Below are 71,046 nucleotides of genomic sequence, written 5' to 3' on the forward strand. Positions count from 1 at the left end.
TGTTTGTCTTCTGTTAGTTCTGGAATGACATGTTTGTATTCTGTTAGTTCTGTAATGACATGTTTGTATTCTGTTAGTTCTGTAATGACATGTTTGTATTCTGTTAGTTCTGGAATGACATGTTTGTCTTCTGTTAGTTCTGGAATGACATGTTTGTCTTCTGTTAGTTCTGGAATGACATGTTTGTCTTCTGTTAGTTCTGGAATGACATGTTTGTCTTCTGTTAGTTCTGGAATGACATGTTTGTCTTCTGTTAGTTCTGGAATGACATGTTTGTATTCTGTTAGTTCTGGAATGACATGTTTGTCTTCTGTTAGTTCTGGAATGACATGTTTGTCTTCTGTTAGTTCTGGAATGACATGTTTGTATTCTGTTAGTTCTGGAATGACATGTTTGTGTTCTGTTAGTTCTGGAATGACATGTTTGTGTTCTGTTAGTTCTGGAATGACATGTTTGTATTCTGTTAGTTCTGGAATGACATGTTTGTGTTCTGTTAGTTCTGGAATGACATGTTTGTCTTCTGTTAGTTCTGGAATGACATGTTTGTCTTCTGTTAGTTCTGGAATGACATGTTTGTATTCTGTTAGTTCTGGAATGACATGTTTGTCTTCTGTTAGTTCTGGAATGACATGTTTGTATTCTGTTAGTTCTGTAATGACATGTTTGTCTTCTGTTAGTTCTGGAATGACATGTTTGTATTCTGTTAGTTCTGTAATGACATGTTTGTATTCTGTTAGTTCTGTAATGACATGTTTGTATTCTGTTAGTTCTGGAATGACATGTTTGTCTTCTGTTAGTTCTGGAATGACATGTTTGTCTTCTGTTAGTTCTGGAATGACATGTTTGTCTTCTGTTAGTTCTGGAATGACATGTTTGTATTCTGTTAGTTCTGGAATGACATGTTTGTCTTCTGTTAGTTCTGTAATGACATGTTTGTCTTCTGTTAGTTCTGGAATGACATGTTTGTATTCTGTTAGTTCTGGAATGACATGTTTGTCTTCTGTTAGTTCTGGAATGACATGTTTGTCTTCTGTTAGTTCTGGAATGACATGTTTGTCTTCTGTTAGTTCTGGAATGACATGTTTGTATTCTGTTAGTTCTGGAATGACATGTTTGTATTCTGTTAGTTCTGTAATGACATGTTTGTCTTCTGTTAGTTCTGGAATGACATGTTTGTCTTCTGTTAGTTCTGGAATGACATGTTTGTCTTCTGTTAGTTCTGGAATGACATGTTTGTATTCTGTTAGTTCTGTAATGACATGTTTGTATTCTGTTAGTTCTGGAATGACATGTTTGTCTTCTGTTAGTTCTGGAATGACATGTTTGTCTTCTGTTAGTTCTGGAATGACATGTTTGTATTCTGTTAGTTCTGGAATGACATGTTTGTGTTCTGTTAGTTCTGGAATGACATGTTTGTGTTCTGTTAGTTCTGGAATGACATGTTTGTATTCTGTTAGTTCTGTAATGACATGTTTGTATTCTGTTAGTTCTGGAATGACATGTTTGTCTTCTGTTAGTTCTGGAATGACATGTTTGTCTTCTGTTAGTTCTGGAATGACATGTTTGTATTCTGTTAGTTCTGGAATGACATGTTTGTGTTCTGTTAGTTCTGGAATGACATGTTTGTATTCTGTTAGTTCTGTAATGACATGTTTGTATTCTGTTAGTTCTGGAATGACATGTTTGTCTTCTGTTAGTTCTGGAATGACATGTTTGTATTCTGTTAGTTCTGGAATGACATGTTTGTCTTCTGTTAGTTCTGGAATGACATGTTTGTATTCTGTTAGTTCTGGAATGACATGTTTGTATTCTGTTAGTTCTGGAATGACATGTTTGTGTTCTGTTAGTTCTGGAATGACATGTTTGTATTCTGTTAGTTCTGTAATGACATGTTTGTATTCTGTTAGTTCTGGAATGACATGTTTGTGTTCTGTTAGTTCTGGAATGACATGTTTGTATTCTGTTAGTTCTGGAATGACATGTTTGTATTCTGTTAGTTCTGTAATGACATGTTTGTATTCTGTTAGTTCTGGAATGACATGTTTGTCTTCTGTTAGTTCTGGAATGACATGTTTGTCTTCTGTTAGTTCTGGAATGACATGTTTGTATTCTGTTAGTTCTGGAATGACATGTTTGTGTTCTGTTAGTTCTGGAATGACATGTTTGTATTCTGTTAGTTCTGTAATGACATGTTTGTATTCTGTTAGTTCTGTAATGACATGTTTGTATTCTGTTAGTTCTGGAATGACATGTTTGTATTCTGTTAGTTCTGGAATGACATGTTTGTCTTCTGTTAGTTCTGGAATGACATGTTTGTCTTCTGTTAGTTCTGGAATGACATGTTTGTATTCTGTTAGTTCTGGAATGACATGTTTGTCTTCTGTTAGTTCTGGAATGACATGTTTGTCTTCTGTTAGTTCTGGAATGACATGTTTGTATTCTGTTAGTTCTGGAATGACATGTTTGTATTCTGTTAGTTCTGGAATGACATGTTTGTCTTCTGTTAGTTCTGGAATGACATGTTTGTCTTCTGTTAGTTCTGGAATGACATGTTTGTCTTCTGTTAGTTCTGGAATGACATGTTTGTATTCTGTTAGTTCTGGAATGACATGTTTGTCTTCTGTTAGTTCTGTAATGACATGTTTGTCTTCTGTTAGTTCTGGAATGACATGTTTGTATTCTGTTAGTTCTGGAATGACATGTTTGTCTTCTGTTAGTTCTGGAATGACATGTTTGTCTTCTGTTAGTTCTGGAATGACATGTTTGTCTTCTGTTAGTTCTGGAATGACATGTTTGTATTCTGTTAGTTCTGGAATGACATGTTTGTATTCTGTTAGTTCTGTAATGACATGTTTGTCTTCTGTTAGTTCTGGAATGACATGTTTGTCTTCTGTTAGTTCTGGAATGACATGTTTGTCTTCTGTTAGTTCTGGAATGACATGTTTGTATTCTGTTAGTTCTGTAATGACATGTTTGTATTCTGTTAGTTCTGGAATGACATGTTTGTCTTCTGTTAGTTCTGGAATGACATGTTTGTCTTCTGTTAGTTCTGGAATGACATGTTTGTGTTCTGTTAGTTCTGGAATGACATGTTTGTATTCTGTTAGTTCTGGAATGACATGTTTGTATTCTGTTAGTTCTGTAATGACATGTTTGTATTCTGTTAGTTCTGGAATGACATGTTTGTCTTCTGTTAGTTCTGGAATGACATGTTTGTCTTCTGTTAGTTCTGGAATGACATGTTTGTATTCTGTTAGTTCTGGAATGACATGTTTGTGTTCTGTTAGTTCTGGAATGACATGTTTGTATTCTGTTAGTTCTGTAATGACATGTTTGTCTTCTGTTAGTTCTGTAATGACATGTTTGTATTCTGTTAGTTCTGTAATGACATGTTTGTATTCTGTTAGTTCTGGAATGACATGTTTGTATTCTGTTAGTTCTGGAATGACATGTTTGTCTTCTGTTAGTTCTGGAATGACATGTTTGTCTTCTGTTAGTTCTGGAATGACATGTTTGTATTCTGTTAGTTCTGGAATGACATGTTTGTGTTCTGTTAGTTCTGGAATGACATGTTTGTATTCTGTTAGTTCTGGAATGACATGTTTGTATTCTGTTAGTTCTGTAATGACATGTTTGTATTCTGTTAGTTCTGGAATGACATGTTTGTCTTCTGTTAGTTCTGGAATGACATGTTTGTCTTCTGTTAGTTCTGGAATGACATGTTTGTATTCTGTTAGTTCTGGAATGACATGTTTGTGTTCTGTTAGTTCTGGAATGACATGTTTGTATTCTGTTAGTTCTGTAATGACATGTTTGTCTTCTGTTAGTTCTGTAATGACATGTTTGTATTCTGTTAGTTCTGTAATGACATGTTTGTATTCTGTTAGTTCTGGAATGACATGTTTGTATTCTGTTAGTTCTGTAATGACATGTTTGTATTCTGTTAGTTCTGTAATGACATGTTTGTCTTCTGTTAGTTCTGTAATGACATGTTTGTATTCTGTTAGTTCTGGAATGACATGTTTGTATTCTGTTAGTTCTGTAATGACATGTTTGTCTTCTGTTAGTTCTGTAATGACATGTTTGTATTCTGTTAGTTCTGTAATGACATGTTTGTCTTCTGTTAGTTCTGTAATGACATGTTTGTATTCTGTTAGTTCTGGAATGACATGTTTGTATTCTGTTAGTTCTGGAATGACATGTTTGTATTCTGTTAGTTCTGTAATGACATGTTTGTATTCTGTTAGTTCTGTAATGACATGTTTGTCTTCTGTTAGTTCTGGAATGACATGTTTGTCTTCTGTTAGTTCTGGAATGACATGTTTGTATTCTGTTAGTTCTGGAATGACATGTTTGTATTCTGTTAGTTCTGGAATGACATGTTTGTGTTCTGTTAGTTCTGGAATGACATGTTTGTCTTCTGTTAGTTCTGTAATGACATGTTTGTATTCTGTTAGTTCTGGAATGACATGTTTGTATTCTGTTAGTTCTGGAATGACATGTTTGTCTTCTGTTAGTTCTGTAATGACATGTTTGTATTCTGTTAGTTCTGGAATGACATGTTTGTGTTCTGTTAGTTCTGGAATGACATGTTTGTCTTCTGTTAGTTCTGTAATGACATGTTTGTATTCTGTTAGTTCTGGAATGACATGTTTGTATTCTGTTAGTTCTGGAATGACATGTTTGTCTTCTGTTAGTTCTGTAATGACATGTTTGTATTCTGTTAGTTCTGGAATGACATGTTTGTATTCTGTTAGTTCTGGAATGACATGTTTGTCTTCTGTTAGTTCTGTAATGACATGTTTGTATTCTGTTAGTTCTGGAATGACATGTTTGTCTTCTGTTAGTTCTGGAATGACATGTTTGTATTCTGTTAGTTCTGGAATGACATGTTTGTATTCTGTTAGTTCTGGAATGACATGTTTGTCTTCTGTTAGTTCTGGAATGACATGTTTGTATTCTGTTAGTTCTGGAATGACATGTTTGTATTCTGTTAGTTCTGGAATGACATGTTTGTCTTCTGTTAGTTCTGGAATGACATGTTTGTATTCTGTTAGTTCTGGAATGACATGTTTGTCTTCTGTTAGTTCTGGGGCCTGTTGCACAAAAGTAGAATTAAGACATCCGGGATAAATGACTCAGCTGAGCTCAATGAAGCCAAAACATGTGCGTCCAGGCTTAATTGGTTGCACAAAGACCAAGCCAGGATGAGCAGACACGGATTCATTAAGCCAGGTGAAACCAATCCTGGATAGGTGCGCGCTCACGGCTCACTCAAATAGACCCCGCCACAGATCACAGATTAACTGATTTACCATGGCAACTAGAGCCGCGTACTTTTCCCCGTCGGAAGCACAAATCCTCATGGAGGCATACGAGGAGGTAAAAGATATAATTAAGAAGAAAGGCAACGCCGCCACAGTGATAAAGCAAAGAGAAAAAGCGTGGCAAAGTATTGCAGACCGCCTGAATGCGTAAGTAGTGCACAATTACACACTCACCGCTCCGCTGAAACATCACAATTACAATTCAAATATTTAATTCACATCTCCAAAAATGCAGTTGTACTGTAATTATGAAACGGTTAAATTTTTAATTGAAATGCACTGCAGATATGAGTGAAATTGTGTAAAGTAACTCCATCACACTGTATAAAGCTATGATAAATTTTCTGATATTTTTACTGAAAACAAGACAAAAATACCAAGTAATTTTTTGCAGTGTGACTCCATTAAATGTGTGTGTGTGTGTGTGTGTGTGTGTGTGTAGATTAAACATGAACGGGCCAAAACGGACATGGCAGCAGGTCAAAATCAAATACAAGAACATTCTGCAGAATGGTATGGTCCCTGACTAATATTTAACAAAGCACAAGCATATATTGTACCCAGAAGGTGCCTGCTCACACATTGTCTGTACTGTTTTAGCAGTGAAAAAGAATACCCACAGACAAGGCACGGGTGGTGGGTCACCAAAGGCTGACCTTACCCCAGCAGAGGACATGGCCTTGGAGCTAAATAAAGGCAGGCCCGTCTTAGAGGGGATCCCTGGGGGGAAAGAGACGAGCATAGGTTCCTCCCAAGATGCCACCCGCTTCATTCAAGGTATGTCCTTCCATCTCTACATGGGATACAACCACATTCATATTGAATCAATTTGGACTGTCTGACTTTGGTTTACCTATTGCCTTGCAGTGTCTGGCAGCACTGTGTTCCTGTTAGAGCCACCAGCACAAGCACCAGACGATGCTGATCCAGTGAGTACTCCATCAAAGGCATACTGTAGGCCTGGCATGTCTTGTCTACTAGCTTCAATATGAATCCGATTAAATGTGATAGGGTGAAGGCCCCAGTGCAGCAGCAACAGCACATGATGGAGACGATGATGAGGAGGAGACCATCTCTCTGGATTCCAGAAGGCATGAGGTATCATGTTAAGACTGTGAAAGTACTATTTACTCTACAATGGTGAGGAGTCCTCATCAAAATCAAAAAATCTAATTTCTTTTACAGGACCCAGATGCTATACAGTGGGAAAACCAGCCTGGCAACATAGTGCGTATTAATAAAAGGACACCACATCCTGCCAAATTCCAGCTGCGCTAATTGTATTGTGTTCACAGAGCTCACAAGCTATCAGAAAGTTGTATGGCAACCACCTCCGGCGCCAAATAGAACTGGCAGACATAGACATTCAGTACAAGAAGAAAAAGATGGAAAATCTTGCACTGGAGTCCGAAATAAAAAAGAGGACAATTAGGAAACTGGACCTTGAAATAAAAAAACTTGAGAGGGAGGTGAGATATGCCTTCAATGTACACTGTATGCTAACTGTAACACAAATGTATTAATCATTATTTTTCTTTCCTCCCCCAGCTCCAAGAAGATGACACAGCTCAAAATAAAAATTAGGTATATTCTCGTAAAGTCAAGTGAGCCATGACATATGAGCTCTTATTGTGAGCACACAGGACGGTGGCATCTTTCTAAGGTTTTTTTTATTTTCCCAGCAATCAGTACAACCAAGTCATCGTTATAAGGCATCGCCCTCTTTTGCCCACCCCCCCAGCACCAGGTGTGGCCACTAGCCTATATGAAGGCCCAAAATTGTGTGTTCCTTTCTGCTCTGACAAAGGCATGCCCATTCGTGCGAGATGTGGTGGATGAAGAAGCACTTGTGCTGAGGAGAGCCTTCAGGCGAGAAAGGGTCTTCAGGGACCGGTTGGACCCACTGGCCTTCCCTGATGACCATCTATATGAAAGATACAGGTTTTCTGCAGATGGCATCAGGTATCTATGCAGACTACTGGGTCCCAGGATTAAGCACCGCACTGCACGGAGCCATGCACTGAGTGTGGAGCAAATGGTTTGTGTGGCCTTGCGCTTTTTTGCTAGTGGAGCCTTCCTGTACTCAGTGGGGGATGCAGAACAGCTGAACAAGGCCACAATTTGCCGCACAATAAGGAGTGTGTGTCTGGCTATCAAAGCATTAGCAGATGTCTTCATCTCCTTCCCTGGCCACAGAAGACTCTGTGACATCAAAGAGGAGTTCTATAGGATTGCAGGTAAGAGGATCTACAAATTACAGGACAACTGTTAACACATAGTAGGATACTCATTACTTTGTGTGACAGGTTTCCCCAATGTCATTGGTGCAGTGGACTGCACACACATAAGGATAAAAGCCCCCTCAGGTGCCCATGAGGCCGATTTTGTGAATAGGAAATCCTTTCACAGCATTAATGTTCAGGTGAACATAACTTTTTGATATTGTCCATTGACGAACACTCTGCATTGCCAGTGATGTGCATTGATTGGTGTAATATTCCTCATCTTATGATTTCAGATGGTCTGCAATGCTGACTGTGTGATCAGCAATGTTGTGGCAAAATGGCCTGGCTCAGTCCATGACTCCAGAATCTTTCGGGCCTCTGAAATCTATCAGTGCCTATCACAAGGTAAGCCACACAACCCCTATTTATAACCATCATGGCTGTGTCAAGAATATCACTGTGTTTATGAGGTAGTAATGATGAGATTTTGTGTTGACAGGTGAATTCTCTGGTGTGTTGCTGGGAGACAGGGGGTATGGCTGCCAGCCTTTTCTCCTGACACCTTTCACAGACCCCCAGGAAGCACAGCAGGCCTACAACCATGCCCATGCCAGGACCAGGGCCAGAGTTGAAATGACCTTTGGCCTCCTGAAGGCACGCTTTCACTGCCTTCACAAATTAAGGGTCAGCCCTGTTAGGGCATGTGATATTACTGTGGCTTGTGCTGTCCTCCACAATGTGGCCTGCCTGAGGAAGGAGAGGGCCCCCAGAGTGCCACCAGCCATGGACTGGGACAATCCGGCAATCTTCCCTGATGACGACAGTGGTCGGCTGCTGAGGGACCAATATGTGTTGAATTATTTTAGTTAGTATGTGTGCTTTCAATTTTGGTTAAATATGTCCTGCGGTGGCAGAGGAATTTGGTTTTTTTTGGGTTCGTTTTTTGACGAATTTGGCCTCTTATGATGTTTGTGCGGTATACTGTGTGTAATACAAGGCTGCAGGGAGGCTACTGCATCCATTCATTTGTCTGTTCAGTTGATGTGTATGGATTTGTCCTGCATTTATTTTAGTGTGCAGACATGCAGGGTGTGTTATATACAGACCTTTGAATGTGTATGTATCATTTTGTATAATATGCTTGGATTCTGTGCTTTCCATCTTGTAGAGTCACTGTGACTTCAGTTTCGAAAGGAGCTGATGGTTTACCTGCTTTGTTTTGTCCTTATTCAATAAAGGAACATAATGTTACACATTGTGTTTTTATATTCATATGGAATGTGTATTTGTTTATATGACAGAGTACTAGGGCCACACTGAAGAAAAAGGATAAAGTCATAAATTTATGAGGCTGGTTCTTTCTGCAGAAAAGCTACATATTGTTTTTACAGTTTTGATACTTATGACAATGTGATACTTAATATTCTGGCACATCAGCATGTCTTTGTTTATGAAACCATACTGAAGTACAATTTCACGAAATGCCCCACATCTGTCATTTTAACAACTGTCCTCCTTTAAAACAACTGGTTACAATATTATGACTTGTGTTTTTTTCCCCTCTGTGGCCCTAATATTCTATCATTTTATATATAGCCTTATAGTCTATGGGAAACTGTAAATTATCTAATGATAGCAACATCATCTAAAAATCTTTTTTTATCCAAAATCATTGAAATTAATGATCACAAACGTTTAAATAATAACAGTGGGTCTAGTTATATGTGATAACAATGTATAGTGAGCAGTGAAATAACTATTGGTTTCCATTTGTGGTGACTGCTGACTGACATTAGGGATGAGATTAAATAGATCCTGGAATTTAGCCTGGTCTGGAGCAGGCTAGCTCCACAGAATAAATCTCCATGGTAATTTATACCATAACATATCCTCCTGCCCCCTATCCATCTTTAGTGCAACCGGATTACGGATCAATTGAGCCAGGATCACCAAGATATCCTGGCTTAATCCCTTATCCTAGTTTTGTGCAACAGGCCCCTGGAATGACATGTTTGTATTCTGTTAGTTCTGGAATGACATGTTTGTCTTCTGTTAGTTCTGGAATGACATGTTTGTCTTCTGTTAGTTCTGTAATGACATGTTTGTATTCTGTTAGTTCTGTAATGACATGTTTGTATTCTGTTAGTTCTGGAATGACATGTTTGTATTCTGTTAGTTCTGGAATGACATGTTTGTATTCTGTTAGTTCTGGAATGACATGTTTGTATTCTGTTAGTTCTGTAATGACATGTTTGTCTTCTGTTAGTTCTGGAATGACATGTTTGTCTTCTGTTAGTTCTGGAATGACATGTTTGTCTTCTGTTAGTTCTGTAATGACATGTTTGTATTCTGTTAGTTCTGGAATGACATGTTTGTATTCTGTTAGTTCTGGAATGACATGTTTGTATTCTGTTAGTTCTGGAATGACATGTTTGTATTCTGTTAGTTCTGGAATGACATGTTTGTATTCTGTTAGTTCTGGAATGACATGTTTGTATTCTGTTAGTTCTGTAATGACATGTTTGTCTTCTGTTAGTTCTGGAATGACATGTTTGTCTTCTGTTAGTTCTGGAATGACATGTTTGTCTTCTGTTAGTTCTGTAATGACATGTTTGTATTCTGTTAGTTCTGGAATGACATGTTTGTATTCTGTTAGTTCTGGAATGACATGTTTGTATTCTGTTAGTTCTGTAATGACATGTTTGTCTTCTGTTAGTTCTGTAATGACATGTTTGTATTCTGTTAGTTCTGTAATGACATGTTTGTATTCTGTTAGTTCTGGAATGACATGTTTGTATTCTGTTAGTTCTGGAATGACATGTTTGTCTTCTGTTAGTTCTGGAATGACATGTTTGTATTCTGTTAGTTCTGGAATGACATGTTTGTATTCTGTTAGTTCTGTAATGACATGTTTGTCTTCTGTTAGTTCTGTAATGACATGTTTGTATTCTGTTAGTTCTGGAATGACATGTTTGTCTTCTGTTAGTTCTGTAATGACATGTTTGTATTCTGTTAGTTCTGTAATGACATGTTTGTATTCTGTTAGTTCTGTAATGACATGTTTGTATTCTGTTAGTTCTGGAATGACATGTTTGTATTCTGTTAGTTCTGGAATGACATGTTTGTCTTCTGTTAGTTCTGGAATGACATGTTTGTATTCTGTTAGTTCTGTAATGACATGTTTGTATTCTGTTAGTTCTGGAATGACATGTTTGTCTTCTGTTAGTTCTGGAATGACATGTTTGTATTCTGTTAGTTCTGTAATGACATGTTTGTCTTCTGTTAGTTCTGTAATGACATGTTTGTATTCTGTTAGTTCTGGAATGACATGTTTGTATTCTGTTAGTTCTGGAATGACATGTTTGTGTTCTGTTAGTTCTGGAATGACATGTTTGTATTCTGTTAGTTCTGGAATGACATGTTTGTATTCTGTTAGTTCTGTAATGACATGTTTGTATTCTGTTAGTTCTGGAATGACATGTTTGTCTTCTGTTAGTTCTGGAATGACATGTTTGTCTTCTGTTAGTTCTGGAATGACATGTTTGTATTCTGTTAGTTCTGGAATGACATGTTTGTCTTCTGTTAGTTCTGGAATGACATGTTTGTGTTCTGTTAGTTCTGGAATGACATGTTTGTCTTCTGTTAGTTCTGGAATGACATGTTTGTATTCTGTTAGTTCTGTAATGACATGTTTGTATTCTGTTAGTTCTGGAATGACATGTTTGTCTTCTGTTAGTTCTGGAATGACATGTTTGTATTCTGTTAGTTCTGGAATGACATGTTTGTCTTCTGTTAGTTCTGGAATGACATGTTTGTATTCTGTTAGTTCTGTAATGACATGTTTGTATTCTGTTAGTTCTGGAATGACATGTTTGTCTTCTGTTAGTTCTGGAATGACATGTTTGTCTTCTGTTAGTTCTGGAATGACATGTTTGTATTCTGTTAGTTCTGGAATGACATGTTTGTCTTCTGTTAGTTCTGTAATGACATGTTTGTATTCTGTTAGTTCTGGAATGACATGTTTGTCTTCTGTTAGTTCTGGAATGACATGTTTGTATTCTGTTAGTTCTGTAATGACATGTTTGTATTCTGTTAGTTCTGGAATGACATGTTTGTATTCTGTTAGTTCTGGAATGACATGTTTGTCTTCTGTTAGTTCTGGAATGACATGTTTGTATTCTGTTAGTTCTGTAATGACATGTTTGTATTCTGTTAGTTCTGGAATGACATGTTTGTCTTCTGTTAGTTCTGGAATGACATGTTTGTATTCTGTTAGTTCTGGAATGACATGTTTGTATTCTGTTAGTTCTGGAATGACATGTTTGTGTTCTGTTAGTTCTGGAATGACATGTTTGTATTCTGTTAGTTCTGTAATGACATGTTTGTCTTCTGTTAGTTCTGTAATGACATGTTTGTATTCTGTTAGTTCTGGAATGACATGTTTGTATTCTGTTAGTTCTGTAATGACATGTTTGTATTCTGTTAGTTCTGTAATGACATGTTTGTATTCTGTTAGTTCTGGAATGACATGTTTGTATTCTGTTAGTTCTGGAATGAGATGTTTGTATTCTGTTAGTTCTGGAATGACATGTTTGTATTCTGTTAGTTCTGGAATGAGATGTTTGTATTCTGTTAGTTCTGTAATGACATGTTTGTATTCTGTTAGTTCTGGAATGACATGTTTGTCTTCTGTTAGTTCTGGAATGACATGTTTGTGTTCTGTTAGTTCTGGAATGACATGTTTGTGTTCTGTTAGTTCTGGAATGACATGTTTGTCTTCTGTTAGTTCTGGAATGACATGTTTGTATTCTGTTAGTTCTGTAATGACATGTTTGTCTTCTGTTAGTTCTGTAATGACATGTTTGTATTCTGTTAGTTCTGGAATGACATGTTTGTATTCTGTTAGTTCTGGAATGACATGTTTGTGTTCTGTTAGTTCTGGAATGACATGTTTGTATTCTGTTAGTTCTGGAATGACATGTTTGTATTCTGTTAGTTCTGGAATGACATGTTTGTATTCTGTTAGTTCTGGAATGACATGTTTGTCTTCTGTTAGTTCTGGAATGACATGTTTGTATTCTGTTAGTTCTGGAATGACATGTTTGTATTCTGTTAGTTCTGGAATGACATGTTTGTATTCTGTTAGTTCTGGAATGACATGTTTGTATTCTGTTAGTTCTGGAATGACATGTTTGTATTCTGTTAGTTCTGGAATGACATGTTTGTATTCTGTTAGTTCTGTAATGACATGTTTGTATTCTGTTAGTTCTGGAATGACATGTTTGTATTCTGTTAGTTCTGTAATGACATGTTTGTCTTCTGTTAGTTCTGGAATGACATGTTTGTATTCTGTTAGTTCTGGAATGACATGTTTGTATTCTGTTAGTTCTGGAATGACATGTTTGTCTTCTGTTAGTTCTGGAATGACATGTTTGTATTCTGTTAGTTCTGGAATGACATGTTTGTCTTCTGTTAGTTCTGGAATGACATGTTTGTATTCTGTTAGTTCTGGAATGACATGTTTGTATTCTGTTAGTTCTGGAATGACATGTTTGTCTTCTGTTAGTTCTGGAATGACATGTTTGTATTCTGTTAGTTCTGGAATGACATGTTTGTCTTCTGTTAGTTCTGGAATGAGATCATTTATCTGTTGTTTGTTTACTGTCTCAGTCAGGCAGTAATTAAACAGCAAGGAACCAGAGCAGCACAATGTGTCCCGTGAGGTTTGAGCTTTTCTATGGGGTTAAAATCCTCAAGAGGATGTGGAACAATAGGAAATGATTAGTAGCCTCTTATTACCAGGCTGATGACTGCTATGCTACGAGGCTACATGATTAGCATACTTAGATGAAAAGATCTCTCCTAGAAAACCCTAGGGGAGAAACTTGCACTAGCATACTGGGTGAGGTTGAAAGGGAGTTTAGAAGGACATCCAGCGGTCACAGCAACTGGGGAATGCTGGGAACGAGGAGTGGGTAAGCAGAGGACATACGGATGGACAATTGAGCAGAAGGTGGTAGAATATGGCATGGGAGCAACTTTCACTGGGGATGGTGGAGGTCATGAGCCCCCCCCCCCCACACACACACACCTTCAGAAATTACATTTTTCGTCCCCCCCCCAGCTTTATCATTGCACTGTGAAACAAAAAGCGGCATTGTGTGTTTTGGGACCATGCGGACGCCTCAGAGTGGTCGGGTAGACCATGTGAAGCTGGCTTTGTAGATGGCTGGATTTAGGACCACGCGGACACTACAGAGCTGGCGGACAGGCTGTGTGAAGACAAAGGCTTCTGAAAGGCTGCTTCTGAAAGGCTGCTTTGAGTTGTAAAAGCAAGCAGAGCAGGAACTGGTAAACTCTTTGACTGATATAGCTAGGCAAGGTAACTGCTGTTTAACTTAACAGAAACAAACTAAACTAGTGTTGATCCCCAGTGCTGAGCTAGTGCTGACATTGAACGTTAGCTAATATTTCATCCAAGTCTCAACTGCGGTGAATGAATTAGCTAATGTTAGCTAGTAGCTACCACAGCCATTTCAGCTCTAGCTTCTAGCTATCTGTCACATAGCAATAATAGTCACCTCCTATTGCTATAAACAACAAATGTTTTGTAGCCTTTGTTTTGTCCCATTTCAACAGAAGGAAATGATGTACCGTTTGATGTACTGTTAGAGAGAGAGAGCTGGCCAAAAGTTCTATGTTGATAGCTAGCTCTTTTTGCCTCAATCCCACTAAACCTCAATCAAACGATGAAACCAGCGGCCAAATGATTGAATGCCGATATTCTGACATATTTTCAGTGCAATTTAGTTTTTATTAGAGTCGGTAGATCAATGTAACGTCATTGATCTGTCAGTTTCCCGAGATAATTCCTTACTTTTCAGACTGACACGTTAGTTAATAAATAGCTCTACAGGTTTCACTGTCATGGTACACAACACTATGCTCATGAAAAACATCCCCACAGCATGAGGCTGCTGCCACCACCACGCTTCACCCTGGGGATGGTGCCAGGTTTCCGGGCAGATGTGACGCTTGGCATTCAGGCCAAAGAGTTCAATCTTTGTTTCATCAGACGAGAGAATCTTGTTTCTCATGGTCAGAGTCCTTCAGGTGTCTTTTGGCAAACTACAAGCAGGCTGTGATGTGTCTTTTACTGAGGAGTGGCTTCCGTCTGGCCACTCTACCATAAAGGTCTGATTGGTGATGTGCTGCAGAGATGGTTGTCCATCTAGAAGGTTCTCCCATCTCCACAGAGGAACACTAGAGCTCTTTCAGAGTGACCATCGGGTTCTTGGTAACCTCCCTGACCTCCCTGTTTCGGCACCCTTCCCCAGATCTGTGCCTCGACACTATCCTGTCTCGGAGCTCTTCGGACAATTCCTTCGACCTCATTGCTTGTTTTTTTTTATCTGACATGGACTGTTAACTGTGGGACCGGTGTGTTTCTTTTCAAATCATGTCCAATCAATTGAATTTACCACAGGTGGACTCCAATCATAGTTGTAGAAACATCTCAAGGTTGATCAATGGAATCCGGATGCACCTGAGCTCAATTTCGAGTCTCATAGCAAAAGGGTCTGAATATTTATGTAAATAAGGTATAAGGTTTCTTTATTTTAAATACATTTGCAAAAAATTCTAAAAGCCTGTTTTTGCTTTGTAATTATGAGATATTCTGTGTAGATTGACTAGGAAAAATAAGGCTGTAACGTAACAAAATGTGGAAAAGGTTAAGGGGTCTGAATACTTTCAGAATACACTATATATGGAGGATGTGCTGTTTCTGTGTGTTAATTATGCATAGGTGTCTGTGTGTTAATTATGCGTAGGTGTCTGTGTGTTAATTATGCGTAGGTGTCTGTGTGTTAATTATGCGTCTGTGTTTTCTTTCTTTCTTACTTTTAATTTCCAAACCTTGGGAACAAAACAAAAAAAGAAGTTGGGAAGGAAATTGTGTTGGGAAAGAGCGGAGTTGTTGACTAGACTGGTCGGGCCTGCATGCAGCTCAGGCTGGTCGGGCGTGCTGAAATTTAATATGGAGGAAATAATAAATAATACATAATAATAATAATCGTTGGCTATTGGTTAAAGGTGCAAAACAATATAGATTTTTGAATGACCTTTGATCTACTTCAGTCTTATCAATCACAAACATATTTAACAATGTTCAGTCTTATCAATCACAAACATATTTAATAAAGATCTCTTAGCTTGATGACTGTGGGCATTTTTGCTTACCTTTTGTTCTTCTAAATAGAGATGACTAGAAGGGCCATGGGTCATATTAGATTGTGTCGAAATGCAGGAAATGATCTTTAGATGCCCCCAGACCACCCCCAGACCACACCCAGAACACCACCGCAGACCACCACCCCCAGACCACCCCCAGACCACCACCAGACCACCACCCCAGACCACCCCCAGACCACCACCCCCAGACCACCCCCAGACCAACCCCAGACCACCACCCGCAGACCACCACCCCCAGACCACCCGCAGATCATCCCCAGACCACCCGCAGATCATCCCCAGACCACCCAAAGACCACACCCCAGACCACCCGCAGACAACGCTCAGACCAAACCCCAGACCACCCTCAGACCACCACCAGACCACCACCCCAGACCACCCCCAGACCACCTCCAGATCATCCCCAGACCACCCCCAGACCACCACCAGACCACCACCGCAGACCACCCCCAGACCACCACCCCAGACCACCACCAGACCACCACCGCAGACCACCCCCAGACCACCCCCAGACCACCACCAGACCACCACCGCAGACCACCCCCAGACCACCACCAGACCACCACCCCAGACCACCCCCAGACCACCACCAGACCACCACCCCAGACCACCCCCAGACCACCCCCAGACCACCACCCCAGACCACCACCAGACCACCACCGCAGACCACCCCCAGACCACCCCCAGACCACCCCCCCAGACCACCCCAAGACCACCCCCAGACCACCACCCCAGACCACCACCAGACCACCACCGCAGACCACCCCCAGACCACCCCCAGACCACCCCCAGACCACCCCAGACCACCCTCAGACCACCCCCAGACCACCCTCAGACCACCCCCAGACCACCCTCAGACCACCCCCAAACCACCCCCAGACCACTCGCAGACAACGCTCAGACCACCCCCAGACCACCCCCAGACCACCCCCCCAGACCACCCCCAGACCACCCCCAGACCACCACCCCCAGACCACCCCCAGACCACCCCCAGACCACCCCAGACCACCCCCAGACCACCCTCAGACCACCCCCAGACCACCCTCAGACCACCCCCAGACCACCCCCAGACCACTCGCAGACAACGCTCAGACCACCCCCAGACCACCCCCAGACCACCCCCCCAGACCACCCCCAGACCACCCCCAGACCACCCCCCCAGACCACCCCCAGACCACCCCCAGACCACCACCCCCAGACCACCCCCCCAGACCACCCCCAGACCACCACCCCCAGACCACCACCCCAGACCACCCTCAGACCACCCCCAGACCACCCCCAGACCACCCTCAGACCACCCCCAGACCACCCTCAGACCACCCCCAGACCACCCCCAGACCACCCCCAGACCACCCTCAGACCACCCCCAGACCACCCCCAGACCACCCTCAGACCACCCCCAGACCACCCCCAGACCACCCTCAGACCACCCCCAGACCACCCCCAGACCACCCCCAGACCACCACCCCCAGACCACCCTCAGACCACACGCAGATCACCCCAAAAATTTTTTACTAGGATTAAATGTCAGGAATTGTGAAAAACTGAGTTTAAATGTATTTGGCTAAGGTGTATGTAAACTTCCGACTTCAACTGTATATATATACATATAAAATCGGTTTTATTAGTTTTTAAGGATATGCACAGATGGTTGAAATGATCCAGTCAGTGGTAGTGTGGGGACAGGGGGTGTATATCCCAGATATCAATGTTAGAGTATGCAAGCGGTTAACTGATTATGTATGAGGCCGAGTTGATGGCAATGATTATAGGTTTGAGATGGAGGAGTTGAAACCACTCAGAGCTGTTCCGATCTGTTCCGATTCGGCTGCAGTGTTGAGTAGTGTGAAGACAGGCAGGGGAGACTTGTTTGTGGAGATGATGGCGCTACTAATGGGATTGGAGAGGATGGGAGTGGTGGTAAGCTTTTGTTGGGTTCCCGTCCACGTGGATGTGGGGGGTAATGAGGAGGCCGATGTGGTGGGTAAGAGTGCTGTGGGGAGAGAGGGGGGTAGATATTCAGGTCCCGCTGGGCCGCCGGGCAGTCAAGTCATTGATCCAGGCAAAAGGTAGTGGAATGCTAGTAGTATTTTTATCGTGTGCTCTGGTCAGTAAAGGAATATGGAATGTAGAACACAGGAAGTTGTGTGGAGAAGAATACAGTTTTGCCACGTTGGAGTTTGTGTGGTGGGGAGAGGAGAGGAGAGGAGAGGAGAGGAGAGGAGAGGAGAGGAGAGGAGAGGAGAGGAGAGGAGAGGAGAGGAGAGGAGAGGAGAGGAGAGCAGAGAGGAGAGGAGAGGAGAGGAGAGGAGAGGAGAGGAGAGGAGAGCAGAGGAGAGGAGAGGAGAGGAGAGGAGAGGAGAGGAGAGGAGAGGAGAGGAGAGGAGAGCAGAGGAGAGGAGAGGAGAGGAGAGGAGAGCAGAGGAGAGCAGAGGAGAGGAGAGGAGAGGAGAGGAGAGGAGAGGAGAGGAGAGGGTATTGGTGTCAAGGTGCTCCATTTCACTGTCTTAGAGGAACAGGACTAACAAAGAGAATTTAAAGTAGGTCGGCCGTGACTGGCCTCACACTCCAGTACGGTAGGTGGCGGTGTGCGCACCTTAAAAACTTGGATGCGACCTGCCAGCCCAATCCTGGGCAGCATATATTCTGTGGGGTGAAACATTTACAACCTAGGGTTCTAGAAAATATAAATGTAATATATATATATATATTTTTTAATTTAACTAGTCAGTTAATAACAAATTCTTATTTACAATGACAGCCTAGGAACAGTGGGTTAACTGACTTGTTCAGGGGCAGAACGACAGATTTTTTTGAGCTCAGGAATTCGATCTAGCAACCTTTCGGTTACTTTCCTAACGCTCTAACCACTAGGCTACCTACCGCCCCTACACTCTAACCACTAGGCTACCTACCGCCCCTACACTCTAACCACTAGGCTACCTGCCGCCCCTACACTCTAACCACTAGGCTACCTACCGCCCCTACACTCTAACCACTAGGCTACCTACCGCCCCTACACTCTAACCACTAGGCTACCTGCCGCCCCTACACTCTAACCACTAGGCTACCTGCCGCCCCTACACTCTAACCACTAGGCTACCTGCCGCCCCTACACTCTAACCACTAGGCTACCTGCCGCCCCTACACTCTAACCACTAGGCTACCTGCCGCCCCTACACTCTAACCACTAGGCTACCTACCGCCCCTACACTCTAACCACTAGGCTACCTGCCGCCCCTACACTCTAACCACTAGGCTACCTGCCCCCCCTACACTCTAACCACTAGGCTACCTGCCGCCCCTACACTCTAACCACTAGGCTACCTGCCGAATAGAGCTGATATTATTGTCTGTTCTTCCTGGCAGACAATCCTATATTTTTTAAACACCACATTTATTTAGTTTCTTGCATGTGACAACATTCTGTTTTTAAACGAGTGTTTCTGAGTACAGGGACTGGAACAGAAGAATTCTTATTGAGACTCTACTTTGCTCTACCTTGTGTTAATGGATTTTAGTTGAGAATAACATTTTAGATTGCACTTCACTGCCCTCAAGTGCTTATAGGCCTATATTTCACACTGTATTTGAGAAATACCTCAGAATATAACAATTGCATGTTTTTTTCACACTGGGAAATAACATTTAAAATGTATATTTAGCAAAGTAATTTTTTTTATTTCCGCAAAACGAAACACAGTGTAGGTCTAGTGAGCAGGAGGTAGGCCTACTACGCGGAACATAAATGATCATCGTCCTAAGTAGGCCGTGCACATTTGAATGTAACCCTTTCCTATCCCTTCTGTAAAGACGTCCCCCATGTTATGAAATCCACGGGGGTAATGTGAATGTGTTCAACTCTAAGATATACATTCCAGGTACTGCTTTCAAGAGAGACAACGATTATGATATGTCTGAATGTTTAACTTTAGGCTAATATTGGCTGTTGCTTGTGATCTTTTGGGAGCTAGTGTTAGCTTTCCGATTTTGTTTAGTGATTTGCTTCAATATACTTTCGTTACTCACCGAAGTATAGATGTGACTCGTGTGATGACGAACTTTTCTCTGTCTGTGTAAGCTGTCGTCGTTTCTCCAAAATACGAAAGACACGACGTTTGAGTATTTTGACTAGGAAATGCGTATCCAACAGAGGGGAAAAGGCCAACAGCTAGCCATGACGCGACGTTACCCCAACTTCTTTCTATTTTGACGATGGGTTTGGAAACATAAGGAACTTGTCTTTCATATCAGTGAGAAATAATTACAAATCAATTACTACACACCATTACAGGCACAGGGTTAGTGTTCCCACACATAACACCATGTTACAGCGCTTGTGTACCAGTGAAGCTGGGGGGGGGGGGGGTCGATTGTTAATGATCGTGATATTGTTTTTGATTATATATTGTTTTGGTAATATTGAAGTATTATTTTTGCGCTAGATCTGTCATGATGTGCTGGTGTGTTGTCATTACTGTGCAACGGAAACGAGTGTCTATTGTACAAATTCAGTTGGGTCCATCCCCTGTTTGTTCCGTCTGCTAAACACGTGTATGTGACAAATACGATTTGACTTTGGTTCCTAGTAAATACACCCCTGAGCTCTTTCAAGAAGAGCCTCTGTCTCTAATCCCTTTTCCCCTCTGTGCTCTATCCCCCCCTCCCTCCCAGACAGAGCTGCCTTAGGTAATGGCCTCCCCTTCACCCCACGACCGGAGTCGTCGCCCCAGCGAGGACCAGGATGAGGAGGACCCAGTGGACCAGATGATCAGCAGGACAGGATGTGGGGAGCTGCACTACGCCGTCCAGGAGTGCATGGCCGAGCACCAGGACTGGAGGAAGTGTCAGAACCAGGTCCAGACCTTTAAAGACTGTATGATGACCTTCCAGAAGGCCCGGAAGGAACAGCTGATGAAGCAGAGGCCGTCCACAGAATCGGCTTAGAAGAGCATCTGGTGGTTTAGGTGTTTTCATTACGTATCTGGACTGATAACTGAGATATCAACGGTTTTAATTTTGCCGCTGACGTTATAATTGGTTAGCGTGTTTAAAACAGTCCTTCCCAAATGGTGGATCGCAACTGATATTTTTGGTCCACAGCCCAAGACTGGGTCCATGCTGTCTGGTGGGTCACAAGATTACACATAAAGCTGTAGATGGGTCTCAACTCAACACGTCGTGTTGGAAAAGACAATGTTAAAACACCATACTATCACACTGCTTAGAGCACAGATTGCTTGTCACAGTATTTGGTATGACAGCCAGAGCCTTCTGTCAGACTGTTTTCTCTCCGGGCTTTCCCGATGCATCAAGATGAATAACTGAGGAAATCTCTTCTCTAAATCCATCGTGTGGGTTTAGGGCTGTGTATGTTGAAACGCTCCAACATTCACCTTTCATTCACAGCTTGTAATTCATTGGTTAAAGGGTGGATGGGTGTGGGTGTGTGCTTGTCCTAGAGAGAGCGAGAGTTCCGTTTCTGTAGTGGCAGAGTTAACAGGCACATTTAACGTGGTTGTATTCATTTTGACATTATAAAACTCTATATATCACCATCATTGGTTTTCTTCGTCGTATTATTATAATTTTTAAAACTTCCATCACATTCAACCTTGTGTAGTTCAACACTGGGCCTTTTGTTTACAGTACCACATGTTACAGACTTTAGCCACATGGTGGCAGTATAACCCCAGGTTTCCTCTGAGTAAGGTGAAGGAAACTCATCAATCGCAGCCACATTAAAATGAGACTAGGATTGAAAGGAGGGGGGGAAATGTAAATAAAATGAGATATATTTTCAGACTAGAAACTATTTACACACTTAAGTCATTTATTTGTTTATTTATTGTGACAGGTTAACTTCTTATTCTGTGTTCAGTTCCCCTTGTTCCTTTTGTAAAGCTTTCTGACAGAGTCCAGGACCTCCTCTGTCCTCAGTGAGTATATGTTGTAAAGCTTTCTGACGGAGTCCAGGACCTCCTCTGTCCTCAGTGAGTATATGATAGGGTTCAACATAGAAGGCAAGGTCTGGGTCAATGAGTTGTTGATGATCCTGGCATTAGGATGTATGTAGCTGACTACTGCAGCTATGTTATTACCCACCATGGGCAGATAGAAGATGGCCACCAGAATTAGGTGAGAGGTACATGTTCTCATGGCTTTAACCCTCTCCTCCCCCGTGGCGATCCTGATCAACGCGATGGCAATGCAGATATACGTGAGGACTATCAGTATGATGGGGATACACATTACCACCAGGAAACAGACCCAAGCCATGATGTTGTTGAGAGAGTTGTCGTTGCAGGACAGTGTGTAGGTGGGGCCATGGTCACAGAAGAAGCTCTTTATCGCCAGAGAGCCACAGAAGGAGAGGCGAGTTATGAGGCTAACAGTGAAGGATATCAAAGCCAGCGTGAACAGCCACAGTACTACTAGAATCACCGCCATGGACGTTCTGGTCACAATAACGTGGTACCTGAGAGAAGAAAAATGAAATAATATTTTGGCAGAAGCTTTTATCCGAAGCAACTTGCAACAGTGATGGGTGACCCCAGCGGGAATCGAACTCACAACCCTGTCATTGCTAGCACCAATGATTAAAAATAATAATTAAGAAATACATATCTTTTTTTTTTTTAATGAAGAAAGCTTTAGATCTTTTGAACATGTATGCTTACCTGAGAGGAAAGACGATGGCAACGAACCGGTCGTAGGCCAGGGTGAGGAGAGAGAGAGACTGCATAGTCATGAAGACATAGACACAGAACATGCTACTGAGACAGGCCTCGTAGGAGATGTACTGCTTCTCAAACAGAAAAGTCTCTATGAGCTTAGGGATGAGAGCCGTGCTTCCACACAGGTCTGTCACAGCCAGGTTGAAGACTACGACGTACCTAGGTTAAAGATGGGGTGGAGGGGGGGGGTTAGAAAAATGCCGTATTCATGTGCGATGCTCAAGCTTTCGAAAGTGAACAGATTGATGGGACCCACGCGGTTGCTAAGATAGCACCACTGGTCCCTTTGTGTAGATAATCGACAACATTCATGCAAAGATGTATATGATATTAGAATACTCTTGACCAAACTTTGTGTTGTTGGAGCTAACAACATACTTGGCCGTGTGGAGGTTCCTGGCCAGGTAGATAACTGCCATGATGAAGGAGTTAGCCAGGACTGTCACGGCGTAGACCAGACCCAGGAACACATAGTAGTATTTGATGTGAGGGATGTCCTCGAAACCATTAATGTAGAAATATGACGGACGAACGAATGTGGCATTGGAAGTGACAAGGACTGACTGCTCGTGAGCCATGCTGCAGGAATCAGGATGGATGACCGGTTAAGATACACTCCTGGTCTGCTGTCTTAACTTGGGTCTGTTTGCAGGAACATGCAGAGAGAGAGACACAGAGAGAACAATGAAAGAAGAATGTGCAGATGGTGTCGTAGTAAAATAAATCCCTGTAACAAGATCCAGGGAGAGATGAACGAGTGTAAATAGAGGATACAACAACTTAACGAAAGACAAGTAAATGAATAACGCTCATTAATTTAAAGGCATTTTTTTTCTTTTACATAACGTAGCATAAAACTTTTGATGCAGGAAGCTTCAGCCAGCAAGATCTTTGAATCAAAAAGTCCCTGTGATTCCTCTTCATGCTGTGATGCTGCTGGCTGTCTCTACTGCTGACACAACTGACGGCACCGAGGAAGACAGTAGCAATCATCATCAACCAGTTACTTAGCATTATTCAAATAGTAAAATAAATGGTATCTAACTAATTATTCAAAGCATCATTTTCAAGATAAAGAAGTGGGAGAAGCGTAAAACAAATACATTAGATTTAAATTAATGCATTTTATACACGGCTAGAAGAAATACTCCACAACGTCAGACATCAAACTAAAGCCCAGAATGTCAACATCTCCACCAACTACTAAAGCCACTGTTTATCATGTAAATATCAAGTTGAACCCACCTCCTCAGGTGATGTGGTGAACCTGACAGCCCAGGTCTAGTGTGAGTACCTGGGCAGAGACAACAGGCTTATATACTGTATCATCTTCACCTGCTGGTCATTAGTACACAGAGTTACATCACTGGTTCCCAATCCTGGTCCTGGGGACCCAAAGAGATGCACATTGTAGTTACTGCACTAACACACCTGATTCAGCTCATCAACTCATCATTGACTCACCTGAGCCAAACACAAAACCTGGGCCAAAGACAAAACCTGGGCCAAACACAAAACCTGGGCCAAACACAAAACCTGGGCCAAACACAAAACCTGGGCCAAAGACAAAACCTGGGCCAAACACAAAACCTGGGCCAAACACAAAACCTGGGCCAAACACAAAACCTGGGCCAAACACAAAACCTGGGCCAAACACAAAACCTGGGCCAAAGACAAAACCTGGGCCAAACACAAAACCTGGGCCAAACACAAAACCTGGGCCAAACACAAAACCTGGGCCAAAGACAAAACCTGGGCCAAACACAAAACCTGGGCCAAACACAAAACCTGGGCCAAACACAAAACCTGGGCCAAAGACAAAACCTGGGCCAAACACAAAACCTGGGCCAAAGACTCACCTGAGCCAAACACAAAACCTGGGCCAAAGACTTACCTGGGCCAAACACAAAACCTGGGCCAAAGACTTACCTGGGCCAAACACAAAACCTGGGCCAAAGACTTACCTGGGCCAAAGATTCACCTGGGCCAAACACACAACCTGAGCCAACCACTCTCCTGAGCCAACCACTCTCCTGGGCCAACCACTCTCCTGGGCCAACCACTCTCCTGGGCCAACCACTCTCCTGAGCCAACCACTCTCCTGGGCCAACCACTCTCCTGGGCCAACCACTCTCCTGGGCCAACCACTCTGCTGGGCCAACCACTCTCCTGGGCCAACCACTCTCCTGGGCCAACCACTCTCCTGGGCCAACCACTCTCCTGGGCCAACCACTCTCCTGGGCCAACCACTCTGCTGGGCCAACCACTCTCCTGGGCCAACCACTCTCCTGGGCCAACCACTCTCCTGGGCCAACCACTCTCCTGGGCCAAACCACTCTCCTGGGCCAACCACTCTCCTGAGCCAACCACTCTGCTTGGCCAACCACTCTCCTGGGCCAACCACTCTCCTGGGCCAACCACTCTCCTGGGCCAACCACTCTCCTGGGCCAACCACTCTGCTGGGCCAACCACTCTCCTGGGCCAACCACTCACATGAATAAGACGGGTAAGCCCTAGAACTGTGCTTAAAATGACGTCATTGTTTTGTTTATGGAATCATCAAGATAGCACAGAGTAATAATAATGAAAGCAATCCAAAACATACAGAACATAGGACACAGAGAACATAGGACACAGAGAACATAGGACACAGAGAACATAGGACACAGAGAACATAGGACACAGAGAACATAGGACACAGAGAACATAGGACACAGAGAACATAGGACACAGAGAACATAGGACAGAGAACACAGGACACAGAGAACAGAGAACAGAGAACACAGAGAACATAGGACACAGAGAACACAGAGAACAGAGAACAGAGAACACAGAGAACATAGAACACATAGAACATAGAACACATAGAACATAGAACACAGAGAACAGAGAACAGAGAACACAGAGAACATAGAACACAGAGAACAGAGAACACAGAGAACATAGAACACAGAGAACACAGAACAGAGAACACAGAGAACAGAGAACACAGAGAACATAGGACACAGAGAACACAGAGGACATAGGACACAGAGGACACAGAGAACATAGGACACAGAGAACACAGAGAACACAGAGGACATAGGACACAGAGGACACAGAGAACATAGGACACAGAGAACACAGAACACAGAGAACAGAGAACAGAGAACAGAGAACACAGGACACAGAGAACACAGAGAACATAGGACACAGAGGACACAGAGAACATAGGACACAGAGGACACAGAGGACACAGAGAACATAGGACACAGAGGACACAGAGAACATAGGACACAGAGGACACAGAGAACATAGGACACAGAGGACACAGAGAACATAGGACACAGAGGACACAGAGAACACAGAGGACATAGGACACAGAGAACACAGGACACAGAGGACAAACAAAACTATATACAGGTGTCGTCAGATCAGGAGGATATGAGTACTGAATTAATAGAGGTCCTTTTCTGAACAACACAGTCTTGAGCTGGGCCTTAAAGACATGCTCCGGAACTTTGGCGATTACTAAGTATTTTTAAAATCTCACATTTTGGGCTAATGTGTCAATGTGTAGTTCAGACATGCATAATCTATGAGCAGAGTTACTGTCTTACCTCAATTAGCCACCTAGGCCTTAGTTTGAAAGCAAATATTTTCTTGAAGCTGTGCTGTTTCATTTTGTCTAAATTTTCCCCCACTTGGGCCAGCCCCCTAGCAATTGGAGTTCAACCAATGAGCTTCATCCACTCTTCCATATGAGTGACAGCGAGCAAGAGAGCACTTCATACACCCACAGCAGATCGAGAGAGAAAGACCAATGACGTGGTGCACATATCTGCACATATGTGACATAGTGCACAATTTTAGGGGACCGCTTTTGGCTCGTGAGCAGTACTTTCTGAACTACTGTATAAAAATGACACAAAAGTACCGGCAAATCTCTTTAAAACGAGGACAGACACTTTGCAGCTCTGACAGTATCTGAAAGTTTTGAGTTTTTCTTATTATTAGGTTTATTTGAGCAGGGACAATGTACAACATAAACAGATGTGTTGTATCAGATTGAACTAGCAGCTAATTTCTGTCTGTAGTCTGCTGAAGGGAGATGGACCAGAAGCAGAGTGTAGTCTTTATATTACTAGGCAAGTCAGATAAGAACAAATTCTTATTTACAACAACAGCCTACTGGGGAATAGTGGGTTAACTGCCTTGTTTAGAGGCAGAACGACAGATGTAAGCTCTGGGATTCAATCCAGCAACCTTTCGGTTACTGGCCCAACACTCTAACCACTAGGCTACCTGCCCCCCCTGCTACCTGTTGGGTTTAGTTAACAATCATGCCCACTAACACGGGATTATAACGCCTAGGGAGAATTGTCATGTACGGACAAACAGCTGCGCTGATTGCGCTCTATCCGATCACAGCAGGGAACCTCCAGACGGTGAGACAGACGTGCCGGTCACACAGCGCCTCGGACTTGTTAATTAACATAAGACAACATAACACCAATGTTATGTTGATAGAACACTTAGCCCCTAGGCCGTACATGGAGTGGCCACTTGCCGATGTGTTTGTTAGGGATCACTCCAGTCTGCCGGTTTTGGGGCAAAATGAGACTTGAGACGATGGATCTTTGTTCCTGCTGCTACACTGTTTAGTAACGTTAGTCCCCATGAAACACTGACAGACACACTCTGGTAATAGATAGTGAGAAAGCTGTAAAAACAGAACGGCACCAAAACACACACTTCACTACTCACCAGTGACTTGATAAGCCAATTTAGCTAACGTGGTTTACCGGCTCAATGTGCACGCTAGCTACTAGTACTAGCTAGCATTATTGACAAACACAGAGATGGAACTTAGCTAGCTAGCGTGTAGCAGCTTGAGCTTTATTGACGATAGTTTGACAGCTTTTGTTGATGATGTAGATGTAAAATTGAGCGACAAAAGACCTCCTTGGCAAACCACTTCCTCAATATTTAATTAATTTAAAATGAATTAAAGATGGAAGAAGTGGTAGTGGCTATGTTGTTGCAACCGTTCTAAAAGGGCATCGATGAGTTCAGCAGCCCCTCAAACACATTGTGTAAATAGCGTACTTTATTTGTCTCATACCACTTCACTTCATTGAGTGAAGCAACAATAGAATCGTTCACTATGCCAGATACACTGTAGTTACACATAGCTTCCAATCAGAAAACAAAACGTATAGAGGAAGGAACCGAGACTGCAAAAAAGAGAGATATAAATAAACAAAACACTTCAAGTACTTCTAAATATAAGTATATGTAAATATACATTAAATACATTAAATCACACTGATATTTGTTATTTTTTGAATGGCTATAAAGGCTCGTAGACATACTATACAGTGCCTTCATAAAGTATTCACACCTCTTGAATTATTCCACATTTTGTTGTGTTACAGTCTGAATTTAAAATGGATTACATGTAGATGTTGTGTCCCTGGCCTTCACACAATACCCCATAAGGTCAAAGTGGAATGATAGTAAAAACCAAATCTCTGTACCGACACTGTAAAGTCCCTCAGTCCAGCAGTGCATTTCAAACACAGATTCAACCACTAAGACCAGGGAGGTTCTCCAATGCAAAAGGCCGACCTATTAGTTGATGGGTAAAAAATCAATAACAACAAAAAAAAGCAGACATTGAATATCCCTTTGAGCATGGTGAAGTTATTAATTACACTTTGGATGGTGTATCAATACACCCAGTCACTACAAAGATACAGGCGTCCTTCCTAACTCAGTTGCCGGAGAGGAAGGAAACCGCTCAGGAATTTCACCATGAGACCAATGGTGACTTTAAAACAGTTACAGAGTTTAATGGCTGCGACAGGTGACATGAGGATGGATCAAGAACGGTGTAGTTACTCCACAATACTAACCTAAATGACAGAGTGAAAAGAAAGCCTGTACTGAATTCAAATATACCCAAACATGCATCCTGTTTTCAATAAGGCACTAAAGTAAAACTGTAAAATAAAAGTGGCAAAGAAATGAACTTTATGTCCTGAATACGATGCGTTATGGTTGGGACAAATCCAACACATCACTGACAACCACTCTTCCTATTTCCAACATGGTGGTGGCTGCAACACGTTATGGGTATGCTTGTCATCGCCAAGGACTAGAGAGTTTTTAGGATAAAGAAGAAACGGAATAGAACTAAGCACAGGCAAAATCCTAGAGGAAATCCTGCTTCAGTCTGATTTCCAACAGACACTGGGAGACAAATTCACCTTTCAGCAGGACAATAACCTAAAACATAAGATCAAATATACACTGGCGTTGCTTACCAAGATGACATGTAATGTTCCTGAGTGGCTTAGTTACAGTTTTGACTTAAATCGGCCTGAAAATCTATGGCAAGACTTGAAAATGGCTGATTAGGTATGAATACTTTCTGAAGGCACTGTAAATATATTATTTTTAAGAGAAATAATTCAAGTACTTCATGTTGGTTTGACCTGCGTCACAGCCCTTTGGGCCCCTCTTCTGAGCAGCTTCTTGACCGATACCTTAAACTCCTCCGTCTTCAGAACGTATATGATGGGGTTGAGCATTGGTGGCAGTATCGACGTCAGGGAGAGGTTGATGATCCGGGCGTTGGTTGGTATGAGGGATTGGAGGACGTATGTGAAAATAACAGGCAGGTAGAATATGGCCACCAGTATTAGGTGTGAGGTACATGTCTTCATGGCTCTGAGTCTGGGAGAGAGAGAGAGAGCGAGGGTTAGAGGTAGAGAGAGACAGAGAGAGAGAGAGAGAGAGAGAGAGAGAGAGAGAGAGAGACAGAGAGAGAGAGAGAAAGAGAGGGAGAAGGAGAGAAAGTGTGTCAATACAGTATGTGATTATCTATACAGTTTTAATTGCATTCTCAATATCTCCCAGCATGTATCACTCTTGTAACAATTCCATCACTCTAAAAAGGTTTTTCTGAGGCCTCACGCCAATCAGCATATGAGCCGTTCTGGCTTGGACAAGTCTATTTACTGACTTGACGTACTTATTCCAGTCAGTATTACTTCTCACCTGTCCTGGGGCAGTGTGATGGTGAACAGGGCGTGTGTTATACAGATGTAGGAGGATACGATGAAGACCATGGGGAGATAGAGAACTATACAGGGGTTGAGATACGCCATCATCTGATTAGGGACCACATCAGAACAGGGGGCCGCCAGACGGAACAGGGGACCGTGGTCACAGAGGTAGCTGTCGATCACCAGAGACCTACAATACAATACATTATACAACATTTTATTATCCAGATATTAGAGCGAACAAGAGAAATGTTGTCTTCTGCTAATTTTTTCTCCAGCGCCTGGCCAGGGTTTCGAACCCGTGACGTTTTCGGCTACAGGTTCACTGCCTGTTGGAATTAGTATTCAAGAGGAACTGAGTCCATGACGACATGGAGCCATCAACGTTTTACAACAACCTGACAGATGACAACATAACATTCTGTTTGTTTATCTCCTTCATTTTAGTAAAATTTGAAATGCACTTGAACAATAGTTTGATGTGATTTAAGAGATGAAACTCTAATTCACAGAAGCTATGCTTTTGCAGTGGAGTCGTTGCTCTACAACACGATACATACTAACCTACAGAAAGAGAGCCGGGTGATGAGACACACAGAGATCAACATCATCAACACAGCAAACGTCCAGGCGGCGCCCGTCAGCTGGAGAATGGACCTGTGAGTGACCATCATGTGGTACCTGGAAAGAACATGACAATGGAACTTTGAGAGTTGATGACACCTCTTGTCATTTAATAGGATCTCTGTGGGAAAGAAGACTTTCAACTTTATCGTGTTATAATCGTCAGTGGTTGATTATTATTGTTTTATAATTATTCAGTCGAGATTCCCACATTTGGGGAACTTGCAGGGATCAGCACGACCAGAGTGCATTGGCCGAGCCTCACGCTGGGTCAACCTCCTTTGTGATCAAGGTGTCTGCCAGGAAACTATATCCTTATATATGATTTTAAATGCAGTGGTATCCATGTTAAATCGTAATTTTTTATATATAATACATTTAATAAATACATTTGAATAAATGGTCAAATAAATCAAATTATTCAATTAAAATATTTTATTTATCCCAGAAGAGTCAAATAATGTAGTCTTTCTGAATGTTATTTTAATTGAGTTAATAATTTGATGTATTATCTGAGACCTGAGCGGGCAGCAGATGGCCACCAGTCTGTCATAGGAGAGGATGGTGAGGTTGAAGGACTGCATGGTGATGAAGAGGAAGACGAAGAAGAGGCTAGTGAGACACTGGTTGTAGGAGATGAGCTGTCTGCTGAACAGGAACATGTCCAGCAGCTTGGGAACCAGGGCCGTGCTTTCACACACGTCTGTGAAGGCCAGGTTGAACACAGCAATGTACTTGGGGCTGTAAGGGCAGAACATAAATATCTTTTAATATTAATATAAATATCACGTAATGGAGACCGGGGAGCAGGGCAGGCTCCCACACATGTCTGTGAAGTCCAGGGAACTGGGACTTCAAAAAGATAGAATGTCTGTTTTACACGGTCTTGTGTTAATAAGATTAAAAGAGGTCTGATTACCTGTGGAGACTGCGGTCCACGTAGATGCCAGTCATGACGAAGGTGTTGCCCACCTAGACCCAACACACACACACACACACACACACACACACACACACACACACACACACACACACACACACACACACACACACACACCACACACACACACACACACACACACACACACACACACACACACACACACACACACAGAGCAGAAATGACCAAACATGGATTTACAGGTACATGCATCAGGCCATTGACTCTGGGTGGTGCTCTATGTCCCCACATAGTTCAGCTGGAATAACATTCAAGTATTAGGTTTTGTGTTCTATAGGAAAGTGAACAACTTTAGAGTTTATCACCTGGACCAACTAGCTGACGCTAACTGCATGTAACACCCTGGACCAGAGCTAGTGTGTAACACCCGGGACCAGAGCTAGTTTGTAACACCGCGGACCAGAGCTAGTTAGTAACACCCTGGACCAGAGCTACGGCCTTACCAGAGAGATGATGTATACAAAACAGAGGAAGCAGTAGTAGTACTTCATGTAGGGGATGGCTATGAAACCACTGATGAAGAAGTAAGGGGGTCGGATGATGGTGTTGATGTCTGTCTGGTTAGGGTCAGAGGTCAGGGAACTCATCCTGACTGGAGAACGTCTCCCTCTGGCTGGTGATATCTGTGGAAATACATAACCATGATTACAAATAAAGATATTCAAAACTGTACATTAATTCACCTGTTGACACAAACATCATTGAAGCATCGTTAGAGGAAAGAGAATTAAACAAGTTCATCAAAAAGGTAAATTACAAATAATTTACAAAAATGTATAATGACCAGCAGGTGAAGATGATACAGTATATATAAGCCTGTTGTCTCTGCCCAGGTACTCACACTAGACCTGGAGGTATAAATTAATATTCTATTCAATGTTAGCGCATTCGACACCAGCTGCTAAGAAAAGGGTTAAACCACTCACTTCAGACATCAAACTAAATAGCAGAATGTCAACATCTCCACCAACTACTAAAGCCACTGTTTATCATGTAAATGTCAAGTTGAACCCACCTCCTCAGGTGATATGGTGAACCTGACAGCCCAGGTCTAGTGTGAGTACCTGGGCAGAGACAACAGGCTTATATATACTGTATCATCTTCACCTGCTGGTCATTAGTACACAGAGTTACATCACTGGTTCCCAATCCTGGTCCTGGGGACCCAAAGAGATGCACATTGTAGTTACTACACTAACACACCTGATTCAGCTCATCATCTCAACATCAAGCCTTTGATTAGATGAATCAGGACAAAAACCTACATGGTGTTGACCCTTTGGGAAACACTGAAACACTGAATGACGCGTGTAATAATGTATAATTGTAGAATGTAATAATAGGATCTATATGATGAAGTCATCATGGAGGGGTGGGTTAATTAACATACAGCCGTCCATGTCCAGATTTAGGATCTTCATTTGATCAAATCATCCATCTAATAATTCACATTTCCTTTTGATGGAGGATTATTTTCCTGTTATAGGAGACTGGATTAAATTAAAATCCTACATCTGTAGTAGCATCTCTCCCCCACAGGGATTGACACACCTGGGACAAACACCCACCTGGGTCAAACACCCACCTGGGACAAACACTCACCTGGGTCAAACACTCACCTGAATAAGACAGGTAAGTGACGTGCTTAGAATTATGTCATTTAATTTGTAAAGCGCATTTCTCACACCAAATGCAAAACAAATGTTTACAAAATTATACAAATAATAATAATGAAAGCAATGCAAAACAAAGAGAACATAGAACACAAAGAACATAGAGAACATAGAACACAGAAAAAATAGGACACAAAGAACATAGAACACAGAGAACATAGAACACAGAGAACATAGAACATAGAGAACATAGAACACAGAAAACATAGAACACAAAGAACATAGAACACAGAGAACATATAACACAGAGAACATAGGACACAGAGAACATAGAACACAGAGAACATAGGATGTGTAGTTCATAAATGCTAATCTACTGTATGATCAGAAATACTGTTGTAATTCCCTTGTTAAAACCAAGTATTGAGTTTATTTGTTATAATTAATTGGTATTAGATTTGAAAGGTGATTGAATTGCTCCTAAATTGTAATGTTGTTAATGCATTTCTTTTAGAATAAATATTTATTTATGTATAAGTGAATAGTTTGGTTAGCTTTTAAGTTTAAGTTTTGACCAATAAGGTCGCTTGTTAACCTGTGGCCAATGGGAGTTGACCTGGTTAATGGGAGGTCTGGGAAAGGAAGAAAAGAGAGGGAAAAAGAGACGTTGAGAAAAGGATGGATGTTTTCCATTAGGACCGTTGGTGAAGAAAAATTATAAAAGAAGACGACAAAACTAGAACAAACCCCATACCTACTAAGACATGAAGGGAAATACCGATTTTATTTTATAAGAGAGTTGTTATCAATTTGTTAAGACTTAGTAAAGACTGAAGCTACCATCTCATCGTGGAGGTATTTGACAGCCTTGAGGTTAGCCTAGCATCGTGTAACACCGAGAGAGAATTGCTTGGGAAAGATTAACGAGTTCATGTTCCCATGGGATTTCGGTTACGGCTAAGGAGTACTGTCTGCATTGATAGAGGTGCTTGCTGTGGATTTTGTGAGGAAACCTGCAAGGAACTGCCATACTTCGCTGAAGGAAAACCGGAAAAATTCCGGAGCCGACAGAGATGGCCGCCTCGCTTCGCGTTCCTAGGAAACTATGCAGTATTTTGTTTTTTTTATGTGTTATTTCTTACAGTGTTACCCCAGGAAATCTTAGGTTTTATTACATACAGTCGGGAGGAACTATTGGATATAAGAGCAACGTCAGCTCACCAACATTACGACCAGGAATACGACTTTCCCGAAGCGGATCCTCTGTTTGGACCACCACCCAGGACAATGGATCGGATCCCAGCCGGCGACCCAAAACAACGGCGCCGTAGAAGGGGCAGACGGAGCGGTCTTCTGGTCAGGCTCCGTAGACCGGCACATCGCGCTCCACTCCTGAGCATACTACTCGCCAATGTCCAGTCTCTTGAAAACAAGGTAGACGAAATCCGTGCAAGGGTAGCCTTCCAGAGAGACATCAGAGACTGTAACGTTCTTTGTTTCATGGAAACATGGCTCACTCGAGACACGCTATCGGAGTCGGTACAGCCAGCTGGGTTCTTCACGCATCGCGCCGACAGAAACAAGCATCTTTCTGGTAAGAAGAACGGCGGGTGTATGCCTTGTGATTAACGAGACGTGGTGTGATCATAACAACATACAGTAACTCAAGTCCTTCTGTTCACCTGACTTAGAATTCCTCACAATCAAATGTCGACCGCATTATCTACCTAGAGAATTCTCTTCGATTATAATCACAGCCGCATATATCCCCCCCAAGCAGACACATCGATGGCCCTGAACAAACTTCATTTGACTCTATGTAAACTGGAAACCACATATCCTGAGGCTGCATTTATTGTAGCTGGGGATTTTAACACGGCTAATCTGAAAACAAGGCTCCCTAAATTCTATCAGCATATCGATTGCGCTACCAGGGCTGGCAAAACCCTAGATCATTGTTATTCTAACTTCCACGACGCATATAAGGCCCTCCCCCGCCCTCCTTTCGGAAAAGCTGACCACGACTCCATTTTGTTGCTTCCAGCCTATAGACAAAAACTAAAACAGGAAGCTCCCGCGCTCAGGTCTGTTCAACGCTGGTCCGACCAATCGGATTCCACGCTTCAAGATTGCTTCGATCACGTGAACTGGGACATGTTCCGCATTACGGCCAACAACAGCATTGATGAATACGCTGATTCAGTGAGCTGGTTTATTAGCAAGTGCATCGGCGATGTCGTACCCACAGCAACTATTAAAAAATTCCCAAACCAGAAACCGTGGATTGATGGCAGCATTCGCGCAAAACTGAAAGCGCGAACCACTGCTTTTAATCAGGGCAAGGTGACCAGAAACATGACCGAATACAAACAGTGTAGCTATTCCCTCCACAAGGCAATCAAACAAGCTAAACGTCAGTATAGAGACAAAGTAGTGTCGCAATTCAACAACGGCTCAGACACGAGAGGTATGTGGCAGGGTCTACAGTCAATCACGGACTATAAAAGGAAAATCAGCCCCGTCGCGGACCAGGATGTTTTGCTCCCAGACAGACTAAACAACTTCTTTGCTCGCTTTCAGGACAATACAGTGCCACTAACACGGCCCGCTACCAAAACCTGCGGGCTCTCCTTCACTGCAGCCGACGTGAGCAAAACATTTGAACGTGTCAACCCTCGCAAGGCTGCAGGCCCAGACGGCATCCCCAGCCGCGTCCTCAGAGCATGCGCAGACCAGCTGGCTGGTGTGTTTACGGACATATTCAATCAATCCTTATCCCAGTCTGCTGTCCCCACATGCTTCAAGAGGGCCACCATTGTTCCTGTTCCCAAGAAAGCTAAGGTAACTGAGCTAAATGACTACCGCCCCGTAGCACTCACTTCTGTCATCATGAAGTGCTTTGAGAGACTAGTCAAGGACCATATCACCTCCACCCTACCTGACACCCTAGACCCACTCCAATTTGCTTACCGCCCCAATAGGTCCACAGACTACGCAATCGCCATCACACTGCACACTGCCCTAACCCATCTGGACAAGAGGAATACCTATGTGAGAATGCTGTTCATCGACTACAGCTCAGCATTTAACACCATAGTACCCTCCAAACTCGTCATCAAGCTTGAGACCCTGGGTCTCGACCCCGCCCTGTGTAACTGGGACCTGGACTTCCTGACGGCCGCCCCCAGGTGGTGAGGGTAGGTAACAACATCTCCACCCCGCTGATCCTCAACACTGGGGCCCCACAAGGGTGCGTTCTCAGCCCTCTCCTGTACTCCCTGTTCACCCAAGACTGTGTGGCCATGCGCGCCTCCAACTCAATCATCAAGTTTGCAGACGACACTAGAGTGGTAGGCTTGATTACCAACAACGACGAGACGGCCTACAGGGAATAACCTCACACTCAACGTCAACAAAACAAAGGAGATGATTGTGGACTTCAGGAAACAGCAGAGGGAGCACCCCCCTATCCACATCGACGGGAGAGTAGTGGATAGGGTAGAAAGTTAAGGTCCTCGGCGTACACATCACGGACAAACTGAAATGGTCCAACCACACAGACAGCGTGGTGAAGAAGGCGCAGCAGCGCCTCTTCAACCTCTGGAGGCTGAAGAAATTTGGCTTGTCACCAAAAACACTCACAAACTTTTACAGATGCACAATCAAGATCATCCTGTCGGGCTGTATCACCGCCGGGTACGGCAACTGCTCCGCCCATATCCGTAAGGCTCTCCAGAGGGTAGTGAGGTCTGCACAATGCATCACCGGGGGCAAACTACCTGCCCTCCAGGACACCTACAGCACCCGATGTCACAGGAAGGCCAAACAGATCATCAAGGACAACAACCACCCGAGCCACTGCCTGTTCACCCCGCTATCATCCAGAAGGCGAGGTCAGTACAGGTGTATCAAAGCAGGGACCGAGAGACTGAAAAACAGCTTCTATCTCAAGGCCATCAGACTGTTAGACAGCCATCACTGACATTGAGTGGCTGCTGCCAACATAGTGAACAATAATATTACTGCATTGTCGGAACTAGAAGCACATGCATTTTGCTACACTCGCATTAAACATCTGCTAACCATGTGTATGTGACCAATAACATTTTATTTTATTTGCTTTGATTTGAAGTAGTGAGTAACCACAACGTGAGGTGCTTCTGGACTTTATGTGTGTCGTCATTGTTTTTGAGCTCCAACGCGCGCCAACGGGTTATTAAGCAAACTTTTAATAAATGAATATGGGTTGTTGCATAACTCATCGGGGTTTATTATTTTTTATTTATTTTGATGTGAACATGTAATAACCCATATTAAACCTTATGTATGTTGCCTTGGTGGAGTAACTAAATGTTTCAATTTAATTTAATGCATGGGCTAGCCGCTAGCCTATCCTGATACAATAACAGAAACCTATAATCATTTCATCTGAAGTTAATACCCTATTGTCATCCCCCTAGACAGTTTACAGTAGGAATTCTTATTGGAGAAGTCCTTCACACCTGACATCCCATGCTGTTGAGATACTCTTCGTAAGTTAACATTGTGAGAGTCATATTCGAGCCTGGTGAAAGAGTTACACTGTTTAACTTTAATTAGCCACGTAATCCATAGTTTGAAAGCCACTGTTTTTCTGTTCTCTAACCCCTCTCCAGGTCTCTGTTCTCCTACTAATCTCACTGTAACCCTCCTCCAGGTCTCTGTTCTCTTAGTAATCTCACTGTAACCCCCCTCCAGGTCTCTGTTCTCCTACTAATCTCACTGTAACCCCCCTCCAGGTCTCTGTTCTCCTACTAATCTCACTGTAACCCCCCTCCAGGTCTCTGTTCTCCTACTAATCTCACTGTAACCCCCCTCCAGGTCTCTGTTCTCCTACTAATCTCACTGTAACCCCCCCCCCCCCCCCCTCCAGGTCTCTGTTCTCCTGCTAATCTCACTGTAACCCTCCTCCAGGTCTCTGTTATCCTACTAATCTCACTGTAACCCCCCTCCAGGTCTCTGTTCTCCTACTAATCTCACTGTAACCCCCCTCCAGGTCTCTGTTGTCCTACTAATCTCACTGTAACCCCCCTCCAGGTCTCTGTTCTCCTACTAATCTCACTGTAACCCCCTCCAGGTCTCTGATCACTACTTTGTTTCCTTTTCTGTCCCCTTTCCTCCCTTCCTTCTCCGTGGCTGAGTGACTCATTGTGAGCTTATAGAACAGGACTGGCGGAAGCTGAGTGAACATTTCTGGAGGACCTATCTTCCTTTCACTCCCTTCTTTACCTTCTGGAGGACCTATCATCCTTCTTTACTTCCTCCTCTCTACTTTCTCTTCCTCTGTATCTGCTGCTAAAGCCACTTTCTATCACTCTAAATTTCAAGCTCCTTTCTCTAACCCTAGGACACTATTTTCCACCTCCTCTCTCCTTAATCCTCCACCCCCTCCCTCCTCCCTCTCTGCTTTTTCAACCTCTTTGAAAAGAAGGTTGATGGGAATCCGCTCCTCGTTCGCTCAGCCTATTGAGTCAACTGGTCCCACTCACACAGAACTATTCTACGCCTTGACCTCTTTCTCCCCTCCCTCTCCAGATGAAATCCTGAGATGAGTGTGGTCTGACCGGCCGACAAAAAACCAAGCCATGAGGTTGAAGGAAGTGTCCATTGAACTCCGAGACAGGATTGTGTCGAGGCCCAGATCTGGGGAAGGCTAACAAAACATTTCTGCACCATTGAAGGTCCCCAACAACACAGTTGTCTCCATCATTTTTAAATGCAAGAAGTTCGGAACCACCAAGACTCTTCCTAGAGCTGGCCGACAGTGTAACGGCTGTCGTCCTCTTCTTCCTCTGAAGAGGTGTAGCAAGGATCTGACCAATACGCAGCGTGGTAGGTGTCCATGTTTTAATAGGGAAAACTGAACATGAACACAAATACAAAAACAATAAACGTGACCAAACCGAAACAGTCCCGTGTGGCACAAACACTGACACAGGAAACAATCACCCACAAAATACCCAAAGAACATGGCTGCCTAAATATGGTTCCCAATCAGAGACAACGATAAACACCTGCCTCTAATTGAGAACCAATCTAGGCAACCATAGACTTACATAAACACCTAGAATGAACACAACCCCATAAATCTACAAAAAAAACCTAGACAGTACAAACACCCTAGACGAAACAAAAACACACAAACCACCCTCGTCACACCCTGACCTAACCAAAATATTTAAAGAAAACAAAGAATACTCAGGTCAGGGCGTGACAGACAGGCCAAACTGCGCAATCAGGGGAGAAGGGCCCTGGTCAGGGAGGTGACCAAAAACCCAATGGTACCTCTGACAGAGCTCCAGAGTTCCTCTGTGGAGATGGGAGAACCTTCCACTAGGACAACCATCTCTGCAGCACTCCACCCATCAGGCGTTTTGGTGGAGTGGCCAGACCGAAGCCACACCTCAATAAAAGGCACATGACATCCTGCTTGGAGTTTGCCAAAAGGCACCTAAAGGACTCAACAATATTCTCTGGTCTGATGAAACCAAGATTGAACTCTTTGGCCTGAATGCCAAGTGTCACGCCTGTAGGAAACCTGGCACCATCCCTACAGTGAAGCATGGTGGTGGCAGCATCATGCTGTGGGAATGTTTGTCAGCAGCAGGGACTAGGAGACTAGTCAGGATCAAGGGAAAGATGAACGGAGCAAAGTACAGAGAGATCCTTGATGAAAACCTGCTCCAGAGATCTCAGGTCCTCAGACTGGGGCGAAGGTTCACCTTCCAACAGGACAACGACCCTAAGCACACAGCCAAGACAATGCAGCAGTGGCTTTGGGACAAGTCTCTGAATGTCCTTGAGTGGCCCAGCCAGAGCCCGGTCTTGAACCCGATCGAACATCTCTGGAGAGACCTGAAAATTGCTGTGCATCGACACTTCTTATTCAACCTGACAAAGCTTGAGAGGATCTGCAGAAAATAATTGGAGAAACTCCTCAAATACAGGTGTGCCAAGCTTGTAGCTTCATACTCAAGAATATTTGAGTCTGTAGTCACTGCCAAAGGTGCTTCAACATAGTACTAAGTATAAGGGTCTGAATAAGTATGTAAATGTGATATCTCAGTTTGCAAAAAAATCTAAAAAGTTGTTTTTGCTTTGTCATTATGGGATATTGTGATGTCATTATGGGATATTGTGATGTCATTATGGGATATTGTGATGTCATTATGGAATATTGTGATGTCATTATAGGATATTGTGATGTCATTATGGGATATTGTGATGTCATTATGGAATATTGTGATGTCATTATAGGATATTGTGATGTCATTATGGGATATTGTGATGTCATTATAGGATATTGTGATGTCATTATGGGATATTGTGATGTCATTATGGGATATTGTGATGTCATTATAGGATATTGTGATGTCATTATGGGATATTGTGTGTAGCTTGATGAGGAGGAAAAAACGATTTATTCCATTTTAGAATAAGGCTGTAACTTAACCAATTGTGGAAAACATCAAGGAGTCTGAAGAGATGATGATGAAGATATGTTTTCAGCACGACATCGTTTGGGTTTTGTCCCACTTTGATCTATTGTGCTTAAATCAATTCAGTAGTTCTAAACCTGCGCCTGCTTCCTGCTCTCTACACTCGTGACAAAAATTATAAAAACTTGTTTTTTTGCTTTGTCAAAAAAAAGTCAAGGAGACTGAAGAGAGGAGTGCACTGTAATGTAAATATTTTACTTATTTGTCTCATACCACTTCACTTCATTGAGTGAAGCAACAATACAATCGTTCACTATGCCAGATACACTGTAGTTACACATAGCTTCCAATCAGAAAACAAAACGTATAGAGGAAGGAACCGAGACTGCAAAGAATATAGACATAAATATATTACACACTTCACGTACTTCTAAATATAAGTATATCTAAATATGCATTAAATACATTAAATCATGATATCACACTGATATTTGTTATTTTTTGAAAGGCGATAAAGTCTCGTAGACATAACATACAGTGCCTTCATAAAGTATTCACACCTCTTGAATTATTCCACATTTTGTTGTGTTACAGCCTGATTTTAAAATTGATTAATTTCAGATTATTTTTTTTGTCACTGGCCTACACACAATACCCCATAATGTCAAATTGGAATGATTATTTTTAGAAATGTTTACAAATGAATTCAAAATTAAAAGCTGAAATTTCTTGAGTCATGGACCACTTTGATATGGCAAATCCAAATAAGTTCAGGAGTAGAAATGTGCTTAATAAGTTGCATGGACTCCCTCTGTGTTTAATAATAATGTTTAACATGATTTGTGAATGCCTACCTAACCTTTGTACCCCACACATACAATTATCTGAAAGGTCACTTAGTGGAGCAGTGAATTTCAAGCACAGATTCAATCACGAAGACCAGGGAGGTTTTCCAATGCCTAGCATAGAAGGGCACCTAATTGTTGATGGGTAAAAATCAACAACAACAAAAAGGCAGACATTGAGTATCCCTTTGAGCACGGTGAAGTTATTAATTATGGACGGTGTATCAATAAACCCAGTCATTACAAAGATACAGATGTCCTTCCTAACTCAGTTGCCGTAGAGGAAGGAAACCGCTCAGGGATTTCACCATGAGGCCAATGGTGACCTTAAAACAGTTACAGAGTTTAATGGCAGTGACATGTGAACTGAGGATGGCTCAAGAACAGTGTAGTTACTCCACAATACGAACCTAAATGACAGAGTGAAAAGAAGGAAGCCTGTACATAATTCAAATATACCCAAACATGCATCCTGTTTTCAATAAGGATGAAATGAACTTTATGTCCTGAATACAAAGTGTTATGGTTGGGGTAAATCCAACACATCACTAAGTACCGCATATTTCCAAGCATGGTGGTGGCTGCAACATGTTATGGGTATACTTGTCATCGCCAAGGACTAGAGAGTTTTTTAGGATATAAAGAAACTAAGCACAGGCTAAATCCTAAAGGAAATCCTGCTTCAGTCTGCTTTCCAAAAGACACTGGGAGACAAATTCACCTTTCAGCAAGACAATACCCGAAAGCATAAGATCAAATATACACTGGCGTTGCTTAGCAAGATGATAGTGAATGTTCCTGAGTGGCTTAGTTACAGTTTTGACTTAAATCGGCCTGAAAATCTATGGCAAGACTTGAAAATGACTGTTTAGGTATGAATCCTTTCTGAAGGCACTGTAAATATATTATTTTTAAGAGAAATAATTCAAGGACTTCATGTTGGTTTGACCTGCGTCACAGCTCTCTGGGCCCCTCTTCTGAGCAGCTTCTTGACCGATACCTTAAACTCCTCCGTCTTCAGAACGTATATGATGGGGTTGAGCATTGGTGGCAGTACTGAGGTCAGGGAGAGGTTGATGATCCGGGCGTTGGTTGGTATGATGGGGTGGAGGACGTATGTGAAAATAACGGGCAGGTAGAATATGGCCACCAGTATTAGGTGTGAGGTACATGTCTTTATGGCTCTGAGTCTGGGAGAGAGAGAGAGAGAGAGAGGGGGGGTTAGAGGTGGAGAGTGAGAGGAGAGAGAGAGAGAGAGAGAAAGAGAGAGAGAGAGAGAGAGAGGATGTTAGAGGTGGAGAGTGAGAGGAGAGAGAGAGAAAGAGAGAGACAGAGAGAGAGAGACAGAGAGAGAGAGACAGAGAGAGAGACAGAGAGAGAGAGAAAGAGAGACAGAGAGAGAGAGAAAGAGAGAGAAAGAGAGACAGAGAGAGTGAGACAGAGAGAGACAGAGAGAGAGAGACAGAGACAGAGAGAGAGAGAAGGAAAGAATGTGTGCCAATACAGTATGTGATTATCTATACAGTTTTAATTGCATTCTCAATATCTCCCAGCATGTATCACTCTTGTAACAATTCCATCACTATAAAAAGGTTTTTCTGAGGCCTCACGCCAATCAGCATATGAGCCGTTCTGGCTTGGACAAGTCTACTTACTGACTTGACGTACTTATTCCAGTCAGTATTACTTCTCACCTGTCCTGGGGCAGTGTGATGGTGAACAGGGCGTGTGTTATACAGATGTAGGAGGATACGATGAAGATCATTGGGAGATAGAGAACTATACAGGTGTTGATTTGGCTCATCGCTACGTTAGGGACCACATCAGAACAGGGGGCCGCCAGACGGAACAGGGGACCGTGGTCACAGAAGTAGCTGTTGATCACCAGAGACCTACAATACAATACATTATACAACATTATATTACCTAGATATTAGAGCGAACAACAGAAATGTGTCTTTAGCGAAGTTTTTTCTCGACCGGCTGTAGGTTCACCTCCCTACCCACCGGGATTTCTCTCACATTCAAGATGAACTGAGGTAAAGACAACATTAAACCATCAACTTTTACAGACAACCTGACAGATGACAACAACCACATAATATATATATTTTTTTATCTCCTTTATTTTATTAGTTTACTGTAAAGTGTTTTGATTTATCTCTACAAGGTGTTGATGCTGAACAAAGAAGAGCTCTCCTGTAGGTGTCCCAAAACATTCATGGGCCATTTTCTCAAAAGTCAGGTTACAAGTTTATCAACTTTCAAAGCAGAATTTACTTTCCCATTGTTCCACAACTGCTATGTATGATACACCATTTTCTAGCTTTTAGCCGTTTCAACATGTTGCTACATAAGACTGAATCGAGGTGCTGGGTCACATTTAATGAGCTACATTTTCTAAAAGAACCTTTTGATTTCACAGGTTAAAAAAGGAATGGAAAGGAACAATACCAGAACTTTGTTGGAGTTCGAACTGGTTTAGAAATGTGTTTTGTTGGAACAAAAATAGTTGTTCTGGTAAATAAAAAGGGAAAATAATTTAGGTTTTAATCCCTGATTGCGTAGATGGGTGAGAAACTAAATTAATACATTTTGAATTCAGGCTGTAACACATCAAAATGTGGAATAAGTTACTGAATGTACAAAACATTAGCAACACCTTCCTAATATTGAGTTAAACCCCATTTTGCCTTCAAGACAGGCTCAATTCATCGGGGTATGGACTCTACAATGTGTCGAAAGCGTTCCACAGGGATGCTGGCACATGTTGACTCCAATGCTTTCCACAGTTGTGTCAAGTTGACTGGATATCCTTTGGGTGGTGGACCATTATTGATAGAAATGGGAAACTGTTGAGCATGACAAACCTCTACAGCATTGCAGATCTTGACACCAACAGATCTTGGCGCCTGGCACCTACTACCATACCCCGTTCAAAGGCACTTAAATCTTTTGTCTTGCCCATTCACCCACTGAATGGCAGACATACACACTCCATTTCTTGCATGTCTCAAAGCTTAAAAAACATTCTTTAAATTAACATGTCTCCTCCCATTCATCTACACTGATTTAAGTGGATTTAACAAGTGACTTGTCACGCCCGCTCCGCCTACCCCTGGAGCTCGAGGTCGCCAGGATCCCCAACCCCCATCAGTACTGGGGGTACTTGGACTCACGTAGACTCAATTACTTGTGTCATTACCTTACCTATATCTGTCTGTTCCCAATCTATGTTCCCTGCTTCGGGATTAATTGTCTCATGTCTGTGTTACCCGTGTTCTGACGCTGTTCATGTCTTGTTTCCTTGTCTGTTCCCGAATAAATGTCTGATTCCCCGTACCTGCTTCTCCTGTCCGGTGTCGGTCTTTACAGAATCCCGAAGCCATCACACGAAGCATCGGGGAGTACTGGCGTTCCGGTTGGTGGTGATGTCGGTCCTGGGATGCCGCCGATGGAACCGGGGGTGCCTAGCCAGCTCGTCGGGCTTCCACGCCCTAGCTTGCTCGAGAAGTTTCCTTGACCCGGTTGGCTCGGAAGGAGCCCATCCCACGTCGGGCCTCAGCCGGATCGTCAGGTCTTGTTCGCCCAGCCGGCTCGTCAGACTGTTACGTCTCCGCCGGATCGTCAGGCTCCTATGCCTCAGCCGGCTCGCCAGGCTCCCACGCCCCTGCCGGTCCGTGGGGAGTTGATCCCCAGCCGGCTTGCCCAGGTAGGATGCTGGGTGGCATACCACCTGGGCGAATTTCGCCCTTACATGACTTCAATCATAGGTTCAACCTGGATTCACCTGGTCAGTCTATGTCATGGAAAGAGCAGGTGTTGACCCGAATGTCTTTATCAAGTCTAACAATAAAACCGCGGGAGCATTCATAAGTGTAAGATAACTATATTTTTTTCACGAGTAGATTTTTTTGTACCTAGCAGCAGCAAGTCATTAGACTGGAGGTTCGTGCACTTCGTCTGAAACCAATAGTTTGATGTGATTTAACAGATAAAGCCGTAATTCACAGAAGCTATGCTTTTGCAGTGGAGTCGTTGCTCTACAACACGATACATACTAACCTACAGAAAGAGAGCCGGGTGATGAGACACACAGAGATCAACACCATCAACACAGCAAACGTCCAGGCGGCGCCCGTCAGCTGGAGCATGGACCTGTGAGTGACCATCATGTGGTACCTGGAAAGAACATGACAATGGAACTTTGAGAGTTGATGACACCTCTTGTCATTTAATAGGATCTCTGTGGGAAAGAAGACTTTCAACTTTATCGTGTTATAATCGTCAATGGTTGATTATTATTGTTTTATAATTATTCAGTCGAGATTCCCACATTTGGGGAACTTGCAGGGATCAGCACGACCAGAGTGCATTGGCCGAGCCTCATCCTCAGTCAACCGCCTTTCTGCTCAAGGTGTCTGCCAGGAAACTATATCCTTATATATGATTTTAAATACAGTGAATCCATGTTAAATCGTAATTTTTTATATAATACATTTAATAAATACATTTGAATAAATTGTCAAATCAAATTATTCAATTCAAAATATTTTATTTATCCCAGATGAGTCAAATAATGTAGTCTTTCTGAATGTTATTTTAATTGAGTTAATAATTTGATGTATGATCTGAGACCTGAGCGGGCAGCAGATGGCCACCAGTCTGTCATAGGAGAGGATGGTGAGGTTGAAGGACTGCATGGTGATGAAGAGGAAGACGAAGAAGAGGCTAGTGAGACACTGGTCGTAGGAGATAAGCTGTCTGCTGAACAGGAACATGTCCAGCAGCTTGGGAACCAGGGCCGTGCTTTCACACACGTCTGTGAAGGCCAGGTTGAACACAGCAATGTACTTGGGGCTGTAAGGGCAGAACATAAATATCTTTTAATATTAATATCAATGTCATGTAACGGAGATCGGGGAGCAGGGCAGGCTCCCACACATGTCTGTGAAGGCCAGGGGAACTGGGACTTCAAAAAGATAGAATGTCAATTAATGTCTGTTTTACACTGTATTGTGTTAAGAGATTAAAAGAGGTCTGATTACCTGTGGAGACTGCGGTCCACGTAGATGCCAGTCATGACGAAGGTGTTGCCCACCTAGACCCAATACACACACACACACACACACACACACACACACACACACACACACACACACACACACACACACACACACACACACACACACACACACACACACACACACACACACACACACACACACACACACACACACACACACACACACACACACACACACACACACAGAGCAGAAATGACCCAACATGGATTTACAGGTACATGCATCAGGCCATTCACTCTGGGTGGTGCTCTATGTCCCCACATAGTTCAGCTGGAATAACATTCAAGTATTAGGTTTTGTGTTCTATAGGAAAGTGAACAACTTTAGAGTTTATCACCTGGACCAACTAGCTGACGCTAACTGCATGTAACACCCTGGACCAGATCTAGTTGGTAACACCCTGGACCAGATCTAGTTGGTAACACCCGGAGCCAGAGCTAGTTGGTAACACCCCGGTCCAGAGCTAGTCAGTAACACCCTAGACCAGAGCTAGCTGGTAACACCCTGGACCAGATCTAGTTGGTAACACCCGGAGCCAGAGCTAGCTGGTAACACCCTGGACCAGAGCTAGCTGGTAACACCCTGGACCAGATCTAGTTGGTAACACCCGGAGCCAGAGCTAGCTGTAACACCCTGGACCAGAGCTGGTCAGTAACCCCCTGGACCAGGGCTAGTTAGTAACACCATGGACTAGAGCTAGCTGGTAACACCCTGGACCAGAGCTAGCTGGTAACACCCGGAGCCAGAGCTAGCTGTAACACCCTGGACCAGAGCTGGTCAGTAACCCCCTGGACCAGGGCTAGTTAGTAACACCATGGACTAGAGCTAGCTGGTAACACCCGGAGCCAGAGCTAGTTAGTAACACCATGGACTAGAGCTAGTCAGTAACACCCTGGACCAGGGCTAGTTAGTAACACCATGGACTAGAGCTAGTCAGTAACACCCTGGACCAGAACTAGTCAGTAACACCCTGGACCAGAGCTAGTTAGTAACACCCTGGACTAGAGCTGGTTAGTAACACACCGGACTAGAGCTGGTTAGTAACACACCGGACTAGAGCTGGTTAGTAACACCCCGGACCAGAGCTAGTTAGTAACACCCTGGACTAGAGCTGGTTAGTAACACACCGGACTAGAGCTGGTTAGTAACACCACGGACCAGAGCTGGTTAGTAACACCCCGGACCAGAGCTACGGCCTTACCAGAGAGATGATGTATACAAAACAGAGGAAGCAGTAGTAGTACTTCATGTAGGGGATGGCTATGAAACCACTGATGAAGAAGTAAGGGGGTCGGATGATGGTGTTGATGTCTGTCTGGTTAGGGTCAGAGGTCAGGGAACTCATCCTGACTGGAGAACGTCTCCCTCTGGCTGGTGATAATCTGTGGAAATACATAACCATGATTACAAATAAAGATATTCAAAACTGTACATTAATTCACCTGTTGACACAAACATCATTGAAGCATCGTTAGAGGAAAGAGAATTAAACAAGTTCATCAAAAAGGTAAATTACAAATCATTTACAAAAATGTATAAATTAATATTCTATTCAATGTTAGCGCATTCGATCCCAGCTGCTAAAAAAGGGTTAAACCAGTCACTTCAGACATCAAACTAAATAGCAGAATGTCAACATCTCCACCAACTACTAAAGCCACTGTTTATCATGTAAATGTGAGGTTGAACCCACCTCCTCAGGTGATGTGGTGAACCTGACAGCCCAGGTCTAGTGTGAGTACCTGGGCAGAGACAACAGGCTTATATACTGTATAATCTTCACCTGCTGGTCATTAGTACACAGAGTTACATCACTGGTTCCCAATCCTGGTCCTGGGGACCCAAAGAGATGCATATTGTAGTTACTACACTAACACACCTGATTCAGCTCATCAACTCATCATCAAGCCTTTGATTAGATGAATCAGGACAAAAACCTACATGTTGTTTACCCTTTGGGAAACACTGAAACACTGAATGACGCCTATAATAATGTATAATTGTAGAATGTAATAATAGGATCTATATGATGAAGTCATCATGGAGGGGTGGGTTAATTAACATACAGCTGTCCATGTCCAGATTTAGGATCTTCATTTGATCAAATCATCCATCTAATAATTCACATTTCCTTTTGATGGAGGATTATTTTCCTGTTATAGGAGACTGGATTAAATTAAAATCCTACATCTGTAGTAGCATTTCTCTCCCCCACAGGGATTGACACACCTGGGACAAACACCCACCTGGGTCAAACACCCACCTGGGACAAACACTCACCTGGGTCAAACACTCACCTGAATAAGACAGGTAAGTGACGTGCTTAGAATTATGTCATTTAATTTGTAAAGCGCATTTCTCACACCAAATGCAAAACAAATGTTTACAAAATTATACAAATTTGGGAAACACTGAAACAGCTAACCACACCTAGAATAATGTATTATGTTAGTTTTACAGTAGGTGTCATTATGTATTATGTTAGTTTTATGTTAGTTTTACAGTAGGTGTCACGCCCTGACCGTAGAGAGCTTTTTATGTCTCTATTTTGGTTTGGTCAGGGTATGATTTGGGTGGGCATTCTATGTTCATTTTCTATGTTTTGTATTTCTTTGTGTTTGGCCGGGTGTGGTTCTCAATCAGAGGCAGCTGTCTATCGTTGTTTCTGATTGAGAATCATACTTAGGCAGCTTTTTCCCACCTGTGTTTTGTGGGTAGTTATTTTCTGTTTAGTGTTTTGCACCTGACAGGACTGTTTCGGTTATTCTCTTTGTTATTTTGTTATTAGTGTTCAGCTTCAATAAAAAGCATGAACACTTACGACGCTGTGCTTTGGTCCGATTCCTCTTCATCTGACGACGACACCCGTTACAGAACTACCCACCACAAACAGACCAAGCAGCGTGGTATGGAGGAGCAGAGGGTTCAGGACTCCTGGACTTTGGAGGAGATATTGGACGGTAAGGGACCCTGGAGACAGGCTGGGGAATATCGCCGCCCGAAAGAAGAACTGGAGGCAGCGAAAGCTGAGAGGCGGCGATATGAGGCAAGGCAGCGCAGCAGGCACGAGAGGCAGCCCCCAAAAACTGCCTCACGGGGGGGGGGGGGGGGGGGCACACGGGGAGATTGGCTGAGTCAGGCGATAGACCTGAGCCAACTCCCCGTGCTTACCGGAAGTGTGGTACTGGTCAGGCACCGTGTTATGCGGTAAAGCGCACGGTGTCTCTAGTGCTCGCTCATAGCCCGGAGCGCTATATGCCAGCCCCCCGCAAGTGCCATGCGAGAGTGGGCAGCCAGGGCGGATTGTGCTAGCTCAGCGCGTTTGGTCTCCGGTGCGCCGTTTCGGCCCAGGGTATCCTGCGCCGGCTCTGCGTACTGTGTCTCTGGGGCGCTGGGACAGTTCAGTTTGACCTGTGCCTGCACTCTGGAGGGGCCGGGCTAAAGTGGGCATTCAGCCTGGAGGAGTGGTGCCAAGGCTGCGCACCAGGGCTCCTGTAGGTCTCCCCAGCCTGGTGGGCCCTGTGGCAGCCCCACGCACCAAGCTGTCTCTGCGTCTCGGAGCCTCCAGCGACGCCCTCCAGTCCGGAGCCTTCCGAGTCGCACTCCAGTCCGGAGCCTCCAGCGACGCCCTCCAGTCCGTAGCCTCCAGCGACGCCCTCCAGTCCGGAGCCTCCAGCGACGCCCTCCAGTCCGGAGCCTCCAGAGTCGCCCTCCAGTCCGGAGCCTCCAGTCCGGAGCCCCCAACGAGGTTGCCCAGTCCGTGGCCCGCAACGAGGGCGCCCAGTCCGGGGCCCGCTACGAGGGCGCCCAGTCCGGGGCCCGCTACAAACCAATACATGTATTTACACTCGATCATCATCAATGACTGTTCTAACCTACATCAGAATCAAAACTCTTCTATTTAGAATTTTCGTTACTATCTTTATTAAAGAAACAGTCTATAAATTGAAACATGAAACCATCTGAATTCTCTAAACGTCAAATATGGCCTCCTCAGGTGTGAAAGATCCGGAGTCCTTTGCAGGGTCTGGAGCCATATATTCATCATTCCACTGGTCAGAACTTAGGATTGGTCCGTATATCTCCATCTGTTGTCATCGAATACTTCAGAGTCCCAGAAATGAGTACCTTTCCCACAACAGAATCATACTTAGGCAGCCTTTTCCAACCTGTGTTTTGTGGGTAGTTATTTTCTGTTTAGTGTTTTGCACCTGACAGGACTGTTTCGGTTATTCTCTTTGTTATTTTGTTATTAGTGTTCAGTTTCAATAAAAAGTATGAACACTTACCATGCTGCACTTTGGGCCACACCTTCTTCAACAGACTACCGTTACAAAGGGCTACATGATGTTCGTTTTACAATAGCCTACATAATGTTCGTTTTTCAATAGCCTACATAATGTTCGTTTTACAATAGCCTACATTATGTTCGTTTTACAATAGGCTACATTATGTTCGTTTTACAATAGCCTACATTATGTTAGTTTTACAATAGCCTACATTATGTTAGTTTTACAATAGGCTACATTATGTTAGTTTTACAATAGCCTACATTATGTTCCTTTTACAATAGGCTACATTTTGTTAGTTTTACAATAGCCTACATTATGTTCCTTTTACAATAGGCTACATTTTGTTAGTTTTACAATAGGCTACATTATGTTAGTATTACAATAGGCTACATTGTTAGTTTTACAATAACCTATGTCATGTTAGTTTTACAATAGGCTGCGTTATGTTAGTTTTACAATAGGCTACTGTAAGGGGCAGAGCCAAGTCACAGAAAAACACAGCCATTTTTCCAGCCAAAGAGAGGAGTCACAAAAAGCAGAAATAGAGATAAAATTAATCACTAACCTTTGATGATCTTCATCAGACGACACTCATAGAACTTCATGTTACACAATACATGTATGTTTTGTTCGGTAAAATTCATATTTATTTCCAAAAATCTCAGTTTACATTGGCACGTTATGTTCAGTAGTTCCAAAACATCCGCTGATTTTGCAGAGAGCCACATCAATTTACAGAAATACTCTGTTATACAAGTGTTATACAAGGAATTTTAGATCCACTTCTCCTTAATGCAACCGCTGTGTCAGATTTCAAAAAAACTTTACGGAAAAAGCAAACCATGCAATAATCTGAGTACGGCGCTCAGAGACCAACACAACCCAAACAGATATCAGCCATGTTGTGGAGTCAACAGATGTCAGAATAGCATTATAAATATTAACTTACCTTTGATGATCTTCATCAGAATGCACTCCCAGGAATCCCAGTTCCACAATAAATGTTTGTTTTGTTCTATGAAGTCCATCATTTATGTCCAAATACCTCCTTGTTGTTCGCGCGTTTAGCCCAATAATCAAAATTCATGACGTGCAATCACTAGGTGCAGACGAAAAGTCCAAAAAGTTCCGTTACAGTCCGTAGAAACATGTCAAATGATGTATAGAATCAATCTTTAGGATGTTTTTAACATAAATCTTCAATATTGTTCCAACTGGAGAATTCCTTTGTCTTCAGAAATGCAATGGAATGCAAGCTAACTATCACGTGAACGCAAATGGTCAGCTCGTGGCTCTCTGGCAGACTCATTCCCCTCTCATTCGCCCCCACTTCACAGTAAAGCCTCAAACAAGGTTCTAAAGACTGTTGACATCTAGTGGAAGCCTTAGGGAGTGCAACATGACCCCATTTCCACTTTATCTTGGATAAGCAAAGAGTTGAAAAACTACAAACCTCAGATTTCCCACTTCCGGGTTGGATTTTTTGGCAGGTTTTTGCCTGCCAAATGAGTTCTGTTATACTCACAGACATCATTCAAACAGTTTTAGAAACTTCAGAGTGTTTTCTATCAAAATTTACTAATAATATGCATATCCTAGCATCTGGGCCTGAGTAGCAGGCAGTTTACTCTGGGCACGCTTTTCATCCGGACGTGAAAATACTTTCCCCTACTCTAGAGAAGTTAATAAATGCTGACAAAACTCCAAAACGACCAAAATGTACAAAATAACAAAGTGGGTACAAAACCCATCGCACACCAACACTAAATAGCACATCACATACAAACAAAACAATCTCTGACAAGGACATGAGGGGAAACAGAGTGTTAAATACACAACATGTAATGAATGGGATTGGAACCAGGTGTGTAGGAAGACAAGACAAAAAAACTATTGTAAAGTGGTTGTTCCACTGGATATCATAAGGTGAATGCACCAATTTGTAAGTCGCTCTGGATAAGAGCGTCTGCTAAATGACTTAAATGAAATGTAATGTAAATGTAATTGTAGAGAACGGGCCTAGATCGGATCATTGTAGAGAACGGGCCTAGATCGGATCATTGTAGAGAACGGGCCTAGATCGGATCATTGTAGAGAACGGGCCTAGATCGGATCATTGTAGAGAACGGGCCTAGATCGGATCATTGTAGAGATCGGGCCTGGATCGGATCATTGTAGAGAACGGGCCTAGATCGGATCATTGTAGAGAACGGGCCTAGATCGAATCATTGTAGAGAACGGGCCTAGATCGGATCATTGTAGAGAACGGGCCTAGATTGGATCACTGTGGAGAACGGGCCTAGATCGGATCATTGTAGAGATCGGGCCTAGATCGGATCACTGTAGAGAACGGGCCTAGATCGGATCATTGTAGAGAACGGGCCTAGATCGGATCATTGTAGAGAACGGGCCTTGATCGGATCATTGTAGAGAACGGGCCTAGATCGGATCACTGTAGAGAACGGGCCTAGATTTGACTCTTTGTGTTATTCAGTGGTATCATAGAGGATGACTACTAGACCTCTATCTGTCAACACATGAGTCCCCTACTGAGAACACAGTCGGGAAGGGAGGAAGGGAGGAAGGGAGGAAGGGAGGGAGGCAGGAAGGGGTGTTTGTTGACACTGTGTCTCTAGTCTGCAGAGGATGACACAGGGAGGGAGGGAGGAAGGGAGGAAGGGAGGGAGGCAGGGAGGGGTGTTTGTTGACACTGTGTCTCTAGTCTGCAGAGGATGACACGGGGAGGGAGGGAGGGAGGGGTGTTTGTTGACACTGTCTCTAGTCTGCAGAGGATGACACGGGGAGGGAGGGAGGGAGGATGACAGTTACAGTAAAGCTGACCTGTGAGAATACCACTTTCTCTACAGAATACTAACGTCTACATATCTCATTAGTTCAGCGGTGTAAACAGAAGTGGAGGGAAGGAAGGAAGGAAGGAAGGAAGGAAGGAAGGAAGGAAGGAAGGAAGGAAGGAAGGAAGGAAGGAAGGAAGGAAGGAAGGAAGGAAGGAAGGAAGGAAGGAAGGAAGGAAGGAAGGAGATCAGTGTACACAAACAACAAGTGTGCAGTTAAAATTAGCAAAAAAATACACCGATTTCTTTCCTTAGGACCGTGGACTGAGATAGAGATCCAGCTCTTTCTATCAATGAATTGGCAAAGTCACTAGAACAGCCTGCAGCACCCGGCCTCACCCTACTGGAATCTGATGTCTACTGTTTGCTGATGATCTGGTGCTTCTGTCCCCAACCAAGGAGGGCCTACAGCAGCACCTAGATCTTCTGCACAGACTCTGTCAGAGTTGGGCCCTGAAAGTGAAACTCAGTTAAGACAAAAATAATGGTGTCCAGTAGCCAAAACAACGAATACAAGTTTTTATCTAGACACTGTTGCCCTAGAGAACATAAAATAATTACATCTACCTCAGCCTCAACATCAACACCACAGGTAACTTCTACAAGGCTGTGAACGATCTGAGAGACAACAAGGGCCTTCTATGCCATCAAAAGGAACCTAAAACTCAACATCCCAATTAGGATCTGGCAAAAAATACTTGAATCAGTTATAGAACCCATTGCCCTTTATGGTTGTGAAGTCTGGGGACCGCTCACCAACAAATAATTCACAAAATGGGACAAACACCCAATTGAGACTCTGCAAGCAGAATTCTGCAAAAATATACTCTGTGTACAACGCAAAAGTCCAAACAATGAAATACCATACCTGCCAGCTATCAAACTCCAGAAAATAGATTCTAATATTCTACAACCAGCTGATGCCCACATATTCCATCACAAAGACATCACCTACAGAGAGATGAACCTGGAGAAGAGCCCCCTAAGCAAGCTGGTCCTGGGGCTCTGTTCACAAACACAAACAGACCCCACAGAGCCCCAGGACAGAAACACATTTAGACCCAACCAAATTATGAAAAGCAAAAAGTTACTATTTGACACACTGGGAAGAATCAACCCAAAAACAGAGCAAACTAGAATGTTATTTGGCCGTAAACAGAGAGTACACAGTGGCAGAATACCTGACCACTGTGACTGACCCAAACTTAAGGAAAGCTTTGACTATGTACAGACTCAGTGAGCATAGCCTTGCTATTGAGAAAGGCCGCTGTAGGCAGACATGGCTCTCAAGAGAAGACAGGCTATGTGCACACTGCCCACAAAATGAGGTGGAAAACTAAGCTGCACTTCCTAACCTCCTGCCCAAATATATGACCAGATTACACAGATCCACAAAGAATTTGAAACCAAATCAAACATTGACAAACTACTATATCCGTCAGGTGAAATACCACAGCGTGCAATCACATAAAGCAAGATTTATGGACCGTTGCAATGCGATATGGGCAACCAGTGGAACACAAACAACATTGTAAATACCATGTATCTGTGTATTTGTCTTCCCCTACTATTCGTACTACAGCCATTGGTACATTGTTAAAACACTGTAAACAGCTGATAATATAACACTTGAAATGTCTTGATCTTTTTTAAACCTTCGTGCAATGTGTTACTGTTCATTTCTAATACTTTTTTTGTTGATGTTGTTTTGTGTCCTCTCACTTTTGTTTACTGTTTATTTTCACTTGCTTTTGGCAAAGTAAAAAAAAAAATCACAGGATCTGATGTCACTGTTTTCAGAGTTAACAAACAGGTGGTCATCCGAGAGCCAATTAAAATATGTTGACACACCTGAAGAGAGTGTTTACCTGTAGACAGCTGGGGACAGACAGACACACTCACACACACACACACACGTACGCACGCACGCACGCACACACGCGCACACACACACACGCACGCACACACACACACACACACACACACACACACACACACACACACACACACACACACACACACACACACACACACACACACACACACACACACACACACACACACACACACACACACACACACACACACACACACACACACACACACACACACACACACACACACACACAGAGCAGTCAGATGAGGATGACTGCTGTTATGGCTTACACACTGACTGGTGACACTGATGACACTATGACACTGGGACTGACAACCCTTAAAGTATTCCACTTGCATTATTATCATTACTAAGCTTCAAAGTGAAGAAAATATAGCTGTCAATAACAGCAATATACGGTAACATTGTCCTCTTGTCTCATGTAAAGTCCTAGTTTGAAGTTGGGACCATTCATCATCATTACCCGTTCAGCTCCATCTTGAAAACGTAACAGCTGACATGGGGGGGGGGGGGGGGGGGGGTGTAACAGCAGTGGACTGATGAACAAAATACTAAAATATATATTTTGTTAGTAAAGGGATCCTTTAAATGAAACGCAAACTCTTTGGTCCTGTGTGGCTTAGACAGACATCCCTAAAACGGCACCCTATTCCCTATATAGTGCACTACTGTTGACCAGGGTCCATAGAAAGCAGTGCGCTATATAGGGAATAGGGTGCCATAGGGCTCTGGTCTAGGGGATGTCTTCCAGCCACTCTACTCCATCCCTATAGGCCTCGAGAACACACCGACACGTTATCTCCTCACTTCTTTGTCACTCACACATCTCTCACGTGAATCTCTTGCCATGCGCAGGTGAGAATGGGAAGGGTGTTTTTCAGAATAAGAGCCCCGACATGAATTGTAGATGGCGATGCCATAATAAAAGTATCTAATTTACATTACATACAGTAGTTCTGATTACTAAACATATATTTCTGCATACCAAACGTTTGGCTAGAAATGATGGACCCACTAATTACTTTTGTATCGTAGTCTAAGTTTTGGTTCTGGCTTTAAAACGATTTTTTATTTTTACCCTAAAGAAATATAAGAAAACTTGAACAAAATCAAAAGACATGAGCCAATAAGACCACGGACTGCTGGCTTCATCCGTCCCCTCTAATCATCCCCTGATAACCCATCAATTAACTAGGAAAGAGAAAAGAAGACCAGCAATACTGTTGACTGAGATGTCTGGATTTTAATATCATACAGTGTATATCTCCAGAAGAAAAAAAATAACTGTGGTATGGTATCTCTTGGAGGTAAATAACTGTGGTATGGTATCTCTTGGAGGTAAATAACTGTGGTATGGTATCTCTTGGAGGTAAATAACTGTGGTATGGTATCTCTTGGAGGTAAATAACTGTGGTATGGTATCTCTTGGAGGTAAATAACTGTGGTATGGTATCTCTTGGAGGTAAATAACTGTGGTATGGTATCTCTTGGGGGTAAATAACTGTAGTATGGTATCTCTTGGAGGTAAATAACTGTGGTATGGTATCTCTTGGAGGTAAATAACTGTGGTATGGTATCTCTTGGAGTAAAATAACTGTGGTATGGTATCTATTGGAGGTAAATAACTGTGGTATGGTATCTATTGGAGGTAAATAACTGTGGTATGGTATCTCTTGGAGGTAAATAACTGTAGTATGGTATCTCTTGGAGGTAAATAACTGTGGTATGGTATCTCTTGGAGGTAAATAACTGTGGTATGGTATCTCTTGGAGTAAAATAACTGTGGTATGGTATCTATTGGAGGTAAATAACTGTGGTATGGTATCTATTGGAGGTAAATAACTGTGGTATGGTATCTCTTGGAGGTAAATAACTGTGGTATGGTATCTATTGGAGGTAAATAACTGTGGTATGGTATCTCTTGGAGGTAAATAACTGTGGTATGGTATCTCTTGGAGTAAAATAACTGTGGTATGGTATCTCTTGGAGGTAAATAACTGTGGTATGGTATCTATTGGAGGTAAATAACTGTGGTATGGTATCTCTTGGAGGTAAATAACTGTGGTATGGTATCTCTTGGAGGTAAATAACTGTAGTATGGTATCTCTTGGAGGTAAATAACTGTGGTATGGTATCTCTTGGAGGTAAATAACTGTAGTATGGTATCTCTTGGAGGTAAATAACTGTGGTATAGTATCTCTTGGAGGTAAATAACTGTAGTCCACTGGTTTAATCATGCTATGATATGCAATGCTATGCAGTGCTATGCAATGCTATGGAGCTATGTTTTCCCCCTGGGCTCAACACCTCCAGTCCCCTGATTCAGAGGTCTATTTATTAGACTAATGGTTTTCCCTGAATCCCCACCTCTCTAATTAAGGTTAATAAACATCATCAGGGACCAGGATTAGTGCCTTTCTCATTGATTGGTCCCCACGGATCCTCCTAGAGCCACTCATAGAGCGGTCAACGCTTTGGCTCCAATCAGAGTACGATACAGTTGATGATTTTCAAGGTATGAGCTATCTCTCGATATACCCAGACATTTCCCCCAAGAGGGCACAACTTCGATGGTCCCATCCGCTTCAATACTGCAAGAAGGAACTGGTGACTATCAGATTGTAATGGTAGAAGATGATGGAGTTGCAGTGGATAGCTGTCGTCTTTCGGGCTCCGGACCAATTTTGCTGATCTTAACTTTTGTTGTACATCATTTTGGATGTCGAAACGTTGTTAAATACCCATAAAATTTAGCTTTTTTGTGTTTTTTTTTTTTACTCTGATCGTAACTTCTTTTGTACATAATTTGGGATTTTTTTTTAAAAATACCCGTTAAATAGCTGGGAGTTTACACATGGAGTGTGCGACTTTCTTAATTTTGATAGTTTATAGGTTATTCGCCGTTCGTCAGCACCTCCACACTAACTATTATTCTGGGTGTACGCCAGCTCATGTTTTTTTTATTTACATGTTTCCGCCATCATTTACAATGACCGAAAACTGGTACCTCGTGTATATAGCCAAGTTATCGTTACTCATTGTGTATTTATTCCTTGTGTTATTATTCTTTTCATATTTTTTCTCTCTGCATTGTTGGGAAGTAAACATTTCACTGTTAGTCGACACCTGTTTTTTACAAAAGCATGTGACAAATACAATTTTATTTTATTTTATTGGAAGTGAAAACATAAAGTGTGGGGCCACATTCGTGGCCTAAAGTTAATCTACAACACAGCATGCTGTAGCCAACAACAGTTTCATCATCACCTGCATGGCTACATGTAAACAGGTGAGGTGATGACTCAGCCATCCCAGGTGTACCAACATTCTAATTAGGTCTCTGATGACCACCTGTTTGTTAACGATGAATCTGAGGAATATGACAGGAACACTAGACCAGGTGGGAATACTGCCCTGCTTGTTACTGAGCACTCGTTAGGACAGCGAGAGAGAGAGAGAGAGAGAGCGAGAGAGAGAGAGAGAGAGACAGAGAGAGAGAGAGAGAGACAGAGAGAGAGACAGAGAGAGACAGAGAGAGACAGAGAGAGACAGAGAGAGAGAGAGAGAGAGACAGACAGAGAGAGAGAGAGAGAGACAGAGAGAGAGACAGACAGACAGACAGACAGACAGACAGACAGACAGACAGACAGACAGACAGACAGACAGACAGACAGACAGACAGACAGACAGACAGACAGACAGACAGACAGACAGAGAGACAGAGACAGAGACAGAGACAGAGACAGAGACAGAGACAGAGACAGAGACAGAGAGACAGAGAAGAGTTAGAACGTTTTAATGTCAAAGGGCTAAACAACAAGGCCAAGTCAGCCAGTTTGTTCCAACTTGCAGTTTACTGCAAAGCTATCTAAATAAACTACTGAAAAGGTGGGACTAGACAAGGCTGTCCCTTCTCCCCCATTTTATTAATTACTACTGCTCTGTTGGAGCTAGGAACACAAGCATTTCGCTACACTAACAATAACATCTGCTAAATATGTGTATGTGACCAATACAATTTGATTTGATTTGATTTATTGATGAGAACATGAGGACAGTGAAACGGGAAGACAGGCCAATGAGAACATGAGGACATGGGAAGACAGGCCAATGAGAACATGAGGGCATGGGAAGACAGGCCAATGAGAACATGAGGGCAGTAAAACAGGAAGACAGGCCAATGAGAACATGAGGGCCTGGGAAGACAGGCCAATGAGAACATGAGGGCATGGGAAGACAGGCCAATGAGAACATGAGGGCCTGGGAAGACAGGCCAATGAGAACATGAGGGCATGGGAAGACAGGCCAATGAGAACATGAGGGCAGTAAAACAGGAAGACAGGCCAATGAGAACATGAGGGCCTGGGAAGACAGGCCAATGAGAACATGAGGGCATGGGAAGACAGGCCAATGAGAACATGAGGGCCTGGGAAGACAGGCCAATGAGAACATGAGGGCATGGGAAGACAGGCCAATGAGAACATGAGGGCATGGGAAGACAGGCCAATGAGAACATGAGGGCCTGGGAAGACAGGCCAATGAGAACATGAGGGCATGGGAAGACAGGCCAATGAGAACATGAGGGAAGTAAAACAGGAAGACAGGCCAATGAGAACATGAGGGCCTGGGAAGACAGGCCAATGAGAACATGAGGGCATGGGAAGACAGGCCAATGAGAACATGAGGGCATGGGAAGACAGGCCAATGAGAACATGAAGGCAGTAAAACAGGAAGACAGGCCAATGAGAACATGAGGGCCTGGGAAGACAGGCCAATGAGAACATGAGGGCATGGGAAGACAGGCCAATGAGAACATGAGGGCCTGGGAAGACAGGCCAATGAGAACATGAGGGCATGGGAAGACAGGCCAATGAGAACATGAGGGCAGTAAAACAGGAAGACAGGCCAATGAGAACATGAGGGCCTGGGAAGACAGGCCAATGAGAACATGAGGGCATGGGAAGACAGGCCAATGAGAACATGAGGGCCTGGGAAGACAGGCCAATGAGAACATGAGGGCATGGGAAGACAGGCCAATGAGAACATGAGGGCATGGGAAGACAGGCCAATGAGAACATGAGGGCCTGGGAAGACAGGCCAATGAGAACATGAGGGCATGGGAAGACAGGCCAATGAGAACATGAGGGAAGTAAAACAGGAAGACAGGCCAATGAGAACATGAGGGCCTGGGAAGACAGGCCAATGAGAACATGAGGGCATGGGAAGACAGGCCAATGAGAACATGAGGGCAGTAAAACAGGAAGACAGGCCAATGAGAACATGAGGGCCTGGGAAGACAGGCCAATGAGAACATGAGGGCATGGGAAGACAGGCCAATGAGAACATGAGGGCAGTAAAACAGGAAGACAGGCCAATGGGAACATGAGGGCATGGGAAGACAGGCCAATGAGAACATGAGGGCATGGGAAGACAGGCCAATGAGAACATGAGGGCATGGGATGACAGGCCAATGAGAACAGGGACCAGAAAGTCCTGACTCTTGGTCACTTTTAGAAAAATAGTGTTTCTATACAGGCCCATAACATAGGCACCTGTGTAGAAGGTCCGCTTCTCAGCTGTTAGAGACCTGTACTGCATCCCTACAAGTTATAAGGCAGGCCCAATATTCCCCAATGAAAACGTATTCTGAGAAGTCAGTTCAGACAGCCAACGCATCAGCTGAGATTGGACCAATCGTATTCACTAGTCCTACCTTAGCATGGTGGTCTATTTAAGTTGACTAAATCTGATCACACAGCTCTGTTGAGCTGCTGGCCACAAGCTGTGTGCTGGTGTTTCCTGCTGGCCCACCATCATGTCCTCTACCAGCATCACCCTGATCTCTGTCCTGCTGGCCCACCATCATGTCCACTACCAGCACCACCCTGATCTCTGTCCTGCTGGACCACCATCATGTCCACTACCAGCACCACCCTGATCTCTGTCCTGCTGGCCCACCATCATGTCCACTACCAGCACCACCCTGATCTCTGTCCTGCTGGCCCACCATCATGTCCACTACCAGCACCACCGTGATCTCTGTCCTGCTGGCCCACCATCATGTCCACTACCAGCACCACCCTGATCTCTGTCCTGCTGGCCCACCATCATGTCCACTACCAGCACCACCCTGATCTCTGTCCTGCTGGCCCACCATAATGTTCAGCACCAGCATCACCCTGATCTCTGTCCTGCTGGCCCACCATCATGTCCACTACCAGCACCACCATGATCTCTGTCCTGCTGGCCCACCATCATGTCCACTACCAGCACCACCCTGATCTCTGTCCTGCTGGCCCACCATCATGTCCACTGCCAGCACCACCATGATCTCTGTCCTGCTGGCCCACCATCATGTCCACTACCAGCACCACCCTGATCTCTGTCCTGCTGGCCCACCATCATGTCCACTACCAGCACCACCATGATCTCTGTCCTGCTGGCCCACCATCATGTCCACTACCAGCACCACCCTGATCTCTGTCCTGCTGGCCCACCATCATGTCCACTACCAGCACCACCGTGATCTCTGTCCTGCTGGCCCACCATCATGTCCACTACCAGCACCACCCTGATCTCTGTCCTGCTGGCCCACCATCATGTCCACTACCAGCACCACCATGATCTCTGTCCTGCTGGCCCACCATCATGTCCACTACCAGCACCACCCTGATCTCTGTCCTGCTGGACCACCATCATGTCCACTACCAGCACCACCCTGATCTCTGTCCTGCTGGACCACCATCATGTCCACTACCAGCACCACCGTGATCTCTGTCCTGCTGGCCCACCATCATGTCCACTACCAGCACCACCGTGATCTCTGTCCTGCTGGCCCACCATCATGTCCACTACCAGCACCACCCTGATCTCTTTCCTGCTGGCCCACCATCATGTCCACTACCAGCACCACCGTGATCTCTGTCCTGCTGGCCCACCATCATGTCCACTACCAGCACCACCCTGATCTCTGTCCTGCTGGCCCACCATCATGTCCACTACCAGCACCACCATGATCTCTGTCCTGCTGGCCCACCATCATGTCCACTACCAGCACCACCCTGACCTCTGTCCTGCTGGCCCACCATCATGTCCACTACCAGCACCACCCTAATCTCTGTCCTGCTGGCCCACCATCATGTCTACTACCAGCATCACCCTGATCTCTGTCCTGCTGGCCCACCATCATGTCCACTACCAGCACCACCATGATCTCTGTCCTGCTGGCCCACCATCATGTCGACTACCAGCACCACCCTGATATCTGTCCTGCTGGCCCACCATCATGTCCACTACCAGCACCACCCTGATCTCTGTCCTGCTGGCCCACCATCATGTCCACTACCAGCACCACCCTGATCTCTGTCCTGCTGGCCCACCATCATGTCCACTACCAGCACCACCGTGATCTCTGTCCTGCTGGCCCACCATCATGTCCACTACCAGCACCACCGTGATCTCTGTCCTGCTGGCCCACCATCATGTCCACTACCAGCACCACCGTGATCTCTGTCCTGCTGGCCCACCATCATGTCCACTACCAGCACCACCCTGATCTCTGTCCTGCTGGCCCACCATCATGTCCACTACCAGCACCACCATGATCTCTGTCCTGCTGGCCCACCATCATGTCCACTACCAGCACCACCCTGACCTCTGTCCTGCTGGCCCACCATCATGTCCACTACCAGCACCACCCTAATCTCTGTCCTGCTGGCCCACCATCATGTCTACTACCTGCATCACCCTGATCTCTGTCCTGCTGGCCCACCATCATGTCCACTACCAGCACCACCATGATCTCTGTCCTGCTGGCCCACCATCATGTCCACTACCAGCACCACCCTGATCTCTGTCCTGCTGGCCCACCATCATGTCCACTACCAGCACCACCCTGATCTCTGTCCTGCTGGCCCACCATCATGTCCACTACCAGCACCACCCTGATCTCTGTCCTGCTGGCCCACCATCATGTCCACTACCAGCACCACCCTGATCTCTGTCCTGCTGGCCCACCATCATGTCCACTACCAGCACCACCCTGATCTCTGTCCTGCTGGCCCACCATCATGTCCATTACCAGCACCACCGTGATCTCTGTCCTGCTGGCCCACCATCATGTCCACTACCAGCACCACCGTGATCTCTGTCCTGCTGGCCCACCATCATGTCCACTACCAGCACCACCCTGATCTCTGTCCTGCTGGCCCACCATCATGTCCACTACCAGCACCACCCTGATCTCTGTCCTGCTGGCCCACCATCATGTCCACTACCAGCACCACCCTGATCTCTGTCCTGCTGGCCCACCATCATGTCCACTACCAGCACCACCGTGATCTCTGTCCTGCTGGCCCACCATCATGTCCACTACCAGCACCACCGTGATCTCTGTCCTGCTGGCCCACCATCATGTCCACTACCAGCACCACCGTGATCTCTGTCCTGCTGGCCCACCATCATGTCCACTACCACCACCCTGATCTCTGTCCTGCTGGCCCACCATCATGTCCACTACCAGCACCACCGTGATCTCTGTCCTGCTGGCCCACCATCATGTCCACTACCAGCACCACCCTGATCTCTGTCCTGCTGGCCCACCATCATGTCCACTACCAGCACCACCCTGATCTCTGTCCTGCTGGCCCACCATCATGTCCACTACCAGCACCACCATGATCTCTGTCCTGCTGGCCCACCATCATGTCCACTACCAGCACCACCGTGATCTCTGTCCTGCTGGCCCACCATCATGTCCACTACCAGCACCACCCTGATCTCTGTCCTGCTGGCCCACCATCATGTCCACTACCAGCACCACCGTGATCTCTGTCCTGCTGGCCCACCATCATGTCCACTACCAGCACCACCCTGATCTCTGTCCTGCTGGCCCACCATCATGTCCACTACCAGCACCACCCTGATCTCTGTCCTGCTGATCCACCATCATGTCCTCTACCAGCACCACCCTGATCTCTGTCCTGCTGGCCCACCATCATGTCCACTACCAGCACCACCATGATCTCTGTCCTGCTGGCCCACCATCATGTCCACTACCAGCACCACCGTGATCTCTGTCCTGCTGGCCCACCATCATGTCCACTACCAGCACCACCATGATCTCTGTCCTGCTGGCCGAGGTCAAAACCATCTCCTACTATTCCTGCATATCACGCATGTACATCTACCACCTGGGTGACATCACAGAGTGTCTGGCCCTGTCCCTGATGACTTTGGACCGAACCATCTCCATCAGCACCCCTCTTAGGTATCACAGCATCCTGACCAATTGTGTTAGCAATAGCTTCCTGGTTCATAATGTTCGGTCGGCGGGGTCATCAGAGTCCACGTTCAGGTCGGCGGGGTCATCAGAGTCCACGTTCAGGTCGGCGGGGTCATCAGAGTCCACGTTCAGGTCAGAGGGGTCATCAGAGTCCACGTTCAGGTCAGAGGGGTCATCAGAGTCCACGTTCAGGTCAGCGGGGTCATCAGAGTCCACGTTCAGGTCAGAGGGGTCATCAGAGTCCACGTTCAGGTCAGAGGGGTCAACAGAGTCCATGTTCAGGTCAGAGGGGTCATCAGAGTCCACGTTCAGGTCAGAGGTGTCATCAGAGTCCACGTTCAGGTCAGAGGGGTCATCAGAGTCCACGTTCAGGTCAGAGGTGTCATCAGAGTCCACGTTCAGGTCAGAGGGGTCAACAGAGTCCACGTTCAGGTCGGCGGGGTCATCAGAGTCCACGTTCAGGTCAGAGGGGTCATCAGAGTCCACGTTCAGGTCAGAGGGGTCATCAGAGTCCACGTTCAGGTCAGAGGGGTCATCAGAGTCCACGTTCAGGTCTGCGGGGTCATCAGAGTCCACGTTCAGGTCAGAGGTGTCATCAGAGTCCACGTTCAGGTCAGAGGGGTCAACAGAGTCCACGTTCAGGTCGGCGGGGTCATCAGAGTCCACGTTCAGGTCAGAGGGGTCATCAGAGTCCACGTTCAGGTCAGAGGGGTCATCAGAGTCCACGTTCAGGTCAGAGGGGTCATCAGAGTCCACGTTCAGGTCTGCGGGGTCATCAGAGTCCATGTTCAGGTCAGAGGGGTCAACAGAGTCCATGTTCAGGTCAGAGGGGTCATCAGAGTCCACGTTCAGGTCGGCGGGGTCATCAGAGGCCACGTTCAGGTCAGAGGTGTCATCAGAGTCCACGTTCAGGTCTGCGGGGTCATCAGAGTCCACGTTCAGGTCAGAGGGGTCATCAGAGTCCACGTTCAGGTCTGCGGGGTCATCAGAGTCCACGTTCAGGTCAGAGGGGTCATCAGAGTCCACGTTCAGGTCAGAGGGGTCATCAGAGTCCACGTTCAGGTCAGAGGGGTCAACAGAGTCCACGTTCAGGTCGGCGAGGTCATCTACTTCTGGGCTTCCCCCGGTTCAAGAATTTAATACATTTGGAGTAGCTGTCAACCATTACCAACATATATTTTATTTTATTTTACAGGCAGGCATGTGAACAAAAATAATATACATATTTACAAACTTAGACGTTAGGCACAGATTTCTGCGGCGATTGTAGTCAATTTGGATGCTACCATTCTTTTCTACAAGCCCTTTACTATTCCCCCACTCACACCGTGATTCATGCGTCCCAAAAAAACAAGTGTCGGTTAAATAAAAATAAACTAATCACTAATCGTCCGAATCATAATTATTGATCAATTATAAAGGGTAAACAAAAAAGGTTAGGGATATAAATACAAAAGTTGGTGCTCTTTCTTCTTTTCCACAGCCCTGGTACTAAAACATTTATTTGGATCTACATGTATATAGAGACATATTACATAGAGACATATTACATACAGATGAAGTCGGAAGTTTACATACACCTTAGCCAAATACATTTAAACTCAGTTTTTCACAATTCCTGACATTTAATCCCAGTAAAAATTCCCTGTCTTAGGTCAGTTAGGATCACCACTTTATTTTAAGAATGTGAAATGTCAGAATCATAGTAGAGAGAATGATTTATTTCAGCTTTTATTTCTTTCATCACATTCCCAGTGGGTCAGAAGTTTACATACACTCAATTAGTATTTGGTAGCAGTGCCTTTAAATTGTTTAACTTGGGTCAAATGTTTCGGGTAGCCTTCCACAAGCTTCCCACAATAAGTTGGGTGAATTTTGTCCCATTCCTCCTGACAGAGCTCTTGCCCCAGGGCAGTGATTGGGGACACTGCTCTGTGTAGGGTGCCGTCTTTCGGATGGGACGTTAAACGGGTGTCCTGACTCTCTGAGGTCATTAAAGATCCCATGGCACTTATCGTAAGAGTAGGGGTGTTAACCCCGGTGTCCTGGCTAAATTCCCAATCTGGCCCTCAACCATCACGGTCACCTAATAATCCCAAGTTTACAATTGGCTCATTCATCCCCCTCCTCTCCCCTGTAACTATTCCCCAGGTCGTTGCTGCAAATGAGAACGTGTTCTCAGTCAACTTACCTGGTAAAATAACGGTAAAATAAATAAAATAAATAAAGTGTAACTGAATCAGGTTTGTAGGCCTCCTTGCTCGCACACACTTTTTCAGTTCTGCCCACAAATGTTCTATAGGATTGAGGTCAGGGCTTTGTGATGGCCACTCCAATACCTTGATTTTTTTGTCCTTAAGCCATTTTGCCACAACTTTGTAAGTATGCTTGAGGTCATTGTCCATTTGGAAGACCCATTTGCAACCAAGCTTTAACTTCCTGACTGATGTCTTGAGATGTTGCTTCAATATATCCACATAATTTTCCAACCTCATGATGCCATCTATTTTGTGAAGTGCACCAGTCCCTCCTGCAGCAAAGCACCCCCACAACATGATGCTGCCACCCCCGTGCTTCACAGTTGGTATGGTGTTCTTCGGCTTGCAAGCCTCCCCCTTTTTCCAAACATAACAATGGTCATTATGGCCAAACAGTTCTATTTTTGTTTCATCAGACCAGAGGACATTTCTTCAAAAAGTACGATCTTCGTTCCCATGTGCAGTTGCAAACAGTAGTTAAGCTTTTTTATGGCGGTTTTGGAGCAGTGGTTTCTTCCTTGCTGAGCGGCCTTTCAGGTTATGTCGATATAGGACTCGTTTTACTGTGGATATAGATACTTTTGTACCTGTCTCCTCCAGCATCTTCACAAGGTCCTTTGCTGTTGTTCTGGGATTGATTTGCACTTTTCTCACCAAAGTACGTTCATCTCTAGGAGACAGAACGCGTCTCCTTCCTGAGCAGTATGATGGCTGCGTGGGCCCATGGTGTTTATACTCGTGTACTATTGTTTGTACAGATGAACGTGGTACCTTCAGGCGTTTGGAAATTGCTCCCAAGGATGAACCAGACTTGTGGATGTCCACAAATTTTTTCTGAGGTCTTGGCTGATTTATTTTGATTTTCCCATGATGTCAAGCAAAGAGGCACTGAGTTTGGTCCATCCACAGGTACACCTCCAATTGACTCAAATGATGTCAATTAGCCTATCAGAAGCTTCTAAAGCCATGACATCATTTTCTGGAGTTTTCCAAGCTGTTTAAAGGCACAGTCAACTTAGTGTATGTAAACTTCCGACTTCAAGTGTATATACATAGAGAAATATATTACATATATGTATATAGACATATTTCATATGACACATATATAGAGACCTGACCTTACCACCTGGGGCGGCCCGTCAGGAAGTCCAGGATCCAGTTGCAGAGGGAGGTGACTAGTCCCAGGGTCCTTAGCTTAGTGATGAGCTTTGTGGGCACTATGGTGTTGAACGCTGAGCTGTAGTCAATGAACAGCATTCTCACATAGGTGTTCCTTTTGTCCAGGTGTGAAAGGGCAGTGTGGAGTGCAATAGAGATTGCATCATCTGTGGATCTGTTTGGGCGGTATGCAAATTGGAGTGGGTCTAGGGTTTCTGGGATAATGGTGTTGATGTGAGCCATGACCAGCTTTCTAGACCGGAACCTTGGCCCCCCCATCGCTTATTTTTCAAATTCATGCTTCCTTCTACCTGACATGAAGTGATGTGTCAATGGTAGGTTTTGTCACGTCCTGACCTTAGTTCCTTTTTTATGTCTCTATTTTAGTTTGGTCAGGGCGTGAGTTTGGGTGGGCATTCTATGTTTTGTTCTGTGTGTTTATATTCTATGTTGTAGGTCTAGGTTTTCTGTTTCTATGTGTTTGGCCTGGTGTGGTTCTCAATCAGAGGCAGCTGTCTATCGTTGTCTCTGATTGAGAGCCATACTTAGGTTGCCTGTTTTCACACTATGATTTGTGGGTAGTTGTTTTCTGTCTTTGTATTAGTTACAAGACGGAACTGTTTCGGTTGTTCTTTGTTTGTTTATTTTGTATTTTAGTGTTCAGTGCATTTTAATTAAAATGACGAACACTTACCACGCTGCACATTGATCCTTCCTCCTCCTCTTCCTCAGACAGAGAGGAGATCCGTTACAGGTATACTATACAGTGAATGAATAAATGAAATGTATTGAGAGGGTTTGTATTACACAGTATTTTAATGTAATTACATGGGATTGGTGCAAGTAGGTTGGCTGATAGGTAATGTGATCACACATACAACATATTAATGAATATTTGGTGTTTTATATCACTTGAACTTCCAAAGGCTTCCAACCTGACAGTGAATACAGGGAAAAACAGACCCAAACACTCAACCATTTAAGGTTTAAAACTTCTTCGGGATCGGTGTCCCTTCCACAGAACGGTTGAGCTAATGTAGGCTAATGCGATTAGCATGAGGGTGTACTACTACTACATACCAGTTAAGTTGGTCCAGCACACTCTTATGGCTGCAACAAATATAAGTTATTACAAGGCACGACTCAATATATGCTAATGAGCTAGAAACAACGATACCATGCACCCACTAGTGGTCAAAAGCTTTTTGGTGCTCCAAAAATACAGTATGGTACTGTATTCTGTGGGATGGAATTACAGTACCATTCAAACTACAGCCATTTTTTCCCCAGCACACAAAACCTTCCCACAATACACCATAATTTACCGTACGCTGCAGTAAAACGTTTTTTTTACAGTATTTTACTGGTGATAATACCCCAAATTACTGTATAAATGGCAGTTTTCCATCACAGTGTGATCAGTCCTTAGATTCCATCCGTAGCTCTGTCTAAGAATTTGCGAATGGTTCTATTTCTACAGGCCCACTCCCCAGCTGTTTACCAAAACAAGTGGTGGGGTTGGCCACTTCGTTTTTGTTTGAACTACAGATTGGCCCTTTAGGTGTCGTTGTGCGTCAAGCTCCAAACACGTTCACGATTCTCTAATGCCTCCTGAGACTCCTGGAGTGATCCCACTGCTGCTGTTTAGACAGAGAAGACTTGGGCACAGCCCTAGAGAGGGATGGCCAGGGATGAAATTATCTGTGACGGACATGAGTGGAGTGACGACAGTGACATCAGCAGAGGGCAGGTTTTTGATTGGATGTTTGCTGTCCTGTCAAACGGGCACGCTGGGTATAAGGCTGGGAGGTACAGAGCGGGACACGCCACACACCTCTGGGGGCTGTGGTTGGGAGGGAGGTAAGGATGGAGAGATGTAGGCTGTCTCTTTAAAATTGTGTCACTTCATGTATGTTACATGAGGGGGTAAGAATGGAAAGGGTCAGGGTCTTCAACATCTCCCTCTCTCACTCTCTCCCTCTCTCCCTCTTTCCCTCTTTCCCTCTTTCCCTCTCTCCCTCTCTCCCTCTCTCCCTCTCTCCCTCTCTCCCTCTTTCCCTCTTTCCCTCTTTCCCTCTCTCCCTCTCTCCATCTCTCCCTCTTTCCCTCTTTCCCTCTTTCCCTCTTTCCCTCTCTCCCTCTCTCCCTCTCTCCCTCTCTCCCTCTTTCCCTCTTTCCCTCTCTCCCTCTCTCCATCTCTCCCTCTTTCCCTCTTTCCCTCTTTCCCTCTTTCCCTCTCTCACTCTTTCCCTCTCTCACTCTTTCCCTCTCTCCCTCTCTCCCTCTCTCACTCTCTCCTGCAGCTGAAACGATTTTAATTGAGTAGTTAACCATTTCAGGACAGGCTTTAGTGTCTCTGTCTATCTTCATGTATGAGAAGCTTTCTCTCTGATTCTGTCTCTCCCCATCTCCCATCCCTCCCCCTACCTTCCCCAGGACAGTATGTTTGAGGTGAATGAGAACTACACGCGTGTGTCAGAGTTTGTGATCGTGGGCTTCCCGGGGCTCCATCCATCCTTCTTCCAGCTGGTGGCCTGGTTCTTCTTCTGTGTCTATTTGATCACGGTGGTGGGGAACTTCCTGCTGGTGGTGATGTTTGCCCTGGAGCGCAGCCTGCAGAAACCCATGTACATCATCATGCTCAGCCTGGCACTGTCAGATATAGGTAAGATACTGAGCCTGGCTCTGTCAGATACTCAGCCTGGCTCTGTCAGATATAGGTAAGATGCTCAGCCTGGCTCTGTCAGATATAGGTAAGATACTCAGCCTGGCTCTGTCAGATATAGGTAAGATGCTCAGCCTGGCTCTGTCAGATATAGGTAAGATGCTCAGCCTGGCTCTGTCAGATATAGGTAAGATACTCAGCCTGGCTCTGTCAGATATAGGTAAGATGCTCAGCCTGGCTCTGTCAGATATAGGTAAGATGCTCAGCCTGGCTCTGTCAGATATAGGTAATATGCTCAGCCTGGCTCTGTCAGATATAGGTAATATACTCAGCCTGGCTCTGTCAGATACTCAGCCTGGCTCTGTCAGATATAGGTAATATACTCAGCCTGGCACTGTCAGATATAGGTAATATACTCAGCCTGGCTCTGTCAGATATA

At 44.2% G+C, this 71,046-nt stretch overlaps 7 protein-coding genes across 10 annotated transcripts in view; 4 read left to right on the forward strand and 3 right to left on the reverse strand.

The window, feature by feature from the left end:
- The first annotated feature begins 5,102 nt into the window (after positions 1-5,102).
- LOC139537921 (putative nuclease HARBI1) lies at positions 5,103-8,805 on the forward strand. Of its 3 annotated transcripts, none has more exons than XM_071339815.1 (9): positions 5,103-5,840; positions 5,928-6,104; positions 6,195-6,256; positions 6,339-6,425; positions 6,513-6,796; positions 6,876-6,911; positions 7,010-7,564; positions 7,846-7,957; positions 8,052-8,805. In XM_071339815.1, the coding sequence occupies exons 7-9, from the start codon at positions 7,496-7,498 to the stop codon at positions 8,420-8,422; spliced, it is 552 nt and encodes a 183-aa protein (XP_071195916.1). In that variant the 5' UTR covers positions 5,103-5,840; positions 5,928-6,104; positions 6,195-6,256; positions 6,339-6,425; positions 6,513-6,796; positions 6,876-6,911; positions 7,010-7,495; the 3' UTR covers positions 8,423-8,805. The 3 variants fall into 3 exon arrangements, 2 of the variants coding, with proteins under 2 accessions (XP_071195916.1, XP_071195917.1); XM_071339816.1 differs by having other exon boundaries at positions 5,117-6,104; positions 6,513-6,554; positions 6,623-6,796; XR_011667621.1 differs by lacking the exons at positions 7,846-7,957; positions 8,052-8,805 and adding an exon at positions 7,634-7,804 and having other exon boundaries at positions 5,114-5,840.
- A 7,069-nt stretch (positions 8,806-15,874) lies between these two features.
- On the forward strand, positions 15,875-17,323 carry LOC139536749 (uncharacterized). The gene has a single exon (XM_071337343.1). It carries the CDS (start codon positions 15,875-15,877, stop codon positions 17,321-17,323), a length of 1,449 nt encoding a protein of 482 aa, XP_071193444.1.
- Positions 17,324-19,540: 2,217 nt separating this feature from the next.
- On the forward strand, positions 19,541-21,366 carry coa4 (cytochrome c oxidase assembly factor 4 homolog). 2 transcript variants are annotated; one of them, XM_071339820.1, is made up of 2 exons: positions 19,541-19,686; positions 20,480-21,366. In XM_071339820.1, the coding sequence occupies exon 2, from the start codon at positions 20,498-20,500 to the stop codon at positions 20,750-20,752; it is 255 nt and encodes an 84-aa protein (XP_071195921.1). In that variant the 5' UTR covers positions 19,541-19,686; positions 20,480-20,497; the 3' UTR covers positions 20,753-21,366. The 2 variants fall into 2 exon arrangements, with proteins under 2 accessions (XP_071195921.1, XP_071195923.1); XM_071339822.1 differs by having other exon boundaries at positions 20,484-21,366.
- A 268-nt stretch (positions 21,367-21,634) lies between these two features.
- On the reverse strand, positions 21,635-27,392 carry LOC139537922 (olfactory receptor 2A12-like). The gene is made up of 4 exons (XM_071339818.1): positions 27,289-27,392; positions 22,921-23,184; positions 22,486-22,701; positions 21,635-22,283 (listed from the first exon to the last, which is right to left on the reverse strand). Exons 2-4 carry the CDS (start codon positions 23,118-23,120, stop codon positions 21,683-21,685), a joined length of 1,017 nt encoding a protein of 338 aa, XP_071195919.1. The 5' UTR covers positions 23,121-23,184; positions 27,289-27,392; the 3' UTR covers positions 21,635-21,682.
- Positions 27,393-29,006: 1,614 nt separating this feature from the next.
- On the reverse strand, positions 29,007-32,240 carry LOC139537923 (olfactory receptor 8B8-like). The gene is made up of 7 exons (XM_071339819.1): positions 32,195-32,240; positions 31,623-31,802; positions 31,138-31,190; positions 30,738-30,959; positions 30,159-30,275; positions 29,587-29,784; positions 29,007-29,262 (listed from the first exon to the last, which is right to left on the reverse strand). The coding sequence occupies exons 2-7, from the start codon at positions 31,764-31,766 to the stop codon at positions 29,007-29,009; spliced, it is 990 nt and encodes a 329-aa protein (XP_071195920.1). The 5' UTR covers positions 31,767-31,802; positions 32,195-32,240.
- Positions 32,241-41,969: 9,729 nt separating this feature from the next.
- LOC139536695 (olfactory receptor 1F1-like) lies at positions 41,970-47,547 on the reverse strand. Its single transcript, XM_071337304.1, has 6 exons — positions 47,404-47,547; positions 46,164-46,216; positions 45,754-45,975; positions 45,181-45,297; positions 42,810-43,007; positions 41,970-42,305 (listed from the first exon to the last, which is right to left on the reverse strand). Exons 1-6 carry the CDS (start codon positions 47,545-47,547, stop codon positions 42,050-42,052), a joined length of 990 nt encoding a protein of 329 aa, XP_071193405.1. The 3' UTR covers positions 41,970-42,049.
- Positions 47,548-70,384: 22,837 nt separating this feature from the next.
- The window catches only part of LOC139536750 (olfactory receptor 10A4-like), a 13,132-nt gene continuing 12,470 nt past the window's right edge, over positions 70,385-71,046 (forward strand). The window contains exon 1 of the mRNA XM_071337344.1: positions 70,385-70,607. Within this exon, the coding sequence (XP_071193445.1) occupies positions 70,385-70,607 (223 nt within the window). The remainder of the gene's footprint in view (positions 70,608-71,046) is intronic.

Source organism: Salvelinus alpinus, chromosome 13 (assembly GCF_045679555.1).
Source record: "Salvelinus alpinus chromosome 13, SLU_Salpinus.1, whole genome shotgun sequence".
Classification (NCBI taxonomy): Eukaryota; Metazoa; Chordata; class Actinopteri; order Salmoniformes; family Salmonidae; genus Salvelinus; species Salvelinus alpinus.

Coding starts and splice junctions, on each gene's coding strand:
- LOC139537921 (XM_071339815.1), top strand. CDS start 7,496: ATGTCTTCATCTCCTTCCCTGGCCACAGAAGACTCTGTGACATCAAAG. Junction 7,565..7,845: donor GGAGTTCTATAGGATTGCAG/GTAAGAGGATCT, acceptor TTATGATTTCAG/ATGGTCTGCAATGCTGACTG. Junction 7,958..8,051: donor CTATCAGTGCCTATCACAAG/GTAAGCCACACA, acceptor TTGTGTTGACAG/GTGAATTCTCTGGTGTGTTG.
- LOC139536749 (XM_071337343.1), top strand. CDS start 15,875: ATGCCCCCAGACCACCCCCAGACCACACCCAGAACACCACCGCAGACC.
- coa4 (XM_071339820.1), top strand. CDS start 20,498: ATGGCCTCCCCTTCACCCCACGACCGGAGTCGTCGCCCCAGCGAGGAC.
- LOC139537922 (XM_071339818.1), bottom strand. CDS start 23,120: ATGGCTCACGAGCAGTCAGTCCTTGTCACTTCCAATGCCACATTCGTT. Junction 22,702..22,920: donor AGGAACCTCCACACGGCCAA/GTATGTTGTTAG, acceptor TCTTTAACCTAG/GTACGTCGTAGTCTTCAACC. Junction 22,284..22,485: donor GCCATCGTCTTTCCTCTCAG/GTAAGCATACAT, acceptor TTCTTCTCTCAG/GTACCACGTTATTGTGACCA.
- LOC139537923 (XM_071339819.1), bottom strand. CDS start 31,766: ATGAGTTCCCTGACCTCTGACCCTAACCAGACAGACATCAACACCATC. Junction 31,191..31,622: donor TTGTATACATCATCTCTCTG/GTAAGGCCGTAG, acceptor TGTTGGGTCTAG/GTGGGCAACACCTTCGTCAT. Junction 29,785..30,158: donor ACCCGGCTCTCTTTCTGTAG/GTTAGTATGTAT, acceptor ATTGTATTGTAG/GTCTCTGGTGATCGACAGCT.
- LOC139536695 (XM_071337304.1), bottom strand. CDS start 47,547: ATGAGTTCCCTGACCTCTGACCCTAACCAGACAGACATCAACACCATC. Junction 43,008..45,180: donor ACCCGGCTCTCTTTCTGTAG/GTTAGTATGTAT, acceptor ATTGTATTGTAG/GTCTCTGGTGATCAACAGCT. Junction 42,306..42,809: donor ATCACACTGCCCCAGGACAG/GTGAGAAGTAAT, acceptor TCTCTCTCCCAG/ACTCAGAGCCATAAAGACAT.